The sequence below is a fragment of the Miscanthus floridulus genome, chromosome 8 (genome assembly GCF_019320115.1).
Source record: "Miscanthus floridulus cultivar M001 chromosome 8, ASM1932011v1, whole genome shotgun sequence".
NCBI lineage: Eukaryota > Viridiplantae > Streptophyta > Magnoliopsida > Poales > Poaceae > Miscanthus > Miscanthus floridulus.
In genome coordinates this window covers 139,463,641-139,535,729 of record NC_089587.1, presented here as the reverse complement: position 1 = coordinate 139,535,729, position 72,089 = coordinate 139,463,641, and the positions used below count along the sequence as shown (strand labels likewise).

Here is a 72,089-nt window from a genome sequence, read left to right as displayed (position 1 = left end):
CCATTGGCCGTGCGGGTCCCCTGCCTATAAAAATAGGGGAAACAGAGGAAAGTTAGCATATATGTGCCATATCTTTTGTATTCTTACCTTCCATTGCCTGCCGTGATTTCCCCCGAGCCTCTGTTCGTCGTCCATGGCCAGTGACAAGTGTACAAGTGTGGAGACGGAGGAGGGAGCCACTGGGAAGCGCATGTTCTAGGGCCCTGTTCTTCTCTATGATCAGCTAATGCGACTTGGGTAAGTGTAGATCTATTTCTTGGATTTGCTAGGAAGAGGGGCAGTTTCAGTGAAGCATCGGTTGCAGGGCCATCTCAGCGGCACATCCTGCTCCAAGGCCACCAATTGATGGGGGCATTCCGTCATCATTGTTACTTCCATCGGGCCAAGGCGACGATGAAGGAGGTGTTCTTGCCATGGTGCAAGAGGCTGACATGACATGTGAAGCCTTCACAATGTCTAGTCATGAAGGCGGTGTTCGATGCCACGGATGGAGAGGCCGCCAAAGCCAAAGCCGCGGTGGCGACAACTCAGGAGGAGCTCACTGGTGAGTTGGGCTTCGCCTTCTTTGCGCCTTAATGAGGCAACTCTAAGTTTTGCCTTTCTTATTCCTAGGTGTTCGGGAGCAGCTGGCTACTGCCTAGGCTGAGGTGGCGGGGCTATGGCATGTCAGCAAGGATCTGGCTAGGTAATTGGTGGAGGCTGCCCGTGGGCAGGACGAGGCTATCGCCTAGGTGCGTTCCTCCACTGCCTTGGTGCAGTCCAGTAGTGAGCGCTATTTGGTGCTTTGTGACATTGCAACTACCGCCATCACAATGGTGTTGCCAGCGGGTACAAGCACTCCCGACTGGCTTCGCTGCCTCTCGACACAGATAAGGGAGGTGGTGGCCCATGGCATCCATCATGGGGCCATGAGGGCCCTGACTATAGCTCATCACCGCTTTGTCATCAGACGGACCTATGCAGGGTGACACTTGGGTTTCTAGTAGTGGAGGTTGTCCCTAATGGTGTGAACATCGAGCGGTTGTTTGCTAAGTTCAGTGGTAACACCGAAGCAATCACCACCGTCGTTGATGTGGAGCAGATCATCAAGGATGCTTCCCTTTAGGAATAGGCAGTGTGCCCCTTTGTAAGGAAGAAAATGTAATAAAGATTGGACCTTGCAGTTTACTATTGTTTTTGCAAGTTAGGTCCTCTATGTGATGGTAAAGAATGGTAGTAGCCCCTAAACACTCGGGTGAGTTGTTGTGGCTCATCCGAGGGTTAGAGACATACCAAGACTGGTGTGGGCCCAAAGGGCATTTTTCTAATTGAATAGAGCGAGTCATCGTTTCGAGACTACCTTTTGATTTTGCAACAAGTATTGTCATGTACATGTAGCCCCCGGCCGTCCTGTTTGAGCACCGTTTGACTAGTTGTAGTCGTTCTCTAGGTGGCATACTGGTCGGTTAGCGTAGCTACACTAACGTTAATTTTGTGGCCCCTTAATAGCTCAGGAGATGTCTAGGGCCGAGTTATTTGATGCTATTGTCACGTGGAACCAAGGCTTCATTCAATTGTTCTTGAAGGAGTAGTTTTTCGAGTTTTAGAAGCATACAACTTTTAATTTATGGCAAGTTTTAGTCGAGTTAGGGCTGGCCTGAACCCGATTGTGGATAATGCCAACGACACGTTGAGCCTTAGCCTTATGTCCACTCTTAGTCGACGTTTGGGGTGACATCCCCAATATGTTTAGAATGGAACGGTAGCGTCCGCAGTAAACTTATATTCTGCATGACCTTCACACTTCTTTTTTGCCTTTTGCCTTTCTTTGTCTTTAGTGTTTGATGCTGGTTTAAGTTCTAGACTAACTACCTGGGGGTTGTCTGGCAAGAATGGAATGTCCTGATGGAGTCCACCCGAGCTTTTGTTGAGTCACTTATACAATTTAAAGGCCAATGAGACTTCGATTGGCAAAAGGAGAAAGGAAGTGGGTGTAAGGTCCGTAGGACCGTCTCTGTATTTTCTGATCATAGTGGTGCGATTCATTGTAGGTAGTCATGGCTAGGTCATTCTAATACAGCCAGCCCTCGAATGATTCGGGTATATTTTCCTCGAGGTGCTCGAGAGATGTAGGTATATATTCTCATCAAATGGATACATGTAAATTCTCACAGAGTGTAATATAGCGAGAAAAATAATGGGGTGAACATGAAATTGACATAACTAGTGGCCGTCAATTGTCTCTTGCTGCCGGGATAGGGGGTCTAAGTTGATGATAGGGTTTGAGTTGAGGGTGGCGACATTGCTACCCTGGCTCTTAAGATCCTTTGTCGTCCTCTTCGTGTGGGCAGAATCCTCCATCGTCGACGGGGGGTTAGCCTGGTTCTGGTATCGCCACCCGAGTAGTTGGTAGAGCAAGAGCAACTAGCCTATTGGACCAAAGGGATGTGCCGGATCAACTGATATAGTCATTCAGTTGTGCCCTAGTCGATAGAGTTTCTAGCTTTTTCTATTGGTTCGGAAGGTACTAGTGGTCACATGAGTTTTCTCTAAATAGATCTACTTGCAAACATTGTTCATCGATGGTATTTCCCACCCTGCTTCTTCATGGCCATTGGCCTCTTGATGAGAACGTTTGGTTGGAGTTAGGAGTCTCCCGATGTGGGGTCGACATCCGAGTATTCGTTGTGCAACTTCTCGATCCTTCCCTATCACGGGGATAGTTTCATCCCTCCATCGAAGGGGGATGTGCGAGCTTCGGCTGCTCATCTAATGAGGGCCCAATATCAGTACCTGCCGTAGGCAGGGTGACCTCATCATCATCACAATCTGAGTCTGAATTCTCAAGTAGCTGGTTGCAACTGTAGAGAAAATGGCAAAAAGCTTCTGGATCGATGAGTCTAGATACGTCTATGTCATCCCACCAACCTTGTTGGTTGGGGGCATCGTTAATGTCATCTTAGCCCATTGGGTTTGGCGGCTGGTATTCCTCCATGAGAGGTTGGGTGGGTTCCACCGTAGCCTATGAGAGTGTCTCGCTGTGTGTTGTTGTCGTTCATCCTGATCTTTCTAGAGGTTAGTACGCAAAACGACGAGGTGTTGATGTTGGATTCAAAGCAAAGTTGAGATCTATGGTTTTATTGATATGAAAAGTGGGGACAGGCTCACCTTGTTGCCCATCCTCAATGAATAGGTGGGCATAGCACATCAGGTACCTCCTAAGGGGATATGGTCTTCCGTTCATAGCCTCCTCCAATCCAGCGGCGAAGGCGTGGATCTGGAGGGACTAGTCTCCCTTCTTGGTTGGTTTAGGCTCTAGGAGGCACATGTCCCCGAACCAATCAGCGATGAAGCCAAGCTTGCCGAAGGTGATCCTTTGGCCTGGCTCCTCTACCTCTGGTTCATCGCCGAAGTTGAAGATGATTCCCATTTAAACACAATATTAGTCTGAACGCGAAAGGCCCCTACCTAGAGCACCAACTGTCGGATTGTTTTGCTCTAGCAATATCTAGCAACGTGATCACATAGACAGAATCAGATGGTAGCACATGAGACCTAGAGATTTATACTGGTTTGGGGCGTGGTGCATGCTAATCCCTACTCTAGTGGTGCGGCTACTCTTGTACTCGTATGCTCAATTACAGGGTCTGTTGCTCCTAGCTACGTGTAGATGGAATAGGTCAAAGATGGATCCTGAGCCCAAGGTCCCTACCCTCCTTTATATAGGCAGGAGAGGTAGGGTTACAGAGAGGGCAATCAGGCTAATAGATTGTTTCCTAGTTTGTTACATGATATGCGCAACAGAAAGATCCTAGCTATAATCTAGATATGCCCACCTTGGTTTGCCTTGATCTCCACGTTGGTCGATGGCACCGGCCCTTGTAGGCCTCCCCCTTGACAGCTATCGGGCCGATAGCTTGGTGATGGTCACATATATGGGCGGTGCAGGTACCCCTGGCCCATATCTCTGACACTATGACATTCATTGGATGTTTTATTGTCCAAAATTTCCCATGGATTGGTGACTCTTGAGTTGATCTTGTCTGAGGACCCCTCCAAACTTGGATGAGTCATGTTTACTAAGGAGATTGACTTGAGCTCACCCTTTGGATCAGGTTTGGGTTCTATCCTAAAGGTTTCGGCCTTGTCCATCCCTTCAATGGCATATGAATTCTTAACATTCTCTAGCTATTGTCGTTGCTGTTCTTGGTCATCCTTGTGGTCTTCATGACTCCTATGCTTTAGTTGTCTTAGTGGATTTCTAGGATCATCATGAGACATAGGAGAAAGAGCATCATGGGATTCATCAAGGTCAAGGATGGGTTCAGATGAGACATCTAATGTGGGCATAGAAGGACAGAGGATATGAATGGCTTCTAGATGGCTTAACTCCCCTCTATAGTTTCACTAGACATTCCATCCTTGGATTTTCTAGATGTTCCCCATAGGGATTGGATTTAGGACACTTTCTAAGAGATCCCATCTTGAGAGGATTTGAATTATATTCACTCAAAGGTCTCTTATGTAGCAAAAAGTTTAAACTTTCCCAAAATTAGAATCAAAGAGGTCATCCTCAACTTCAAAAGAGATTTCCAAAGGTTGAATTTCTTCTTCCCTTGGAGGATTTTGGGGTATTGATGGTTCAGGATTGATAGCTAAATCTTGGGATTGGAGTGGTTGCGATTTGGCTATCAAAACTTCCTCTTCTTGATCGGGAGATAATTCCTTTTCTTCCTCGGAGAGTTCAACATGAATGCTAGTGAATGGAGTCTTTCCACTAATTCTATCAAGGATAGTTCTTGCTTCACTAACAAACAAACAAAGGAAAGCTCCTCTAGAGACTGCTTCAAGGGATTGCACAAAATCCTTGCTAAGACCCATATAAAAATATTAAATAAGCATAGGGTCTAGAATAGCAAGGTCTAGGCCAGTGGTGATTGGACTATTAAAATGATCCCACGATGTGCCAAGAGACTCTTTCTCTTTTTGTTTAACGGTTAGAACTTCTAATCGAAGGCTGACCACTCTAGAGATGGGAAAGAAAGATAAACAAAATTTAGAGCATAGCGTTTCCCAATCTCCATGCATACTTCCTATGGTTTTGTTATACCATTGCTTAGCTCTTCCCATCAAAGAGAACAAAAATAACTTCCATCTTAAGGTCTCATCAAACATGCCAGTGATATGCAAGCATGCACAGGTCTGTTCAAACTCCCATTGGTGTGAGTATGGGTTTTATCGCCTTTTCCCGAGAAGCATTGTTCCTGAATCAATTTTATTAAACATGGGCGCAGCTCATAACCAGGTGTTAGGATCGGCTCTAAAGATTTTGTTGGCCCTAGGCATGTGCTCATGGGTTTAGCATATTGATATATAGGTGTGTTATCCATGCTAAGAAATATTAAAACAAAAGAAAAAATACAAAGTTAAGCTTGGTTCGTAGTTAATTCAGCAACCGTTTCCCCGACAACGGTGCCAGAAAGCTTATTGGTATTTATTAACGCACACAGATAAAGATCCACAAGCGCATGAATACCACAGTAGCTTTCACCTGAAAGTATTCCAAGTATCGTATCCATAGGGAAACATGTGAGATTGACTATAGTCTAACTTAACTAGGGGTAGCAACAAGGCTAAGAATAAACAGGAGCTATAGAGGATTACTAAGGTTATCTAGTTCTAACTTGGGTAAGCTATGTCTTCTACTATTCAACTGGGGACATTACTAAGGGAAGACACCTGCAGAGGATGCTTTCCTTCATAACCGGGTCCTACTTGGCCTACAGATGGGAGGTGGACTACAAAGGACTCCACGAGAGTGTCACACTCGTGATCTACCACTAGTCCGGAATGTAGGGTGCATCCACAATTAACCTAAGTTTAAGCACCATGCTTACACTTATGATTAATACTTTACTCCCCCTAGGAAGATAATAAAGCACTCAAAAGAGTCACGAACCTGACGAACAATATAAACAAAATGCTTACTTGAATCAGAAATTGATTACCAGAGAAATCTTAGAAGCAAGCTCAAGTAGAACTTGGATCCACCAAGGTACAAGTCATAGAGAGAGCACCGATAGGCTGGTACTTCCTCCAAACCCTTCCCTCACTCTCTATCTCACTATTTCTATTTACAAGACTAAATCGTATAGAGGACTAATCTTCTCTTCATAGCTGGCTCTCATCCTAATGAGGAGGATATGAATTAGGGTTTTAGGATGGCTCAGGGAGGGGGGTAGAGGCTGCTACATATAGGGGGAAACATCAATTCTGGACCCTCGGATCAAACCGACTTAAAACAATGACGTAGATTTGATCTTTAAGGTGATGGAGAAACAATGTCCGAAGGAGAGGTTGACATGTGGGGTTAGTAGGCCGGGCGGCCTGTAGGTGGGGCCGGCCAGCCCCACATGTCATCCCCTCGAGGTCTGCTTCAGTGGGTTGCCTTCTGGAGTGTTCTAGAGTCTTCCAAAGTTGGTACCGTCGTGGATAAACGTGATTTACTTTGATGAATAGGTCCACCTTGATGGTGTTCTGATTAAATCCTTCAGTGGTCATGAAATTACCAAAGGTCATGGAATTCATTAGTTCAAACCCCTATCCCTGTGTTTGGTGATGGAATTAAGTATATTTATAGGATATGTTGACGGTTTATGATTGATGTTAGTGATCATCAATAGCTACCAAATGCCATTTACCCTGGGACCAAATCTGTTCATGCGCGTCAGCCCATATGGTAGCCTAGTGTGCCCTATCGATCTGCTCCAACTATATGGCTCGTGGTTGGTTGGACGCCAATGCCAGGGCACATGTGCTGGCGAAGGCACACACCCCCTAGGCAGCACCTACACCAATGACAAGAACATTGCCCACCATCGCACCCTGGCGAGGAACCAAGGCTGGATGGCCTGAAGGGATCATCTAGCCACGCCGGTTCACCATGGAGGAGAGGTTTGCTGGCTTCAACCAAGGCAGGTTTACCTTGCAGGCATTGGATTTTGTTCATGCCTATTGGTGCCCTTGTTCCATGACTTGAGTAGAGGTGTGGGATGGCACTCCTCATTAGTAGTATCAAGTCATATCAACATATGTAGTTAGGGCTAGTATGCTGCCAGATGCCGTTAGAATTAGTATGAAGTCATGTTAATCATATGTAGTTAGAACTAGTATGTCTAGGTAGTAGTTGGATGGCACTGCTCTCCTCTTTTTATTATGGCAGATGAAAGCATGGTTATGTAGGCTAAACTCGTATTGTTGTTGTAATCCACATATATATGAAGTCTAGTTTGTCGTTATCTTTCTATCTAGAAGCACTAACATCCTCTTATTATGCATGTAATGTGCCCATTTGTGCAAATATTTTGGTTCACAAAGTATCGTTTATCATTATCTTCATGTGCACGTGATGGTCTGAGTATTGTAAATCCGAATAGGCCAGACATATCTCAATCCAACCACGCAAGGGATGCTTTGTACCTTGGTTTGGTGAACCAAACACGTATCAGTAGTGATAGTAGTAGTCATGAGTGGCTTTGATCTACGGTGAACCCAACTCTTTACTTCGCTCTCGGCAATCGTGCAAGGTATCTTTGAGAAGAGCAAGCCCGGCCAAAATATAGAATAGAGTAGCCTTAGTTGTTGAAATTCTACTGTGCACATAAGAAAGTCCTTCCACCATGTATTTGAACACGTCGGATACAAAATGTGTCATTCGTAGTTTTGAGTGTCATAACGATCTGTGTGCAATTGTTTGTAGTATCAGTAGTATGAGTGGTTTTGATCAGTGGTGAACCCAACTAGTCATGTTTGGATGTATCTGATAAAATTTGTTTAACTTGCAACAACCATGCCATGAAGAGTTCATCTTAACAAGTGTCATCGCCTAGACAGAAAGTCCGCCAGCCATACATTTGATATCGTCGTGCCATCTCATTAGCGTAAATGGTCGAGATGTGCTCTATTTTTGTAGAGGAAGGATGGGAATGCCATTACTCCTACATGTCCGGTCGCACATGCCTTCCACGGGGTAATACAGTTGCGATTCCTAATGTAGTGCGACGGCACCCGAGGCGACGCATAGCGGTTTTGTGGAAAAAATAAATCTTTGTCTCACCTTCGAAGCCCTACCGTCCCTGTGTATACATAAAGCCTGGCCTCGCTCCAATTGTTTCATTCAACCTTGCATTGCGCAAAAGGCCTCGCCTCACCTCACAAAGTCCCCACCTCCGCCTCCCCATCGGTTGCCATGAAGGCTGTCCCCATGAATTGCTACAGGTCTACATCGAGGAAGGGTGGACTAGCTCTAGTCGCTGCTTCCTCCAGTGGTTTAGCGGAGTTAGGGCCGATGGCACACCCTAGGTTGTTGTCAGCGGAGGCGGCGCCAACGTCCAGTCGTGGGAGATCGGCGTTCCCATCGTGCTACCGTAGGCCATCTCCTAGGCTACCATTGCTTTGCTCGGCGCCCTCGATGACGACTCTAATTCCACCAGCACCAGTGGTTCGCTTGCCACCGTCGGCCTCAGTGCATACCCACTCGCCACCAGCACTAGTAGTATCTTCTTCCTATGGGAGCAGGTCTCCTCCACCATCATGGTCCCCCTCGTCATCTGCCAAGGCCGAGGCCGAGTCCAACGACTCTTTGGGAAACATCCTGACATACTTTGACAATGATTATCTGCATAGCTACCCAATGCCTGTCCCCATGGGCCCAAATCTGTTCATCCATGCCAGCCCGTTTGGCGGCCTAGTGTTCCCCGTATGCCCCAACCGTATGCCCCTTGGTTGGAACAAGGCCGATGCTAGGGCACATGTCATGGCAAAGGCACATGGCCTCCAAGACGGCTACTACACCAAGGACAACAACATTGCTCGCCATTGTGCCCTGGCGAGGAACCAGCACTGGATGGATTGAAGGGATCATCCGGCCGCGCCGGTTCACCATGGTGGAGAGGTCTAGTATGCTGTGTTGTGTGAAGTCATGTTAATCATCTATAGTTAGAACTAGTATGTCTAGGTAATCGTTGGATGCCTTTGAGTAGTGGGATGGCACTGCTCTCCTCTTATGGTAGATGGTAGATCACAACTGTACTCCACATATATATATATGAAGTCTGGTTTGCTGTTATGTTATCTTTCTATCTAGTAGTACTGATATCCTCATATTATGTATGTAATGTGCCATTTGTGCAAACATTTTGTTTCACAAAGTAACATTTACCATTATCTTCGTGCGCACTTGATGGTCCAAGCATCGTCCATCTGACCGGGCTGGACACTTCTCACTCTTGCCAACCGCGCAAGGGTACCTTTGTGCCTTGGTTTGGTGAAACAAAAACATATCAGTAGTGGTAGTAGTCATGAGTGGCTTTGATCTATGGTGAACCCAACTCATGTCTTCGATAAAATATGTTGAATTTGCTAGAACCATGCAGCGAGGAGTTCATCTAAACAAGTGTCGCCTCAATCTAATGCACAACGTAGGAGGCATAGCTGATGCATTTTTACTGCACACGCTAGAAAGTCCACCGCTGTCCATTTGATCTCTCATCAGATAATAAAAATTGTAGCCATCTCTAGCTAGCTGCTGCATGCCTTTGCAAAACCCACCAAGAGAAATTGCTTATGAAAGCAACTCCTCTTCACTCTTCAGTCTACCCCTCGATTGTTGTGACTGTGTTTTTGGAGTGAAATAACTGCAGAGGCTTTCCTCCTGCATTCAATTCACTATTGGCAACTACGTAAGGGTTGCTTTGTGCCTCGGTTTGGTAAACCAGACATGTATTAGTATATGTACTTGGCATGCTGGTAGAACTGATTAATGATCTCGTCGTAGTGGTTGAAGCATGCTGCATGAAAGGAATGCTTTATCTTAAAGGCTAATGCAGTGTATATGAACCTATAACAAGTACTAGTTGTAGTTAAATGAAATAGTCATGTACCCAACAGACAATCTACATAGTGTAGTACTGACCCCGGTGGATAAAGCCTATGTGTCCGTTGAAGCACAAGTTTATAACAACTGAGCATACCAAACATGTTCAGAATACAAAGCCAAAAATCCAAAGCAAAGTGCAATTTTAGAATACATGTTTTCCCAAAGATTATACATGAAATCTCTTACAAGTCATCGTCATCTCTAGACATGTGATCTCTACCTCCACAGTTATTGTCGTTACTGCAATACTTGATTCTAGTATCATCTTCATCCTCGCTGCCTTCAAGTATGCCAACTGCTTCCATCTTATCTCTTAGAAGGTCTTCTAAATTGTCTTGAATGACAGCGCCTTCTCCATCATGACTAGCTTCGTGCATAACCTGATCACCATCACCCTGCAGGACTTCATGTTCGTTGTTAGAACAGTGATCATCTTGGTGCACTTGATGCTCTATTTCATTCACATCATACATATCCCTATGTTTGAACTTCTGCATGACTCGCCAATTTTTGCCCAAGGAGGTGTCCTATAGATAAAAAAATCTTCCTTGCCTATGTCACGAGAATAAAAGGGTCACCTTGTGCCAGAATGATTTAATGTTGATGGATCTGAAATGTCCGTGATTGTCAATGCCTGTAGACTTTGTATTACCAACTAGATTGTACCAGTCACAACACAGAAGAACCACTGTCCTATGTCTTTGTACGCTGGAGTTATACATCAACTGAATAACTTCTATAAAGACACCATAAAATTCCACTGATTGGCCTTCATGTGTGCCAGTGGTCATGACACCACTATTCTGTTTACGTAGGGATTTCTCATGGTCAACAGTGCTATACCTAACTCTATTAATACTACAAGTTGCATAGACCCGAACATGGGTATCAGGACCACATGATAGTACATACAAATGTTTACTGGCCTCTATTGGTTTCTCTCTACACAGCTCCTCTATCGACACTCAAACATGAAACCACCGTAACCACTAAGTTGTCACATAATTCTACCAATGATCGGTCTAACAGAACTAAAATATGCTAATCACATACATGAGACTTAAACCACATTGGAAACTATGCTGCTAGTCCACTATCAACATCATCACTTGCCCCTTCTTTCTGTAAAATTTGTCTGTATATTCTATAGCACATATAAGCATTGTTATTGGTAACATTTCGTACGTAATATAGGAAATAGCAAATCAGCATATAAAAATCATACTTACTCCACATATGGCCCAACCTCGTCGTAGGTATTAAGCACATACCAAGCTAGCTTATTGATTTCGGCTTTATTGTTGATGTCCTTTACACTAATCTTGCCAATGGGCTTAACACCATTCATGAAAAACAGAGGTCTCACCATCTACTGGCCCATCATGTGACATATTGTTGTCCCAATTATATCTTATTTGAACATCGTCCATGAACCTCTCCCAAAATGCCAATGTCTCACTTTCTAAGTAAGCCTCCACAATTTATCCTTCAGGCCTAGACCTGTTCCTTAAGAAATTCTTCAACGTGCCCAGTCGCCGTTCTATTGGGTACATCCATCTGCACTGTATGGGCCCTCTAAGAAGTGCCTCGTCAAGTAGATGGACAACCAAGTGCACCATAACATCGAAAAAGGCTAGTGGAAAAATCTTCTCAAGCTTGCATAAGATGAGTGGGATGTCTTGTTTCAGGTTTTTCACGACTTCTTTCCTCAGAGTTCTACTGCACAGTTGCCTAAAGAAGTTCCCAAGTTCTAAAATAGCTTCATATACATCTTTGGGAACAAAACCTCTTAAGCCTGCAGGTATGATCCTCTAGAGAAGGACATGGCAAGTATGCATTTTAAGCTTGCCAACTACCTTGGTACCATCTGCACTTATGGATTTTGCTAGGTTGGCTGCACAACCATCTAGAAACTTGACACCTTTAAGGAACTTGCAAAATTCTGCTCTATGTTTTTCCTTCATGACATAGCGAGCTTTCGGAAATTTAAGCGAGGTGCCATGCTGCACGTAGTGATATTGAGCCCTTATGTTCATATCATGCAAATCTAGCCTAGCGTTGGTTGAGTCCTTTGTCTTGCCCTCCACTTTCAGCAATGTCCAAAGAATGTTTCACACATGTTCTTCTCAATGTGCGTGACATCAAGATTGTGTGGCAGCAATAGGTCCTAATACGGCAACCCCCACCAAGCAAATTTTTGATTATAAATCACTAACTCTCCATGCTTTTGTTTTTTTTCACCGTGCTTACCTGGGTAGACATATTTCACCTTCTTGAGTTCCTCAAGGACATCCTCTAAGGTGAACTTTTCTGGCGCATCTTGGTCCTCAGTTTCTCCATCAAAATCGAAGCTCTTCCTCCAAGGGTGATTCCTAGGAAGGTAACGGCGGTGTCCAAGGTAGCCTGGCTTCTTTCTTAGCCTCCTTGACAATGGATTTTTGTCGCAATAAATACATGCAAAATAACCTTTTGTAGTTCAGCCTTACAAGGTGCTCAATGTTGGAAAATCATGTATGCACCAAAGCACGATAGCGCGTAGAGTGAAGCCTTCCTTATTATCAGGATGTAGTACATGAAAAGTGTTGATAGCCTTCCATAGTTCTTCAGTTCATCTATAAGAGGCTCCAAGAATACATCAAAATCCTTTCATAGAGAGCTTGGGCCCAGGATCAGTAGAGACATAAAGCATTTTGATGGGTTCACACATTCCCATGGCGGCAGGTTTAGAGGCATTACAAGAACAGGCCACATATTATATGTCGAGCTAAAGTTGCCAAATGGATTGAAACCATCTATGGCGATGGCAAGCCTCAAGTTCCTTGGATCATCTACAAAAGTTTTGTGCTTTCTATCAAAGGCCTACAATGCCTCCCCATCTGCTAGATGGCTCATTTCATCGGTATTCTTCTCTCGCTTAGTCTCGTGCCATTCGGCATCCGCTGCTATTCCTTGAGCATCAAAGATCCTCTGCAACCTCGGTATTAGTGAAAAATGCCTCAAAACCTTATGAGGAACCCGCCTGCTACCATCTGCATCCTTCCATCTAGACTCTTTGCATTTTGGGCACACTTCCAATTTCTCATGATCACCCTAAAACAACACACAATTGTTCTTGCACACATGGATACTTTCATAACCAAGTCCCAATTCTAGAATATATTTGCGTGCCTCCTCACATTATTTTGGTACGTTGCTCCTAGGGAATGCATCTAACAGCAACACCAATAGTGCATCAAAATAGCTGTTGCTAACTTGATAGTGGGACTTGATATAGAGCAACCTGACAAGGAAGGAGAATCTTGAGAAGGTAGATCCAGATGAAACTGATTGCTTCAAATCATTCAACACTCTTTTAAACTTTGGGACTCTTCTATCCCGCTCTTCAGATATCAATAGGTTTTAACTAAATCATCAAAATCTGGTAATATGTTATCATCGCCATCCTCCTCCTCCTCTGCAATCCAACCATAATGAGGAGATCCATGCACATCTGATGGCTATAAAATATTAGTACCTCCTCCCTCTTCCCCATGATGAATCCATGTGGTGTATGTGGGTGACATTTTGTACATAAGTAAGTGGTCCTTCACCTCCTGTCAAGTTTTATCCACCTAGTTAAGACAGTGTGTACACGGGCAAGAGATCTTTTGCTCCGAGTATTTTTGTTTAACCCACTCGATGAACTCTTCAACTCCATTGGTCAACATTGGCGAGAATGGTCTCCCATAAGGAATCCAAGATATGTCCATCTGTTGTAGCAAAAGTACGCAAAGTCCGTTAGAGTTTAGACCATTGGGTGGACAATGGCAAAACTAGCATTAGAATAAAGCATATAATGTTCGAGAGCACTAATCTGTGCATTTGTTCACATCATACTATGGGACAGTCTGGTTTTCTATTTTTGTATGACAAAAGCATTGATTTCAATTGAAATTCATACAGAATAGCCTTTCTTTATGTGTACTTTACTTTATCGTGTATAAAAATGCAGTCCTATAATCATAGAAGAAGGTACTCATACCTTTGTTCTATGAACTGACATGGCTCAGTTGCAAGCCACCTCTACTGTGGCACACACCTGATCACACAGATGCCAATGCCGCCACGCTCCACCGAGAGAGCCTTGCCACGCCACCAAAAAAATGCCTGAGCCACCACGGTAGACCAGGGATCCTCCGCCTCCGCCGCTACCCCCACAAGTCCAGCGGGCATAGATTTGTTTCCACTTGTAGGGGATATCCAATTTAGGTCAACTTGTAGGGCATCCACATAGCCAATAGGATACTATAATGACTCCAAAGAGATATCAGTACAGCCAGGCGTCTAGCGCAATGGTAAAGATGTTCCCTTCCTTGGTCCAAATCCCGAGTTCGACTCCTAGTTATTAGACCTTTTTTTGAGAAATTAAACCCTAATGGCCCACAGGCCAGATGGAGATGGAGAAAGGTCCCATAGGTACACTGACACGTAAGCTATCGGGTCCCATAGGTCGGATGCAGAAGGGTCCCATAGGTACACGTCGGATGGAGAAAGGACCGAGCGGAGACTTTTATGATGAATGTAGATCCCATAGGTACACATCGGATGGAGAATGGTCCCACAGGTACATGTCAGATGGAGAAAGGACCGAGTGGGAGACTTTATGGGAAATTGCAAGCGTCATAGATGAATAACTATAGGTCCCACAGGTACACATCGGATGGAGAAAGGACCATGTGGAGATTTATGATGAAGTGTCGTTTGTTACAGATCGAAAACTTCATCATAGATGCATAATTAGTTCAATGACGAAGCCCTGGTCATCATAGTTCTAAAGAGGATCGTCATAGATGAGTAGGAACAGTCGCACGAGGTTTGTTGGTGATGAACCCCATGCTGTTCTATGACATTTTTGTGTGATGATGCATGATTTCATCATAAATTGGGAGGGTTGGAGGATCGTCGCCATTGATCTATGATGAAACGTAAATATTCATCATAAAAAGCGATCTTCTATGATAGTTTCAGATTCATCAATAAGATTTTTGTCATAGAAGTGGATATTTCTACTAGTGAATGAAATGAACCATCCTAAAGCTTTAATCAATCTCTCTCTCCCTTTGTCATCCATCACCAAAAAAGGTCGTTAGAAGATCAACAAAGCACAAAGGGGCTACAAGTTGTATCTAGAAGCTGTGATCACTCCTCATCATTGTCGTCATCCTATCTGCCATCATCCTCATCATCTGAGCATGGAGCACTAGGTGGATGAGAACCACCCTCACCAGAAGGACCATATCCACCAAACCCATACTAACTATATCCACTAGTGAGGTCATCCTAGAAGTCTGAAGCAAACTCCTCTCCTATACTAGGACGTGGCTAAACATGAGTAGGTACACGAGCCTAGAGTGGCAAGGTGTTAGGGTGCTCTAGTGCCTACTCCTACTATTGCTAAGCCTGCTACTCCTGATGATGAAGAAACTCAGCAAACTATCTATCGTGTCTGACCTATCTCTGATCCTCAGTCTCAGTCTCACTTGAGGCCTCATCATCTGAAATAGGAGACCTAGGAGGATCAAGGTCAAGTCTCTAGGAAATCTGCTTGAGCGTGCGAGTGTCCTTCCTCCTAGCCTTCCTCTCCTTCCACTATCTAACCTCACTGTCCTTGCACATCCCAAATACAGCACTAAAAAGCTTGCGAATAGGAGAAGGAGGGCTATGACAACGTTAAGAAGAACTTAGAGGAGCACGTGGTGGAGGTGAGGCTCCTCCTACTGCTGCACCACCTGTAGGTGCATATGTCTCAGTTGCTACTGATGCTCCCCCTGGACTAGGTGGGGGTACTCCAACCTCTGTCAAATCTGCCACTATCTTTCAGACCTTATGCTTCTTATCATACTCAAATATGTGTCCTATCACCTTCTTAATCATATACATAACATATGGAGCAAATCCACATCCCTTGAGGGGCCTCTCTCCCATGCTCCTAATCTCAGACTAGATAAAATCAAATATGCTGAAAGGTCATGCATCTGGTGCCATCCTGTGGAGCAAGTTCCTAGAATAATCTGTAATGTTACCCTTGTCACCACCCTTGCAGTCAATGGTCTTCCTAAACATCCTGTCTAGGTACCTATAGGTGGGATGAAGGCCATTCACCTTCCTAATTGAGCCACCCTATACTTGTAAGCCATTCTCTCTGGACGTAGAATCCCTTCTGAGTGGATCCTGTCCTTCTATATATCCTCCTCTGAGAAGACAAGTAAAGATACAAACTAACCCTCTAGCATCCAATGCATCCACCTCTCATCCTCCTAGCATAAAACTGGGCAATAGCTTCAGAGTTCCAATCCTGTGTGAACTCCATGAGCCCCATATACCCCTGTTCGCTCATAAGTAGCAATAGCCTCATCTAGAGAAGGCTTCTTCAACTCTCTAACATGCTTCCAGTCAATCCACTAAGACTTTGCCACAACTAGGTTTCTAGAAAGGATCACACTAGTATAATTATCAAACTTAAACATAGTGCAAAACTAATGATCATATGGGTAACTCTCTGGCAAACTCCTAGGATCAATAATGGGAACGGGGATCCTGATCTTCCGTCAGGTGATGGTAACTATCGTTGTGGTGGAGAATGACACACCGATCTGGCTTCAGATCGAAAGATCGAACCCTGCAATCTTAGCACCACAGCTCCTCTGGTTATCAACCAAGTCATGGACCAGGTTGACCTCGCTAAGAAGGCTAATCCCTGCCTGCGCAATGAAGAACACAAGCAAGAACAAGAAAGAAAGCAACCAAATTGCAGATGAATGATTAATCTCACGAGTTGGGGTCTCACAAACCGAAGAACGGCGAAACTGTTTCTTGACAGAATAATCTAAGCAAAACCCAAAACCTAATGATGGCAGCGGCGTATGATTATAAAGGTCTTAGGGTCATCGCCTACCCTGGACGCGCCCCCTAATGGGCCCAAACACGATACACGGTCCAACGGACCAAAAGTAGGTGTCGCAGCACCCTGGTAGATTCTGGATGCTAACTTGTTTCGACTATTCCCGTTGATTCCGAATAGTTTTTGACGTGAAACCACTTGGATTGGCTTCCTTATCAAATTAGCTTTCCATCCATATGTGGATCATTGAAAACGGAGTTCGAATGCGTCCTGGGTGTCCGTTTTATTGCAGACTGGTTCTGACGGCCGAGGCAGACTCGAACTCGGATTGGACTGGGCCTCTGGCTTGGCTTGGACGTCCTTGCTGGCCTCCTAAGGTGGTGGCCAAGGAGGAGGACGTCCAAGGTCATCTCTTAGGTGTTATCCATCTTCTTGGGGCGTGCTCCAACTTGGGCCTGGGTCCCAAGGATGTCTAACAAGCCCATGACGACAGTGTAGCTCCCGCCAGAAATAGCGACAGGATATATTGGTGATTTGGAGGCCTTGCCGACGTGATATTGAGATGGGACCAGATCTATTTGAAAGCTTATCAAACAAGCTTTCCATCAAGTGCTCATTGACCTCGATCGCACTCCGGATAGATGAGTTATGGCCTTCCCAATGAGGCACTGTCGGGCTACCGACGAACCGAAAGTTCAACTTTGATGAACTTCCATTATGAAACACATTTGAACCTACAATCAAATAGTGACATGTACATGTGAAACCAAGTGAATTATAACCAAAGCCACTATGCAAATGTAGGAACGAGCGCACCTTATAATCATTGTTCGTATCCGAAGGTGCCATGTCCTCATCATCCTCCCCTTCTTGACAACAAACCGTCCTCGGTTTGGGATTAGATGAAGAAAACATTGTTGGTAGTAGCCAACATTGCTTCCCTTCTTGAAATTTAACATGTTTCTTTATAACAAAACTAGGGGAACTCGACATGACAAGATTATAGCAATTGCAATCCTTTGGTTGATCATACTTTTGCACAATATAAGGAGATTTCAGATTTGAACAAATATAGACACGATGCACCATATACTCTCCTTTAAAATTATATTTTCCAATAAAATGATATGTACAAGTAGACAACCATGGCAATTCAACACATTTAAGTTTCTCTTCTAAACTACTAAGAGCATATAAAGTATCAAACTCAATATAACCCAAAGTATTTGAAGAATACAATAATTTCTTTTCTTTTTTTTCGGTAGCAATGGGAAGCAAACGTTTATGTTCAGCATAAGTAATTGGTTCCAAAACATGGAAAACTGAAGCATCATCAACTAATTCATCTTTATCACAAGGAATATCAATCAAATTATCATGGGACAAAGATAAATCAAGAGAGGGTTCCACTAACAATTGCTCTATGATAGCATGGTTTGTGGAAAAATTTAGTACATTAAGACAATTTTCACCTTCCGTGAGTGTAGCACCATGGGCATTACCTGTGTTCTCAGCAGGAGTAATAGGTGCATTGTGAAGTGATGGTTCTGAATTTGCATATGAGGTTGTGAGCTCCGCATTTTCTTCCATGTCATCCTCTCGCTTATATACATTATCCTGCAGAAGGTTAGTCATAGCAAGAGGAATAACAATAGACCCTTCCTCTAAATGGTGCACCTCATCAAATGAAGTCAAAACAGGAGGTGGATTAACAAAGGTTTCTCGCATAAGGAGTTTCATATCATTCCAAGTTTGAGGTTTATTAGAAGGATCTAAAGACTCCCACCAAGATAAAGCAGAATGTCGCAAAACACTAGCTGCATTTTTTACCTTCCTCCTTGGACACATAAAGCGAGTAGCAAATATGTCATCGATGGCAATTTCCCACTCCATGTACTCATCAACACCTATACCATCATAAGTCGGTGGATACGAACAACCTATCATTGTAAACACAAAAACAAGGAACAAACGGTGAAGGTTATCCCTAATAATCCTACTACGCAGGTGGAGTGGTGCTGCCTCTCAAGATCACAGCAAAAGGAAACACCTTATCAAGCTCTTACAAGGTTCTTACCAACGCAAAGCAGTGGACGGTACAACCGGTGGCTGGTACGTGATACCTGTGAGGGTGTGACACCAAGATTGCAAGGGTCTTTTTCTGTACCAATCTGAAGTATATGTGGAGCTTGGGAGGCACACAAAAGAACAAATATGTATATGTGGCACACAAGTCAGTGACAGACAGCAATCTAGACATTTGTGTTACCACCTAAACTAAGCATTCCATAGCCTCGATGTCAGCAGTTAGCACCTGGTATTAAGCAATTTTCTTTTTGACGTATGGTTGCTAACTACATTAGTTCTTTTCAATTAACTGAAGCAATGCTATGAATTTAGCAATTTTCTATTTGATAGATATGATTTGATATGTCCTTAGATCTCATTGATTATTTGTAGCTATAAGTTTTCTATTAAAGCTTTATGCATCTGTATCCGCATTGATATATCCTATATAAGTTGAAATCCAAAATCATTTGTAGTTTGTAGTTCGGAAAGGAACCACATGCAAGTCGTGTTGGCAGGGCCTGTTCTCTTGAACTTATCAGCCGGCTTATCAGCTAGAATCTACAGTATTTTTCTCTCACAACAAATCAGCTTCAGCCGGCTTATCAGCCGACTTTAATACCAGCGGTTTTGACTAACTGGATGACAGCTGTAGAACTTGGTTACTGTACTGGGGTTGTATAGGTTCTACCGGCTTGCTCGTGCACCTTAACCAAACATACTGTGATGAAAGGAAAATGAGAGTCCTGTTTCAGTCTCAATTTAGTCATGACAGCATACACAACTATGTTTTATTTTTTCTAAGTGCTTTGTTCAGTAATAACTGTAATTTTTTTAATTGAAGGTTCCCGATGACAGTGTTGAGGAAGACAAGTCTGGGTCATTTGCTTTGTACACGATGACAGTTATGACCTTTCTGAGTTCGAAGAACATCATCATCCTGAAGCCATGGACAAGCTCAAATGGACAATTGAGCTGGCTAAGGATGATGACAAAGGCTCCATCGACCACTATGCGGACAACTCTTGTTGCACATCTTTCAACAAATCAAAAAATTTCTTTGCACTCTCACAAGGCTCTTCATTGGTATTGCCACTGGTCGCACCCCTAATTAATGCGGACAACAGATTGTTGGCGGATGATGCATCATCTGGTGGGCCTACATTCAGATCCCTATCATCATTCAAAAATATGCCAGCGTTACCTTTCTCTTTGACAAAGTTCTCATCAAACCCTTTAGTTAGCAAGTCCATTTGAACCTCGGATTTTCTTTTGTACACGACTCCACAACACCTTAAACATGGACATGGTGTAGTTTCTGATGTATAGGTGCCTTCAAAAATAGTATCAATAAATTTGTCCAGACCTGCTTGCCACTCAACTGATGACCGAGGCAACAGCATCCAACTCCGATCATCATCATGTGCCATTAATTATATCTTTGAAATATCACAATGATTTCCTGTAGCACGTTAAATTGAAGGGATCATGACATTATTATAAACTTTATTTATCAGAGATAAAGAAAATTAAAAATCTGTCAATTTTCTGAGCCAAGCTTAAAAAAGGGCCCTTTACTTTAACTATAATTTAATAAACTTTAATGCATCCAAAGGGCATTTTTATCAAACTTTATATACTAGTATATCTAGAGCAATATTCAGAAGCTTAGCACTGTCCATTGTGACAACAACTACCCAACGTGTTTTGCTGTTTTCTCCATCCATGCTCAGAACAGTAGTTAATGGAAACAAATGATTATCTCCTTAAAATAAATGTGATGAACCGAAACTCAGATTGGAGTATTACACATTAAGTCACAATAACTAATCAACACTGCTAGACCAAGCCAAAAACGAAACAGCTAGACCTCAGCATAAATAGAGTACCATTGGCTAAGAATGGAATGTTTTTGCACTGAACCATACAAATTAAAAAAATGTGTGGATTAGCCAATGCATCTGAATAAGAATCTTGCAAAAATTTGTCTGGATTATCAACAACAGTGAGTAATTTGATCTAGTCAAGTACCAAACTTAACAGTAATATGTAGAGAAAAAACTGAGCAATAATGCAAGCATACGTGATTCTCTTTTTCACGTCGATGATCGCTGGCCGGCCGCTGATTGTCTCTCTCATCGATGATGAAGGGTGCGAGGTGAAACTGGTTCAACGCTCTGTCCCCTCTCGCACGCCGAGGAAGGACTGGACGGTGCTCGCTCTCCTTATCTCGTCGATGATCAGGAAGGAACTAGGGCACCAATATGCCGTAGTCGCTGCAGGGAATTCAAGGGTCATGACGACTACGGCCGTAGGGAACGGGCGCCGCGACGACAAAGGCTTTAGGGAGGCCTTGACCACGCTAGCTGTTGGTGCTGGCTGTAGGGATCAGGGGGGCCTCCACCACGTTCTTCGCAAGGAGACAGCGCGTGGGGAAGAAGAGAGGCCGCGGGAGAGAAGGAGCCGCGACAGGATCTACAGGCCGCGACCTCTACATGATATGTAAAATTAGATTAGATCCTTTTTCCAATATAACTGGTCAACATTAATTAATATAGGGTACTTTTGCTATTACTAACACAAACATAGACGTAGCCTAGTGGTAGGAGCTTACTTTCAAGACCAAGAGGTCTCAGGTTCGAAACCCATATTGTTGTCATTTAAAAAAAAAATTATGCAACCATTAAAGTGGAAAGGCTTAGGTATTGCAACAATGTAATTTTTTGTTGCTATATTATAACCTTTTTGCAATGAACGAAACTGCTACATACAACGAAACCATAATTGTTGCAACCTTAGTGATTGCAACGAACTATTTTTTTTTCGTTGCTATATGTACCAATTTTTTGCAATGCAAGGGACTATTATATACAACAGAACATATTCGTGGCGATATAGATGGGCTATTGCAACCATAAAATAAAGAGTTGCAATATCACCTTTGTATTGCAACAAAAATAAACTTGCCCGCAACGCAAATCAAATCGTGGCAACATTAATCACTTATTGCAACCGTTCAATAATTTGTTGCGATAACACTTACTTTTTGCAATGATCTCCACACTTATGGCCACAAAACAATCTTCATGACAAAAACCAATCTATCACAACCAAAAGTGAAAATCGTTGTGATAACAATGCTTGTTGCAACGAAACCATGCCGTTGCGACAAAAAAGCATGGTATAAGGGTCAAAAGTTAGTAGTGCAAGAAGAAAGGTGCAATCAAGTCCACAACCAAGCAACGAGTCGGAGAATGGAGATGATGATGATGAGTACTATGCTCAAAGGCTACCAAAGAGGACACTCAAGTCTAACACCAAGAGATCATATTCGAGTGTATCCTTTAATTATGATTCCATAAATTTGCCTACTAACACTCACATCAACATACCCACGGGAATGTTACCCCAATTTGATGGGACTAACTTTGCCAAGTGGAAGCATATGATGAAGGCTTATCTTATTGGACTCCATCCGGAGATGTGTAGGTTTTGAAGATCCCGTTGATCCCAAAAATCCCACACCAAGAGAGATTCGCATGAAACATCACAATGCTCAAGCTACTAGTGGTCTTCTAAGTGCATTAAGGCCGGAAGAGTACAACAAAGTGACTGGTTTGGAGATTGCTAAGGAGATTTGGGACACCCTTCACCTTGCACATAAAGGAGTTAGTAAGGTAAAGAAGTCCAAGATTGATCTATTGATGGCTCAACTCAATAGGTTTGTTATCAAGGATGGAGAAGGCCCTCAAGAGATGTTTGATAGATTGATGGTGATAGTTGGCAAGATTAGAGGTCAAGGATGGAGAAGACCCTCAAGAGATGTTTGATAGATTGATGATGATAGTTGGCAAGATTAGAGGCTTGGGTGGGGATGACTTGGATGATCATCAGGTTGTAAAAGTGATGTTGGAAGCATTTGCACCAAGAAACCCAACTCTTGTGACATTGATTAGAGAGAAGAGGGTTGAAGAGTTCACCCCTAGTGATGTCCTTGGAAGAATACTCACTCATGAGCTCATGGAGATGGAGATATGTGATAGAGCCACCCAATTCATATAAATGCAAGTATGGCTGCCCCCATTTAACACGTTGACGCGCACATACTTTCACTTATATAAACTCAGTAGTCCACCGAGTGTCACGAAGGACCTCGGTAAATCAACATCACAACCAAGATCGCACGATAGAGCAAATACACATCATATACACAGAGTTGTAGCAGAAATAATGTTTACAATAAGTTCACAAATAATAATACAACTTTGGGTTTCAAAATCGATTAGTGAAAACAACATAGCTTTCAAATGATTACAATAATATAAGTTCCAAATACATTGCTAGCATACGTGACATCCTCTGACAAATGCATATAGATAAGAACACTATATAGAGTCACCGAGCCCATCGGTGGTTAGCCACCATCTTCAGTAGGCCGAGAACTTCACCTGCAACATGGTAGGATAAACCCTGAGTACTTGAATGTACTCAGCTAGACTTACCTGTCATAAACCAAAAATAAAGTGACACCAAGGATCATGCAAGGCTTTATAAGTGGAGCTAGCTTGACAACATTTTGCATAAAAAGCCACTAATTCAACTATACATTTTATAATTCGGTCACCAAGTTAATTATAGCTATTCATCTCTAGATTAGTAACTAACCTATGCCAAACATGTGGTATATCATTAGTGATAGCACAATAATAACCATTGCCATTTATTATCTCGTTCTCAGAACCATTCCACTTGCCATTAACACTATGATAGAAGGAAGCTTAGTCAAGTTTCTCACTATCTGGGAGAGATGGCGATTCGAATTGATTGCAACCAACTAGGCAGTATTCCTAACACAAACCCAGGTAGACCAGATCAATGGTCACCTTAGGTCACCTTTGGTACAACTAAGGTCCAATTCGTGGGTTCAATCAGCACCACAGAATCAGGGACACTACCGGATACCAGGTTGATCAAGACTCTAACCTGCCCTTGGCCTCACACCGGCTCCCCGCACATCATTACTACCTCCACTATGCGCACTCTAACAAACGAGGCCCGACCTGAGTTGAGCTACTCAGCTTCGCGGTCGGAACAAGTTATCCGACCAGCTAAGTGAGAGGCATGCATTCAAAATGACCGATGATCAACAATGATGCAGTCCTTAATCGGTGCAGACAGAATCACATGAGTCAACCTACAACATAGACTCCCTTTGGCCTCAATTTACAACATCTCATGGTTCTTTTACACTATAGCAAATATAGCCAACCGTGGTTTAGTGTCCACCTATATCTCGTAGGTGATAGGGAATCACCCGACTTCTACCGAGCTAAGCATTGCTAAGCAGTTATTTGATCTTGGACCTACATAGGGTTTAAGGTATATTTCTGTATAAGGTAGTTCTATGCATCAAGTGTTTCCAACCAACTCTTATAACCTAATGCATCAAACATAAAGGACTCAAGTGATATTTGTAAAAACATAGGAGGCTTAGAATGCTCCGAGGCCTGACTGGGATCCAACACAAAGTCAGTTTAGTTAGCTTGCATCATCTTGGTGACATCTCTGGTCCTAGCACTTGCTTAGTCCTTCCATCTTCGGGGTAGGTTCACCATACACCATCTTCTAGTTTGACTCCATTATCATGTGCTTCACATCCATGCGTTGTGCATCTAGCATACCTAGATGAGATGCAACAATGCAAGTGCATGAATGCAAAGAATGGTAACATGAGATGCATCATATAAAAGCATTCAAGACAAGTATAAGGTTATACCTCAAGACATATGCACTTAGAGAGCAAGTCATTTAACTAACTATCACTCAAATCTAGCATAGGGGTAGCAAGCATAACAAGCATGGCACACCAGTTAACTCAAGTCAAACTATTACAAGCATTTAACAATCAAGAACTAATTAAACCTAGCATCACATAAGAACTAGGGCTGCGGTGAACGACACCAACATTATTAAAGCTCTAGCAAAACATGCATCAAGATCATTTTGTGGCAACATGCATACATGACCATTTATTAGTTACGTGCTCGACCAACATTATATAACACATTTATAAGATACCTCAGGTAGATCAATTTAACTCTAGTAGTTTCATGAGCTAACACTAACAAGCATACAAAGCAATGCAAAGTGAAGCAAACAACTTAGGTACATGCATAGCTTCTGGGTAGCAGCACAGTAGTCACTTGTTTCAACCATAACTAGAGCTATAGGTATCAAACAAAGGTGATCCTAGACTTTCGGGAAAGCTTAGGAAATTATCTACAACTTTGTTATTTACACCTAGAGCAGATTCAAAGGTTGACAAGGGTGAAAAACACTAACAAGCCGATCTGCTCAAACTAGGACAGAAAACTGACATGAACTTCAAAAATGGATAACTGGAATTTTAATCATCCAACAAACATGATCCTTAACTTTATGGAAATATTATTAAGTTACTTATAACTTTCTTATTATCATCTTTAGATGATTCTATAGCTAGCAATGTTAAACAACCCAATAAAGACATCTCTGTCCAGATTTGGACAAAACCTGCCATTCCACTTTGAATAGCAATAACTAGAGTTCTAGACCACCAAAAGTTATGATATTAGACATTTTATAAATCTTAGGAAAATCAATACAACTCTCCTATTATCACCAATACATGATTTCTTGTTTAAATAAGCCAAACAATACAATCATTCAGATCTGTTCAGAGCACATGCAGAAGCTGACAGCAAAATTGTAAAATCTAAAACTCTTAGTAAGGAAGTTTGATCCGCTACAGCACTAAATCAGGAGAGAGAGAGGGGAAAAGTTTGGGGATTCAGTCGATTTTTGAGCTATCTTGAAAACTTCAGGAGCAGTGCCGTCGTCCGACTATGTGCAGGTGCCATAGGCCATGTGGCTCCCCCACGCCCTCGCATGTGCGCCACCTCACCCATGCTCATCGATTTGGGAAGCCGAGCGCCCTCCCTTTCTCCTCTCTCGCTCTCATTCTCTGTCTCTCCCTTTTACGCTCTCTCCCTCTCTATTTCGCTCGCCATGGCCGCCTTTGCCGATGAGTGGAGCTGCTACACTGCTGCTGCTCCTGCCTCCTCCTTCTCTCTGCCCGACCAGCTCCTCCACCTCCACACGTTGCCGCGACGCACCCCTTCTTCCGGCCTCTCTCTCCGCTGCAGACGGCCGCCGCTGAGGTTGTGCCTCTAGGCGCCGTGAGTGCGCGTGGCTCGGTGGCCACAAGCCACCTTCGGGAAAGCTACCTCCTTCCATGGGTGCACATAGGCCCATGGAACCTTCCCTACCATTTCGACGCCGTCGCGGCTCCCTTGTTTGCCGCCGCTACTCCTCTCCGTCGGGCTGCCGCCATGGCCCGTGGCCGGGCCGAACTGGGGCCACCCCCGGCTAACCGCCGCCTTTCCAGGGTGCATGCGGCCCCCCTATGGCTCCCTCTCCATTTCATCGCCGCCGACGCCGCCCTTGCCTGCCGGAACTGCGAGCTCTGGCCATCTCCTCTAGTCTGCTCGAGTTGAAGAAGATGAAGGGCGTCGCACTCAAATAGAAGCAAGTGTAGGGGGGTTAAGTGAAGAACCTATGACTCATGTGAATAGTACCTAGAAGGACTAGTTTGCTGGAATCCATTTTAGTGGAAAGTTAGGGTCCTCAGTGCAAATACGTTTTTCTTTTATTGCATTTAATCGGCTGAAACTTTGGAAAATCATAGTAAATCGTAGAAAAATCGTAAAATAGAAAATGAAGACTTTTTGGAATACTTTAGAGTAGATCTATGCAGTAGGGTCATAATATAATATGTGTTAGTAGAAAGTTTCTACTGTTTTTATTTATTCTTGTAAAGTGCTTTTAAAAATGCTTCTAAGTTGGACAGATGCATATCTTGTTATAGAAGCCCAAAAATGGTAATTCTAGTTGTGTTAATCTTGTGATGACATGCTCTAGCTAATAAAAATATGAAACATGCTAGTTGTGTACTGTTTTTATAGTGTTTTCATTTAGTCTTGTTAAATAGGCAATTTTAGCTTGTTTTGTTTGTTATTCTCATATCTAAAGTTGTGGTGCTCCAATTGCTGTGAAAGTTTTATGGTAGGCTGCTGATGTCACATGTGTGCTGTGGTAAAAATTTCATATTCATTGGATGAAATATGACTGAGTTATTGATTTAACTTGTTTAATGCATATTAAATGGTTTATAAATAATATAAGTATGTAAAAAGGTAAAATGTGGTTCCACAACCTTTGTATGATGTTATTATGTCATGTTGATACATAATATGGCTATATGTTTACATAAAATGTTGAGTTTAGATTTATCTTGCTCTCACATGTTTTCTTGCATGAGCAATTTGTCTTTTTTTTGTAATAATTAAATTATAAAACCTAAGCATGTGAAATTTATGCAATAGCCATGTTTTGATAACATCTACCACTCATAAAAGTCTCAGCCCCAAACTAGTTGTTCTCATACATCACTAAAATAATATATATGTTTATTAGGAGAAAGGATTAATAAAAGCATAATTGTAGATAAAGCTTGTAATTATATTTGGTGATGCTTTGAGTGCTTGGTGTTCGATTTAGTGTTGCTAAGTATGTTAGTGGTGGTTGAAGTTCTTGAATGGCTCATGTGTGTATGCTCTTTGTTAGCAAAACAAGTGAAATATCAAATTGTTATATTCAGAAATGGCTACATATGCATTTTCTGTTGTGATGATAACTTCGTGGATCAAATGATGCTTTATGTAAATTGGGTGAATACAAAAGTTGTAGATAATTTCCTTATATTTCTTATCCTAAAATTTCATGATTTAAGGCCTGCTGGTGTAGGAGTTATAGATTTTACAATTTGCCATCAGCTTTTGCATGTCCTCTGAATAGATCTGAATGATTGTATTGTTTGATCTATTTAAGCATGGAATTATGTCTTGGTTATAATAGGAGAGTTGTAGTTCTTTCCCTAAGCTTTCCAAAATGTTAGAGAACACCCTTTTCGGTGGTCTAGAACTCCAGTTATAGGTGTTCAAAGTGGAATGGCAGATTTCTATCCAAATCTGGACAGAGATGCCTTCTTGATGTTGTTTAACCTTGTTAGCTATAGAATCCTCTTAAGATGAAAATAAGAAAGTTATAGGTAACTTAATAATATTTCCATAAAGTTAAGAATCATGCTTGTTGGATGATTAGAATTATAGTTATGCATTTCTGAAGTTCATGATAGTTTTCTATCCTTGTTGGTGCAGATCTGCTTATTAGAGTTTTTCAACATTGTTAACCTTTGAATCAGCTCTAGATGTAAATAACAAAATTGTAGGCAATTTTCTAAGATTTCCAGAAAGTCTAGGATCACCTTTGTTTGATGCTTATGACTCTAGTTATGGTTAAATTGAATGGCTGCTATGTTGCTGTCCAATTTTTGTGCATATACTTGAAGTTGATTGCTTATGCTTGATCTTGATTTTGTGATTGCTAGGAGTAGCTGGTGCTAGATGGTTCCTTAAAGTAGCTTAACTTGAGTGCCTCATTGGTGAAAGCTTGGTGTTATTTTCTTCTAACTTACCATGATAGGTTTGTGCAATAATTAGTTAAATGGCTTGCTCTCTAAGTGCTTATGTCTTGAGGTGTAACCTGATGCTGGTCTTGAATGCTTTTATATGATGCATCTCATGTTACCATTCTTCGCATTCATGTACTTGCATTGTTGCATCTCATCTAGGTACGCTAGATGCTCAACACATGGATGTGAAGCACGTGATGATGGAGTCAAACCACAAGACGGTGTTGGTGGACGTATCCCGAAGATGGAAGGACCCCTAGAGTACATGCCAGAACAGGAGATGCTCGCCAAGCGAGTGTCATCTAACAAACACTGACCTAGTGTTGGATCCCAGACAAGCTCTGGAGCATTCTAAGCCTCCTATATTTTTACAAATATCACTTGCGTCCTTCATGTTTGATGCATTAGGTTATAGGAGTTGATTGGAAACACTTGTTGCATATACTTTCCTTGTCTAGACAAATATATCTTGAATCCTATATAGGTTCAGGATCGAATATATGCTTAGCCATGCTTAGTCTGGTAGAAGTCGGGTGATTTCCTATCACCTGCAAGATATAGGTAGATATCTAGTCATGGTTGGCTATAATTGCTATCGTGGAAATAACCATGTGTTGATGAATAAAAGGAGACCGGGCAGGATTGTGATAGAGAAGCAACAAGGCATGGAGGTCTTGGTGCCTATTTATCCTCGTCTATGTTTGTTAAGGACCAATTCGCTGTACATCCTTATGTCATGTTGAACGCATGCCTAGCACTTAGTTGGCCAGATAAGTCATTCCGACTGCGAAGCCGAGTAGCTCAACTCAGGCCGGGACCCGGTAAGTGAAAGTGCGCACACTGGAGGAAGTAAGGATGTGCGGGGAGCTAATGGCTTGAGTCCAAGGGCAGGCCGGGCCTGAACTTCCTGGTAGACTAGTAGTATCTCTGAGGGTACGGCACTGCTCGGACCCACGACTATACCTGAGTTGTACCAAATGTGACCTAAGACTACCTTGGCATAGGTATGTTTGGGTTTGTGTTAGGAATTACTCCCCAGCTGTCTTGAATCGATTTGAGTCGCCATCTCTCCCGGATAGTGAGAACTTGACTGAGCAGCGACAACATAGCATTAATTGATGGAACTTGATGTCACTTTATTTCTGGTTTATGATGGGTAAGTCTAGCTGAGTACATTCGAGTACTCAAGGTTTTTCCCACCATGTTGCAGGTGAAGTTCTTGGCCTGCTGAAGATGGTGGCTAACCGTCGGTGGGCTCGGTGACTCTATATTTATTTCTCATCTATATGCTTCTATCAGAAGAGGTCACTTATGCTAGCAATGTATTTGGAACTTATATTAATGTAATCATTTGAAAGCTATGTTGTTTTCCTTAACTGGTTTTCAAACCCAAACTTGTACTATTATTTGTGAACCCATTTGCAATATTATTTCTGCTGCAACTTTGTGTATGTGATGTGTATTTGGTTAATCATGTGATCTTGGTTGTGATGGTGATTTACCGAGGTCCTTCGTGACACTCGGTGGACTACCGGGTTTATATAAGTGATAGTATGCATGTGTCAACGTGTTAGCGGGGACAACCGTACTTGATCTTATATAAATTGGGTAGTTCTGTCACAGCGACGATGGAGCCGGCAGTGGCCTTAACTAGGCGTGGCTACATGACGATGGCCGGGGATGGGAGGAGTGAGCAGGGCTGGCAAGCTCTGCTCAACCGAACCATCCAGTGGCAAGACCGAGAGAAAGAGGGAGGGAGAGCGAGTGAGCCAGGGAGAGAGCTGAGGGCCCCAGGTCTCTGTTTTCTCGAGCACGATCGCGATGTGGTGAGCAGCGAGGGCACCAGAGGGCCACGTGGTGCGTGGTTCCTGCCTATGGTCGGCCATGACCTGTTGCTGAAGGTGTTCATATTGTCTAAAAAAATGACTAAACCTCAAACTTCCTCCTTCCATATCTCTCAAACCATTGGATGATTCGATCAACTAATTTCTCCTTGTTGTAGTGCTACGTGAGTACTACACTTTTGCTAAAAGAAGCTTGGCCAAACTCGAATTGGTTTGCAAGTTACAAACTCACAAACAATCCTACATGGAAACTGAAAACAGCCATTCAGGGCTTAGCAAATTTTTCGAGCTCTAAAGTAGCAATGGATTCCAATTTGTGGGCTCTATTAGACTAAGTTAGAAACTAAACTAGGTCTTGACCTTTAAACAATGTTTGTTCCACTCAAACTGAACTACAACCTTTATTTAAGGTGCAACTCCATGCAAGCACTCTAAGCAATAGGTCAACATAGGTCAAACTATCATCACAATAAAGCTTGAATTATCCTTTTTGATCCATTAAAACATTTTCTAGCCACTTGCTCAACATGAACCCTTCATACTTTTATACATGAGTTTGATTAGAGTTGTTTGAGAAAGGTTGCAAGGCTTGGTTGAACTTGCATATTTCCATTCACTTAATAAAACAATTCAGACAAGTATATAACTTATCATTTCATGTGATGCTTTGATTCCAAACTTTACAAAACTTTTCCAATGCTCAAGAGAGCTTGCTCCTGAGGTGATGCACATGAAAGAGGCATGTTTACCATTACTTAAGCATATATATGAAAAGGGGTCAACATGTGAGCAATGGTGCATTGTCCAAATTTAAGTTGGGCTCATTTTCACAGATTTGACCTCAACACCTTCATCACCACTTCTGAGATAAGGAACTAAAGCTCCGATTACCACTTAACATGTCATGTTTGAGCTCAAACCCCCTGCTTGGCAAGTGGCTAACACTGGGGGTGTTACAAGATACAACAAAGGAAGAAGTTTGGAGAGCTAGAAGCAAAGATGGAGAACTTGAAGGTCAAGGAGGTAGCTCTCAAGGCAAACAAATCAAACAAGGCCTTCACCTCAAGCAAGCAACCAAGATCAAGATCAAGCAAGGTTGAGACGGGTGATTCATCAAGTGACTCAAGTGATGATGAAGATGATGAAGTGTCTTTCGGTGAGATTGGTGATGTTGCTTTGTTCATGAGGAAGTACAAGAAGGGGTTGAAAAGAGAAGGGTACAAGTTTGTGAAGAGGAGATTTACCAACAAACAAAAGGGGAAATGCTATAATTGTGGGAGCATGGAGCATTTCATTGTCGATTGTCCTTATGAGAACAAAGAGGACAAGAAGGAAAAGAAGAAGAAGCACTACAAGAAAGATGACAAGACTCAACACAAGAAGAAGAACTATTTAGGTCAAGCTCATATTGGTCATGAATGGGATTCAAATGATGATAGCTCAAGTGAAGAAGAAACAAAGAAAGTTGCAACCATTGCTATCAAGAAGCATTCTTCTTCACCAACTTGACCGATGATGAGGAGAGATCTTCCTTTCTTTTGTCTCATGGGCAAAGGAGAAAAGGTAAAACCAAAATCCAAGCCTAAACCCTCTCCTCCATCTAGCAATGAATCTGACATAGACTCTAGTGATGAATCTAGTGATGATGAAGTAAACAATTTGGTAAGTAAAATGGATAAAAAATCTAAGAACTTCATAGCCAAGGTGGTAGATGAATTAGAGAGAACTTAAGCTACTCTTGCCAAACGAGAGAAGCTCTATGTTACTTGCAAGAAAGCTCTTGCATCGTAAAGAAGTGAGGTTGAAACTTTATGTTTGGAAATTGACCAAGCAGAAAGTGTCATAGCTACCCTAAAGGATGACCTAAATACTCTTCAAGAAAAGAACAATGCCCTCAAGACAAGAAATGAGAAGCTTGAAGAGTAATTTAGCATCCTTTGGGATAAAACCTCACATCCTACAAAGGCAAGTGAGATCTCTAATGCATCTACTAGCAAGGGTTGTGATAAATGCTACAATGTTGATTTAGAAGCTTGTGCTACTAACCTTGCTAATATGGAAGCTATGAAGAAAGAAATTTCAAGACTCAACAATATCATAGCTAGTGGGTGCATGGATGATGCAAGCAAGAAGCCCAAGTTCATTCAAGGAAGACATCCTTTTATCAAGGATGGTCTCGACCACAAGAAGGGTGGCAAGACCGGTGAAAGGAAGATGGTGAATGGAGTGTCTTGCATCAGGTTTGAGAAGAAGGAGACCATTGGAGAGGTGTAGCTAGTGTAGACCATGGAGGCTCCATGCAGAAACATGGAGGTTCTATGCCCTAGAGGCTCCATGCCAAAATGCGGAGGTTTCGGGGTCTGGTAGAACAGTGGCACCAACAGAACCAAGGCACCATCTCAACCAAGACAACAAGCTCCTAAAGCATCTAACACTCGTCTGTAGGTCAAGGAGAACCCAATCATATCAAAGAGGAACAAGTATGCTTACAAGCCCAAGGCTCATGCACCTAATGAGAGCATGTCCTCTAGCTATGTGTTGAGATGCAACAACCTTGGTAAAGTTGTTGCCACATATGTTGGAAATGAGTCCAACATATATGTGAAAAGATCTCTATGGGTTCCTAAGATTCTAGTGGCTAACACTCAAGGCCCCAATGCTAATTGGGGACCTAAAAGAAGGAACTGAACTTGTTTTGTAGGCATACTCCTCCGGTGGATCAAGTTGGGTGCTTGATAGTGGATGTACAAATCATATGACCGGAGAGAAGAGTATGTTCTCATCTTATGCCCAAATGGTAGGTCCAAGTGAAAACATAGTATTTGGGGATAATTCAAAAGGAGAAGTGCTTGGTGTCCGTAAAATCTCTATAACTCAAGATCATTCAATTTCCAATGTTTTACATGTTGATTCGTTAAGCTACAATTTATTGTCCATATCACAATTATGTGAGATGGGCTATGATTGTCACTTTACGAATAAGGATGTGACCACCATTAGAAGGGAGGATTCCTCTATTGCATTTATGGGTCGCTTGAAGGGCAAGCTTTACCTAGTTGACTTCAACAAAAGTAAAGCAATGCTTGAGACTTGTTTAGTGGCAAAATTTAGCATGGGTTGGTTATGGCATCGCCAACTAGCTCATGTTGGGATGAGGAACTTGGCCAAACTTCTAAAGGAGGAACACATCCTTGGACTAATGAATGTTCAATTTGAGAAAGATAGGATATGTAAAGCATGCCAATCCAGAAAGCAAGTAGGCATACCACACCCACCAAAGAGCATCATCACTACCTCAAGCCCATTGGAGCTCATCCACATGGATCTCTTTGGACCGGTTGCCTATGTTAGCATTGGCGGTAACAAATATGGTCTTGTTATCGTTGATGATTATTCTCTCTTCATGTGGGTGTTCTTTGTATATGATAAGAGTGAAGTGCAAGGGAAGGTGAAGACCTTTGTTAGAAGAGCACAAAGGGAGTTCGGGCTACCTATCAAGAAGGTGCGAAGTGACAATGGCACCGAATTCCACAACACCAACATTGAGGAGTTTCTTGATGAGGAGGGCATCAAGCATGAATTCTCGGCTCCATATACCCCTCAAACAAAATGGGGTGGTTGAGAGGAAGAATCGAACACTCATTGACATGGCAAGAACAATGCTTGATGAGTACAAGACTCTAAACAACTATTGGGCCGAAGCAATCAACACCGCTTGTCATGCTATCAACACCTCTATCTTCACAAGTACTACAAGAAGACTTCATATGAGCTCCTAACCTATAACAAACCCAAGGTGTCATACTTTAGAGTATTTGGGTGCAAATGTTTCATTCTTAACAAGAAGTCTAGAAGCTCTAAATTTGCACCTAAGATTGATGAAGGGTTTCTTCTTGGTTATGGTCCAAACAAGCACGCCTATCGGGTTTTCAATCTTTCTACCGAAAGAACTGAAATCACAGTAGACGTGACATTTGATAAATCTAATGGCTCTCAAGTGGAGCAAGTTGATCTAGATGTTGTAGGAAAAGAAGAGCCGCCTTGTGAAGCAATCAAGCATTTGGCCACAGGTGATGTGAGACCAGTTGAAGCTACTGAAGAAGAAGATCCTCCACTCCAAGCTTCAACACCACTCCAAGGGCCAATAGTTGTTCTAGGTCCTATGAACATGCAGGACGCAGAGGCTCCAGGGCCTAGAGGTTCCACACCAGGACACGGAGGCTCCAGGGTCTAGGACAACAATCAGCAAGAGGATGAACATATTCAAGGTGATGAGCCTCAAGCTGATGAAGATGATGAGAACCAACCCCTACATCAACCTTTAGGTAGACCACCTCACCTAAGAGTCCATCAAAGTGTACAATGGGACCATCCTGTTGACAACATCCTTTGGAGCATAAGAAAGGGGGCAACAACTCAATCTCGTCTAGCAATTTTTTGCCAATTTTACTCATTTGTTTCCTCCTTAGAACAACTTAAGGTAGATGAAGCTCTTAAGGATCCGAATTGGGTGATAGCTATGGAAGAAGAGTTGAACAACTTCAAGAGAAATCAAGTATGGGAGTTGGTGGAAAGACCCAAGGCTAATGTCATTGGCACCAAGTGGGTCTTCTGAAACAAGCAAGATGAACATGGTGTGGTGACAAGGATCAAGTCAAGATTGGTTGCTCAAGGGTTCACTCAAGTTGAAGGGCTAGACTTTGAAGAGACATTTGCACTAGTGGCAAGACTTGAAGCAATTCGGATGCTTCTAGCCTTTGCTGTCCATCATGATTTCAAGCTATATCAAATGGATGTGAAGAGTGCTTTCCTCAATGGTCCACTCTCCGAGCTAGTCTATGTGGAGCAACCACTGGGATTTAAAGATCCTAAGCATCCTCATCATGTCTACAAACTCCATAAGGCGCTCTATGGGCTCTATGGGCTTAAGAAAGCACCAAGAGCATGGTATGAATGCCTTAAGGATTTCTTGCTCAAGCAAGGCTTTGAAATAGGCAAAACCAACACTACTCTCTTCACAAGAAATATTAAGAATGATATATTTGTGTGCCAAATATATGTCGATGACATAATATTTGGTAGTACTAATCAAACTTTTTGTGAAGAATTTAGTAGGATTATGACAAAGAGGTTTGAGATGTCTATGATGGGTGAATTGATGTTCTTCCTTGGGTTTCAAGTCAAGTAATTGAAGGAAGGGACATTCATATGCCAAACTAAGTACACAAGGGATATACTCAAGAAGTTTGACATGGCAAACGCCAAACCCATCAAGACACCTATGCCAACAAATGGGCACTTAGACTTGGATAAAGATGGGAAAGCTGTTGACCAAAAGGTATATCATTCCATGATTGGCTCCCTACTTTACTTATGTGCATCTAGCCCAAATATTATGCTTAGTGTATGCATGTGTGCTAGATTTCAAGCTAACCCAAAAGAGTGCCATCTTATGGCCGTTAAGAGAATCTTGAGATATTTAGTACACACTCCTAACTTTGGCTTGTGGTATCCTAAGGGCTCCATTTTCAATCTACTTGGGTATTCAGATTCCGATTACGCCGGTTCCAAAGTAGAAAGAAAAAGTACATCAGGGACATGTCAATTCCTTGGACGGTCCCTAGTGTCTTGGAGCTCTAAGAAGCAAAATTTGGTAGCCCTTTCCACCACTGAAGCTGAGTACGTGGTGGCCGGTGCTTGCTGTGCCCAACTACTTTGGATGAAGCAAACCCTCAATGATTATGGATGTCGCTTTACCAAAATCCCACTTTTGTGTGACAATGAAAGTGCCATAAACCTTGCAAATAATCCTGTGAGCCACTCAAGAACTAAGCACATAGACATCCATCATCATTTCTTGAGAGACCATGAAATCAAAGGAGATATCGCAATTCACCATGTGAAAGCTCTAGTTTGGTTTTGGTTAATTAATGAAACCCTAAGTGCTAACCTAGTTTATCAAAGTGGTCATGAGATAGGTAGCACTATTCCAAGTGTTGAAGCAATGACGAAGATCATGACAATGGTGATGGCATGGTTATGATCAAAGGCTTGAACTTGGAAAAGAAGAAAGAGAAAAACAAAAGGCTCAAGGCAAAGGTATAAAATGTAGGAGCCATTTTGTTTTAGTGATCAAGACACTTAGTGAGTGTGATCACATTTAGGATAGATAGCTATACTATTAAGAGGAGTGAAACTCATATCGAAATGCGGTTATCAAAGTGCCACTAGATGCTCTAATTCATTGCATATGCATTTAGGATCTAGTGGAGTACTAACACCCTTGAAAATGTTTGTGAAAATATGCTAACACATGTGCACAAGGTGAAACACTTGGTGGTTGGCACATTTGAGCAAGGGTAAAGAAGTTAGAGGTGAAATGGAGTTGGTCGCAAAGATGTTGGCGTCGGTCAACTGACCAGACGCTGGGTCGCTCAGCAATCGGACACTAAAGGGCTACGTCTAGTCGTGTTGTCGGTTAGCACAGTAAGTAGTCACAGTGTGACCGGACACTGGCAGGGTCCGGTCGAGCATGACCGGATGCGTCCGGTCGGCAAAAATCAGTTTTGGAACCTTACTATAAACGACCGGACGCTGGTGTTCAGCGTCCGGTCAACTCAAGCACAGTGTCTGGTCAAGACTGATGACCGTTGAAGTTAGGACACGTGGCTGACTATGAGCGACTGGACGCTGGGGGCTCAGCGTCCGGTCAACTGACCGGAGCGTCCGGTCAGCCCGCATTGTGCCTAGTGAAGGGGTACAACGACTCTATTTCATGGGGGCGTCTATTTAAGCCCCATGGCCGGTTGAAGCTCACACTCTTGCACATTTTCATTGACATAGCAATCTTGTGAGCTTAGCCAAAGCACTCCCACTCATCTGCATCATTGATCCATCATCATTGTGAGATTGGGAGAGAATCCAAGTGCATTGCTTGAGTGATTGCATCTAGAGGCACTTGGTATTCGTGTTGCGCTGTGGATTTCGCTTGTTACTCTTGGTGGTTGCCACCACCTAGATGGCTTGGTGCAGCGGTGGAGGATCGACACGAGTTGGTGATTGTTCGTGGCCACCTTCAGTGATTGTGAGGGGAGTTGTACCTTCCCTGGTAGAGTGCCGAAAGGTAACTCTAGTAAATTGCTCATGTCATTGAGTTACCTCACTTGTGGGGAGGTTCTTACGGTGTCCAATCGTGTGGACGAGGTTTGTGAAACACCTCTTAGCCGCTGAACCACCAAGTGTTGGTCGACACAACGGGGACATAGTGTGTTGGCAAGCACGTGAACCTCGGGAGAAAATTGGTTGTCTCTTGTCATTTGCATTCTCCCGGTGATTGGCTTAATCTTCATCTTGTGATTGGTTCATTCCTCTACACGGCGGTATAATGATCCTACTCACTCATTTATATTCTTGCAAACTAGTTGTGGCAAGCTCTTTAGTGTAATTAGAATTGAGAGCTTGCTTTGTTGTTTTAAGTTCATCTAGTGGAGCTCTTTAGAGTAGCAAGTTTGAGAGCTCTTGGTGAGTAGTAACATTGCAAGTTGTATGCTTAGTAATCATTGCAACTAGAATTGTTGGATAGGTGGCTTGCAACCCTTGTAGAGCTAGAGCAAGTTTGCATTTCGCCTTTTGTCATACTAATCAAATTGCTCTAGTTGATTTGTAGATTTTTAAATAGGCTATTCACCCCCCCCTCTAGCCATACTAGCACCTTTCAAGTGGTATCGGAGCTATGGTCCCCATTTGATTGAAGGCTTAACAACCTTGGTGTCAAATTGTGGCTCAAGTTGTCTTCAACCATGTGGGGGGCAAACCACCATTCTTTGATGGCACATCCTACGGTTATTGGAAGAGAAAGATGAGAATGTATCTTGGTTCAATAAATGATCAAGTATGGGAAGTGACCGAGAATGACTATGCTATCATCGATCCCGATGATCCCACCCACCAAGACAAGATCAACAAGCAATGTAACACAATGGCTCTCAACACCATATACAATGCTATTGATTCCAAGGTGTTTAAGCAAATCAAAGATTGTGAAAGAGCAAATGAGTTGTGGAGGAGATTAGAGGAAACATATGAGGGCACACTGGCGGTGAAGAGTGCCAAGTTGTACATCCTCAAGGACAAGTTGACAAGTTTCAAGATGAAGGATGATGAGAGCATTCTGGAGATGTTCCATCGATTGCAAGTCATTGTCAACGACTTGAAGGTATTGGGAGAGAAGATCAAGGATGATGATGTCTCTCATCGATTCTTGATGTGCTTACCTCCAAGATTTGAGATGTTGAGATTGCTCATCATAAGAGGAGGATTGAAGGACATTACCCCCAACCAAGTACTAGGTGATGTCATGACACAAGAGACATACCGTGTGGAAAGGGAGGGGGATGACAAGGATGACAAGAAGGAAGAAGAGGACAAGAAGAAGAAGAGTATAGCATTCAAGGCTAGCTCATCATCATCCAAGAACAAGGGCAAGTCCAAGAAAGAATCAAGTGATGATGATGATCTTAGTGACATTGATGATGAAGCCATGGCCCTATTTGTGTGCAAAATGGGAAAATTCATGAAGAAGAAGGGCTATGGTACAAGAAAGAGAAGAGATCACACCAAGAGCAAAGAATATGTGAGAAGATGCTACAATTGCAAGAGCCCCGATCATGTTGTAGCAAATTGCCCCTACAATAGTGATAATGATGAAGATGAGAAGAAGAAGCACAAGAAAGATAAAAATGAAAAGAAGGAGAAGAGAATGACATTCCAAAAGAAGAAGAAAGGTGGAGGCTATGTAGTCACTTGGGATAGTGATGGTTCCTCGGATGGTGATAGCTCTAGTGATGATGACAAGAAATCTATCAAAAGAGCTCTAGCAAGCATCGCCATCAACAAGAAGCTCTCCATCTTCGACACTCCATCAACATGCCTCATGGCAAAGCCTACCAAGGTAAAATATGATGAGAGTGATGGTGATGAATGTGAAAGTGACTCTTGTAGGAATAATGATGATGATGAAGATGAAGAGTACACCAAGGAGGAGCTCTTGGACATGTGTGAGCAAGTGCATGCTTGCAATGAGATAAAGAGAAAGGAGTGTAAAGAATTGCGCAAGAAAGTAAAATTTCTTGGGCAATCCTTTGATGAGCTCAATGCTACTCATGAGAGGCTAATGGAGGCCCATGAGAAGCTTGGCAAAGCTCACTCTAAGCTTGAAAAGGCTCACTCCTCTCTCATTGAGCAATGCAAAGTAGAGGAAGCCAAGAAGGAGCAAGTGATTATATCATGTGATGTGGGACTAACATGTGATCTTATTGATGAATCTATTTTTGTTGCTCCCACTAACACTCCTTGTAGCACCACCACTTGTGATGCCTCACTAAAAGTGGAAAATGAGACCCTCAAGAAGGAGGTGAATGAGCTCACTCATGCCTTAGGCAATGCCTATGGTGGAGAAGCCTGCTTGCTAAAGTGCTTGGGTAGCCAAAGGTTTTCTCTCAACAAAGAGGGATTGGGCTATACCCCCAAGAAAGGCAAGGCGGCCTTTGTCACTCCCAAAGCTAGCTTTGTGATGGGCAATGGTCGGTTTTGCAATAGATGCAAGCAAGTTGGGCATATAGAGCAAAATTGCAAGACTAACAAGAATAAGCTACCTAATGTATCCTCAATCAAATTTGATTCTTGTTACATGCTTTATAAGGGTGCCAACGGTGTGAAGGCTAAGTTCATTGGTACACCAATTGTAGGCCCAAATAAGAAGGCCATTTGGGTACCAAAGACCTTGGTGACTAACCTACAAGGACCCAAGCAAGTTTGGGTACCTAAAAGGAATTGATCTTCTTTTGTAGGTGAATTATAAAGCTAGAGGAAGGCATTGGGTGCTTGATAGTGGGTGCACACAACACATGACCAGTGATTCAAGAATGTTCAATTCAATCAATGAAAACAAGAGCAATGGGTTTGATAGTATCACATTTGGTGACAATGGAAAAGGCAAGGTCAAAGGGCTTGGTAAGATTGCAATATCCAATGCCTTGAGCATTTCAAATGTGCTACTAGTAGAGAGCTTGAACTTCAACCTTTTGTCAGTAGCTCAATTATGTGATCTTGGTTTCGAGTGCATATTTGATGTGGATGATGTAGAGATCATAAGTGTAGATGGCTCTAACTTGATATTCAAAGGATTTAGATATGAGAATTATACTTGGTTGATTTCAATGCTAGAGAAGCTCAATTGTCAACATGTTTGATCACTAAATCTAGCATGGGTTGGTTATGGCATAGGAGGCTTGATCATGTTGGAATGAAACAATTGAACAAGTTGATTAAGCATGACTTAGTTAGAGGCTTGAAAGATGTCACTTTTGAGAAAGATAAGCTATGTAGTGCATGTCAAGCCGGAAAACAAGTTGGTAACACACATCCTAAGAAGAGCATGATGAGCACATCTAAGGCATTTGAGTTGATGCACATGGACTTGTTTGGACCAACCACATACACTAGCATTGGTGGAAACAAATATGGATTTGTGATTGTGGATGATTTCACTAGATACACATGGGTCTTATTTCTTGGTGACAAGAGTGATGTGTTTGCAACATTCAAATCATTTGTCAAAGGCATTCACAATGAGTTTGAAACAACCATCAAGAAAGTAAGAAGTGACAATGGTAGTGAGTTCAAGAACACAAGAATTGATGAATTGTGTGATGAATTTGGAATTAGACATCAATTCTCGGCCAAGTATACTCCTCAATCAAATGGCTTAGTTGAAAGAAAGAATAGAACCTTGATTGACATGGCAAGATCAATGTTGAGTGAGTACAATGTGAGTCATTCATTTTGGGCCGAAGCAATCAACACAGCTTGCTATTATAGCAATTGACTCTATTGTCACCCCATGATGGAGAAGACACCTTATGAGCTATTGAATGGAAGAAAGCCAAACATAGCATACTTTCAGGTATTTGGTAGTAAATGCTACATATTGAAGAAAGGCACTAGATTGAGCAAGTTTGAAAAGAAATGTGATGAAGGTTTCTTGCTTGGTTACTCCACTACTAGCAAGGCTTATAGAGTTTGGAATTTGGCTAGTGGTACTCTTGAGGAGGTTCATGATGTGGAGTTTGATGAAACAAATGGTTCTCAAGAGGAAGATGAGAATCTAGATGATGTGAAAGGCACTCAATTGATCAAGGCAATGAGAAACATGGACATTGGTGAGTTAAGGCCTAGAGAGGTGATTGATATTGAAGATGACAAGAATCAAGTACTCTCTAACTCAAATGTGCAAGCTAGTGGTTCTCATGATCAAATCCAAGCAAGCACTAGTGATGGCAATGGGCAAGATCAACAAGTGGCTAGTTCATCATCTCAACCAAGTGATCAATCAAAAGCTAGTAATCAAGTGCAAGTGCTTCAACCAATCAATGTTGCAAGAGATCATCCATTGGACACTATCATTGGTGATATTTCAAGAGGTGTACAAACTAGATCAAGATTGGCTTCATTTTGTGAGCATTTCTCATTTGTGTCATCCATTGAGCCTAAGAAGATAGATGAAGCTTTGAAGGATGTTGATTGGGTCAATGCTATGCATGAAGAGCTAAACAACTTCACAAGAAACCAAGTATGGGAGTTAATTGAGAGGCCTAAGGATTATAATGTGATTGGAACCAAGTGGGTCTTTTGGAACAAGTAAGATCAAGATGGGATAGTAATAAGGAACAAAGCAAGATTAGTGGCTCAAGGTTACACTCAAATTGAAGGTCTTGACTTTGGAGAAACATATGCCCTGGTTGCAAGATTTGAAGCAATTAGGATCTTGCTAGCCTATGCTTGTGCCCACAACATCAAGTTGTACCAAATGGATGTAAAGAGAGCATTTCTCAATGGGTACATCAATGAGCTTGTGTATGTTGAGCAACCACCTGGTTTTTTAGATGAAAAGAAACCCAACCATGTTTACAAGTTAAGAAAGGCTTTGTATGGATTGAAACAAGCACCTAGAGCATGGTATGAGAGATTGAGGGATTTCCTACTCTCTAAGGGATTCAAGATGGGAAAGGTTGACACCACTCTCTTCACCAAGAAGCTTGGAAATGACTTGTTTGTAATGCAAATCTATGTTGATGATATCATATTTGGGTCAACAAATCAAGATTTTTGTGAGGAGTTTGGCAAGATGATGGCAAGTGAGTTTGAGATGTCTATGATTGGAGAACTTAGTTACTTCCTTGGTCTTCAAATCAAGCAAATGAAGAATGGCACATTTGTGAGTCAAGGCAAGTATATCAAGGACATGCTCAAGAAGTTTGGAATGGATGATAGTAAAGCTATTAGTACACCAATGGGGACAAGTGGAAGCTTGGATAGTGATGCAAGTGGCAACATGGTGGATCAACAGATGTATCGGTCTATGATTGGAAGCCTACTCTATGTGACCGCATCAAGACCGGATGTGATGTTTAGTGTATGCATGTGTGCTAGATTTGAAGCCTCACAAAGAGAAAGTCATTTGAAGGCAACTAAAAGGATATTGAGGTACTTGAAGCATACACAAAATGTTGGGTTGTGGTATCCCAATGGAGCAAGGTTTGAGTTGATTGGATATTCAGACTCCGATTATGCGGGATGCAAAGTTAAGAGAAAGAGCACATCAGACACATGTCAACTATTGGGAAGATCACTTGTATCTTAGTCATCAAAGAAGCAAAATAGTGTAGCATTTTCAACCGCCGAAGCGGAATACATTTTGGCCGATAGTTGTTGTGCTCAATTACTTTGGATGAAGGCTACTTTGAGTGATTTTGGAATTAGGATCAAACAAGTGCCATTGCTATGTGACAATGAGAGTGCCACCAAACTCACAAACAACCTGGTTCAACACTCAAGAACAAAGCATATTGATGTCCGCCGTCATTTCATAAGAGATCACCAACAAAAAGGGGACATTTGCATAGAGAGTGTGGGCACCGATGATCAACTTGCTGACATATTCACCAAGCCACTTGATGAGAAGAGGTTTTGCAAGCTAAGGAATGAATTGAACATACTTGACTTCACCAATATGTGTTGATGCAACCCCATTAAATGACATGACTCTCCTTCGAGCAATACAAGGTATAAATTGATTGGCATGACATACACCCTTGCTAAGGACATGATTAGTGCATCTAGACATATTTCACATTTGAATAGGCTCATTCATGAAAACAAATGAATTTAATGCTTGTATGGTACCACTATTGCCTATATGCTTGAAATGATCTAGTGGTAGCATATGACATGTTTGTGGGCTTGTAAACCAAGTGTTTGATCTATAAAATGAGCTATAAGTGTTTAACTCAACATGGTACAAGATAACCCTTATTTGGAGGTGTGAAGAAGCTTGTCTTTGGATCAAACCGAGTTAAATATCTTTTGCAAGTAAACTAGATTGAACCAAATTGAAAAATGATCCTCATTTCACATGGTTTCACCCCAACGATAGGTTTCACATAATTTGAACCTATCTCTACTTTAAGCCTTTGTGGTCATTGGTGACAAAGGGGGAGAGAAACAAAGATAAGTGATAGGGGGAGAAATAGTGTAGAGAGATAAGATATGACAAAGGAAGGTGATCAATTAAAATTTTGAGCACACAAGTAGGGGGAGCAAGCTCATTAACTTGTATGGTGCATTTGAATGTGCATTTCATATATTTGCTTGCATGGCACAAGTTCTAAAATTCAACATCCATGCTTGTGTGGTGTATGCTAATTGTAAATTTGCATGATGAAATGAAAATCTAGTATGCATAGGTCATCTAATGATTTCATTCCCATAAATTCACAAGTAGTATCTAGCTATTAAGCGGTATTTAGCTAAGGTAATTAGACTTATGTTCATCATATGGAAACTAGACCCTTACTTGTAATATTGATCTCATGGGGTATTCTAGTTTTTATGTATGTCTAGTTACTAATGGTGCTAAGGATGGTATAATGGTGCACTCCGATTGGTATCACGCTTCAAAGGTCCATCTCTTATACCTTAGCATCATTTGGTAGAAATTGTCTCCTATATTTCCTATCTAAGCATATGTGCAAAGCTACAATCCAAACTCTTAGCACATATGTAGGGGGAGCAATTGCTACCATATGGAGTTCATGAAACTTGTCCATATCCTTTACACATGGTAAATATGCTTGGGCAAGCAACATGAATTCAATTGAATCTTATTTCATATCTTTGTGTAAGGATTGTCATCAATTACCAAAAAGGGGGAGATTGAAAGCTCTAGTTTGGTTTTGGTTAATTGATGAAACCCTAAGTGCTAACCTAGTTTATCAAAGTGGTCATGAGATAGGTAGCACTATTCCAAGTGTTGAAGCAATGACGAAGATCATGACAATGGTGATGGCATGGTTATGATCAAAGGCTTGAACTTGGAAAAGAAGAAAGAGAAAAACAAAAGGCTCAAGGCAAAGGTATAAAATGTAGGAGCTATTTTGTTTTAGTGATCAAGACACTTAGTGAGTGTGATCACATTTAGGATAGATAGCCATACTATTAAGAGGAGTGAAACTCGTATCGAAATGCGGTTATCAAAGTGCCACTAGATGCTCTAATTCATTGCATATGCATTTAGGATCTAGTGGAGTACTAACACCCTTGAAAATGTTTGTGAAAATATGCTAACACATGTGCACAAGGTGATACACTTGGTGGTTGGCACATTTGAGCAAGGGTAAAGAAGTTAGAGGTGAAATGGAGTTAGTCGCAAAGATGCTGGCGTCGGTCAACTGACCGGACGCTGGGTCGCTCAGCGACTGGATGCTGAAGGGCTGCGTTCGGTCGTGTTGTCGGTCAGCACAGTAAGTAGTCATAGTGTGACCGGACGCTGGCAGGGTCCAGTCGAGCATGACCGGACGCGTCCGGTCGACAAAAGTCGGTTTTGGAACCTTACTGTAAACGACCGGACGCTGGTGTTCAGCGTCCGATCAACTCAAGCACAGTGTCCGGTCAAGACTGATGACCATTGAAGTTAGGACATGTGGCTGACTACGAGCGACTAGACACTGGGGGCTCAGCGTCTGGTCAACTGACCGGAGCATCCAGTCAGCCCGCGTTGTGCCCAGTGAAGGGGTACAACAGCTCTATTTCATGGGGGCATCTATTTAAGCCCCATGGCCGGTTGAAGCTCACACTCTTGCACATTTTCATTGACATAACAATCTTGTGAGCTTAGCCAAAGCAATCCCTCTCATCTCCATCATTGATCCATCATCATTGTGAGATTGGGAGAGAATCCAAGTGCATTGCTTGAGTGATTGCATCTAGAGGCACTTGGTATTCGTGTTGCACTATGGATTTTGCTTATTACTCTTGGTGGTTGCCACCACCTAGATGGCTTGGTGCAGCGGTGGAGGATCGACACGAGTTGGTGATTGTTCTTGGTCGCCTTCGGTGATTGTGAGGGGAGTTGTACCTTCCCCGGCGGAGTGCCAAAAGGTAACTCTAGTAAATTGCTCGTGTCATTGAGTTACCTCACTTGTGGGGAGGTTCTTGCGGTGTCCAATCGTGTAGATGAGGTTTGTGAAACACCTCTTAGCCGCCGAACCACCAAGTGTTGGTCGACACAATGGGGACGTAGCATGTTGGCAAGCATGTGAACCTCGGGAGGAAATCGGTTGTCTCTTGTCATTTGCATTCTCCCGATGATTGGCTTAATCTTCATCTTGTGATTGGTTCATTCCTCTACACGGTGGTATAATCATCCTACTCACTCATTTATATTCTTGCAAATTAGTTGTGGCAAGCTCTTTAGTGTAATTAGAATTGAGAGCTTGCTTTGTTGTTTTAAGTTCATCTAGTGGAGCTCTTTAGAGTAGCAAGTTTGAGAGCTCTTGGTGAGTAGTAACATTGTAAGTTGTGTGCTTAGTAATCATTGCAACTAGAATTGTTGGATAGGTGGCTTGCAACCCTTGTAGAGCTAGAGCAAGTTTGCATTTCGCCTTTTGTCATACTAATTAAATTGCTCTAGTTGATTTGTAGATTTTTAAATAGGCTATTCACCCCCTCTAGCCATACTAGGACCTTTCACCATGTGAGCACCGAAAAACAGCTAGCTGATATCTTCACAAAGCCTCTTGATGAGTCAAGGTTCTGTGCTTTGAGGAGTGAACTAAATATACTTGACTCTCGTAACATGGAATGAAATCTTACATGCCTCTATTTGTTATTTTCTATTTAAACTAGATAGGTTTGCAAAATATTCATAAGTGTTTCAAAATGTTGGTTCTTATGTTCAATCTTGTCTCAAGTAGCTATTGTTATGAATTATTGATCTACTAGCTAGCTACAAGAGACAAGAAGTTCATGACCATAATCAAAACACTAAGAAATTACCTTGAAATACAGACCTAGTCTCAGCTCGGTGTTAGTTCATGGAGGCTCTGTGTTTCCACATGGAGGTTTCATGACCCTGAGGCTCCGCAACCTAGCGCGGAGGCTCTGTGCCCTGACGGTTCTGTTACGGTTTGGGTAAAAATCAAAATATTTTTTCATCTTTCTTGTTTTACCCCTCCAAGTAACTTCCCTGAGTTACTGGGGCCTCATTCAAGCCGCACCGCTCCCTTCTCTCTCGCAAGCGCGCTCACACTCGCTCTCCCCATCGCTGTTGTCGCGGCATCTCTCTCACCGTTGCTGCACCGTCACTCAACCTATCCTGGTTGTTTGTGCATGTGCCATGGTGGTGCCCAAGGCTGGGACTTAGGGGGAGTCCATGGAGGAGGAAGAAGGAGCCATGTTCGTCGTCTTTTGAAGGAGCAGTCATCGCCAGCCAAAATCCTTGGCTCCTCGGCTATGCCTACAGCAGAGTAGTCCTTGAGGCCATCTGCCATCATCATCGTCCTCCTCCCCTTTGATTTCTCACATCCAAGGTGAAACCCTAATTCCACCATGGATTCAATTTGGGTTATCTTTTCGATCGATTTATTGCGTAGATAGAGTAGTTTTAGTTATTTAGTGCTGGATTTTATGGTACATTATGCTAGATTTGAGTTGATAGTTGAATCAAATTAAAGGCTCATCCGCCAGAATGTAGAGACTTCGGGCATCTACGCGGAGGCTCTGGACCCCGGAGGCTCTAAGTCAGAGCATGGAGGCTCTGTGATCTAGATAGACTGAGTGCCTTGATTTGCTTCAAAACTCAACTCAAACCTACTATGATGTTGCTATTATGTTTAAGCATTATTTCTTATCCTCTCTACATGTTCTTTTTGTTAGATGGAACATGATTCTGGTCAGAGAAATGAGAAGAGGTCAAAATGCTCCAATGATCATGTCGACCACTAGATCAGAGGGATAGTTGTTCGAGAGCTTGCTAGTGGTGGTGAAGATGTTGGTCAAGGCAGTGGGCAGTAGGGTAGAGATCGAGGCAGCCAAAAAGCTCAACATAGAAGAGGCAGTGGTAGTGGTGCTGGTCGTGGCAATGCTGGCCATGGTGCTAGTGCTACTGGATATGGAGAAGGACCTACCGATGGTGGAGGAAGAGAACGGAAGATCATACCTTCAGTTGGTGCGCCAGACACACCCCCTCGGTTCTTAGAGTTTGATCAGTCCTATATGGTTCAGCATCAGGGTGCCCCAGTGAGGAGAGAGTCAGAGATCTATGATCATGGAGTCTAAAGGTAGCATAGTAACTATCACAATTTGGGAGTGCAAGTAAAGAGAGCTAGGGCAGAAAATCCCTATGTGTGGCTGAATGATAGAGGGATAGACTATAGGCTTTGGTCTCTATTTCAGTTTGACTTCTACAAGACTGTGATTCTTGCCAAAGAAAAGAAGATAGTGCAGATGAAGTACATTGATTAGGATCACATTGAGAGCATGAACACCCCAGATTCGAAGAGAGTGGTAGATACAGTGACTGAGCATGGGTTGAAGGACATCATGGGTTTCCAATATGATTGGAATTGAGAGATCCTAGCTCAGTTTCATGCCACTTTCTTCCATGATGTGGCAAATGAGACCATTCATTGGATGATGGAAGGAGTTCACTACAAGTTAGATTTCACTACTTTTGCTCATCTTCTAGGGTTTGGGAGTGGAGATAGATATGGAGACACCATTCAGATAGAGAATGTCATGAAAGCTGAGGATATTGTATTTGCATATGAGAGGAGAGATCTAGCTGATGGGAAAACAGTAGGGCTAAAGTCTTTCTACTATGCCATGAACAACCTTTTTAGAGAGATAATCAACCCAAACGGTGGTGACTCAACTTCACTGAGGAAGTATGCAAAGAACTTACTTGCAAGGATGGATCCAGGGAGTGATGCTTTATCTGTTAGCAGGTTTATTTGGGCTGAGTTGAGTGACTCACTAGATGATGCTAGGAATGATCTCTTGTATGCTCCTTATATCATGTATATCATTGAGAGGGTGTCCGGCATTGAGTTTAAGAAGGATGTGGAGCATAGGCCATATAGGTTGACTCAGTGGTAGCACACAGGCTGGGAGGCACTGGTTGGGGCTACTGGCACATCAGCTATAGCAGGGGCTACACCCTTAGAGAGACCTAGCAGTAGCAGGCCTTCATCTTCCCACCATAGATCTAGGGGGAGCAAGCTCAAGGAGTTGCTCAAGAACATATTTTGCATGTGTCAATATGCTGTGGATGCCGCTTATGAGGGAAGGAAGGACATCAATGACATGAAGAGGTAGCTGGGATTTGAGGTTAGAGAGATTCTGCCACCACAAGTGTTTCTACCCTATGAGGATAGTAGTGAGGATGATGAAGAGATGGAGAATCCTCATGATCAGGAGACGCTTGGTGAGAGGATGAACATCCTCAGACGTGAGAGAGGATAGTCCAAGCCACAGAGGCACACAACTACTACACACAGAGCTGGTAAGGCTATTGTGAGTGACAGTGATGAGGAGTTCGGTGAGAGGACTATTTCAGGCAACAGGCAGCAGACCGACCTGGCAGATGATGATGACAGTGACATTGGCAGTGACTGGAGCAGGGAGTAGTGAGACAACCATGCCTTACCTCTCTTGTTCTTTCCTTTTTGGCACCTATTAACAAAGGGGGAGAGAGGCAAGATTGAGATGTTTCTTTTGTGTTGTCATCGTCTTTCATCATAGTGTCGTCGTGGTAGTGTAGCGTTGAGATGTTTAGTTGTGAGTTGTGAGAGTCGTTGTCGAGTCGATGTCATTTTTGAACTCTTTTTCATCTTAGTGGTCTGTAATAATACTTTGTTTTGCCTTTGTGTGGTGATTGGAGGTCATGGACATGGATATGTGGACTTTATGCTTGTAATGGATGCTAGAACTATGGTAGAACTTGTTTATATTCATATGTTACTAGCATCTTAGAACTGTTTGGTGTTTGTTTATATATCTGAGATGCTTTTGTTGCTGTTGAAAAAGTTCTATGTGTGCAGAATGCGAAGGCTCTGAGCTCAGGCCCGGAGGCTTCATGGTCTGCAGACCTAGGATATTTTCTTTTGTGCATAAACTGTCACACGCATCACGGATTATTATTTGACACATTTCTTTTGCACCCCATGATGGCATGAATACAATGTATCTTTCACACTTGCTCTTAATATATGCAAAGTATGTCTTGAAGGGACATTTTTATAATTCCAAACAAATCTTGCATATATTAAGGGGGAGCCCTTGTATTCATGCTATCAAAAGCTCAATCTTTGAATTAAATATAAGCTTTAATTGTGTTGTCAACATTTACCAAAAAGGGGGAGATTGTAAGTGCAATCAAGCTCTAAGTGGGTTTTGGTGATGTTGACCACATAATTAAAGGACTAATGGCTTTAACAAGTGTTTGACAACATATCTTTAATCATGGATGCAAAGAAAGAAAGGAGGAGCCCACCAAGTGAAATGGATGGCTTGCAATGGCTCCAAGAGCTAGTTTAATTCATTTTATATTTTGAAATTGAGTCATAGGACAAGCCATACTATCAAGGGGGATACTAATGGTGTGTTGGGTGGAACCAAGTGCTCAAAACTCCATCTACATCTCAAATAATCCTAGCCACAAAAAGCCAGTCGAGCTGAATTCTTATCTACTCTGGCCTACGCAGAACCTCTGTGTCACAATGTATTTACACCATACCCCTTCACCCCCAATGGTCACCTTCTCCATTCCTTCATTCTTGATGAACAGAAACTCTCTCTCTCTCCCAAGCTTGGTGCTCCCAACTCCGTTGCTCAAATCTTTGTGATTCCTTGAGAGATTTGGCTCTAGAGAGTGTGAGAAAGCTCGAGAAGATTCCTGTCCTCCATTCTTGTGCACTTGGTGAAGCTCTAGCCACTTGGTGTGTTTGTTACTTTTGGAGCTTGGCTCCTAGATGGCTAGCGGTGGCCAGGTGGCTCCCAATCCACTATGGTTGAGCACGGAGAAGTTTGTATTACCCTTTGTGACTTAGTGGAACCCTCTAACCTGTTGCCTTGTTGATAGGTTGGAGAAGAGGAGTGAGTTGAAAGAGACTCCATAGCCTTTGTGGCTAACCTCAACAACGTGGATGTAGACAAGCCTTTGTGGCTAGTTGAACCAAGGGATAAATCCTTGTGTTCACTGTGATTGTGGTTGTTGTTGCTATTACTAGTGATTTGGATTAATTTTTAGGGTTTGCATCCGATCTACAAATTCCTCATCTTCTAGGTGCAACCGACTATTTGGATAGCTCAACATACTCCCCAGGAAGGCTAGTATTACATTCGATCTAGTTTTCATTCGTTAAATTCCATAGTAGATCAATTTCATACTCTGATCCCTGGAGGTTCCATGCTCAGTCTCGAAACCTCCGCATTCAAACCCAGAGGTTCCACGTTCTGACTGTTTTCATAAGTTGATTAAATTTCAGAAAAAGGCTTATTCACCCCCTCTAGGCCACTTGCTAGATCCTTTTAGCTCTGAAGATGAGGGTTCTTGAGGTGGTGCCTCTAATGGTGATGTCACCTTCTTCTGCCAAACCTGTCTTGGTTCCGAGTTTGAATTTTGGTTTGACAGGTTCAGAACACTTGTTGAAATTTGGAGAATCAACTGACTCTCCCATACTTTGCTTGAAGTGTGTCCTACTCATAAAGATGAGGTAGAGATCAAGTGCATGGGCTCTGTTGGTGGAAAACCACCAATAGAACCAAAACTTTATTCATGATTCTCTAGCCTTAGGCACATGGAACAAGATGAAGTTGATGCTATGCGCTTTGTTCAATTTTATCACGGGTGATAAGATCAAAAGATTGAATATGAATGTAGCATTTAAGTACATTTGGCCAAAAGGGTTGACTTGCTTAATCCATGGAAGGATTGTCTATCTATGCATAATGTATCAATCTTTACATGATTATGACTATCATCTTCTAGAGATAGGATGTTCATTTTTAGTTCATTTGGTTAAGGCTATGAGATCAAGAAAATGGTGCTAGTAACAAGCTTAAAGAACTAAACATGTTGAGTTAATCAGATTGGATCAAGTAAGTTGTAACTCAATCATGTTTGTTTCTTAGTTATATGCCGACCCGAATCAAGGAAAACTATTTAAATAATGACCATTTACCTTAGGATGTTACCTTCATCATTGATGACACCACATGATGAATGGTAGATGACTCATGATGGTCCTTCCCTTTTTACTTGAAGTTTTCCTTGTTTTGCTAGCGTCACAGTTATGAGCTTCTTGTTGCCTAGATTGCACCCTTCCTTTGTCATCCTTTTGTCATGCCATCTTTCTACTCTTCGATCTTGTCATTTTGTTGGACCTTCTGCCTCACCCTTTGTTTTATGCATCAATGATTTGTTTTCACAAATGATCTCCTGCTGGTGAGGGCTTATTAGGTCCGTTGATCAAGACCTCTCCTTGCATTTAGCTTTACTTTGCATCATCTAATCTAGGAGATGAGGATGCGACAAGTTGCATGTTCTTCTCTCGTCAACCTCTCTTTGATTTTCGTTGATTCTTGGTTGATGAGATGCTATTCATTGGAGCTGCAGACTTGAGTTCCTCCATCCATGATGAATGAGTTGTGTCTTCTTTTCACAAAGTTATTGGAGTTCATCATGTGCCTTGCTTCATCTTCAATTTGAATTCATCTTGTGACTTACCCAAATTGAATTGAGAGTTTCCTACAGGGGTTAGTCCAACAAAATATCCAATATCTACTAAAGCATACTATTGGCTCAAAAATCAACCTAGACACCATATTTAATTTAATTTAATTTATGAAGGCATTTTAACCTAAGCACCATGCTTAATTTAAAAGCCTTTGGAAGTACGATCAGTACCACAAAACTAAGCTCCTTTCTTAATTTAAAAGATGTATGAACATACTCCAAACCTTAAGGATACCATAGCAAACAAAGGTAGCATGAAAGCATTATAGAGATTTACTCAAATGAAGATGAAAGAACATGATTGTTATTTAGGAAATTGAGTATGGCTTAAAGGTAGAGACAACCAAAATAATTTAGCAACATGGCAAGAGATGTGTTTGTAGAGAAGTCTATCCCCTAGCTTGAATTTTGTAGAAAAAATCAAGTTTGGATGGATGTACTTAAATGTTGCATGATAAATGGTTGGACATACCTTGCGTCATCATCCTTCATTCTTTTTGCTTCAAACCTAGAATGGTTAGTGACAAAAATACCCAAAGGAATATTTTCACAATTATATTTATATTCTCATCTCACAAGGGCATTACAGCAAAAGGTGAAAGCTCGTGTTGTCTCCCGAAAGTGCTTGTTTTGGGATATAAGCTCATCCTTGGGAAACCTTCAAATCATGCTAAGTTGGTGAGGTGGTTTCCCCTCCAACACCAACCTTTGTGTACCTATCTCAAGATTCATGCCAACGAGATTTGCAATATTTATGATAAACATATGCATCTATAGCCACCCTTTCAAAATCTTTGTGAATAGGAAGCACAAGGGGTTTAAGATCTCATGTGTGGCAATGTTAGAGAGACCAATTGATTCAGGAGATTTCTCATGTGAGCATGGATTTGATGAGGGGTTCATGTCATCTTCCTTTTTGGACTCCAAGGTTGTTTGTTCATGAATGTCTATAGGCAGAAACATTATGTCCATCATTCCATGCCTATGACATTCATTGGTCATTTTATTGTCCAAGATTTCCCTTGGATTGGTGACTCTCGGGTTGATCTTGTCCAAGGCCTCGTCCATCCATTCAATGGCAATGACACATAAGTTCTTAATAACCTCCAACTATTGTTGTTGCTCTTCTTGGTCTTCTTGTGGCCTTCATGACTCCTATGCTTTGGGTGTCTTGGTGGATTTCTAGGATCATCATGAGTTTCAGGAGAAAGAGCATAAGAGGAATCATTGGGGTCAAGGATAGGTTTGAATGATACATCTAATGTGGGCATAGAAGGGGAGAAGATAGGAATTGCTTCTAAATGACTTGGCTCTCCTTCTATGGGTTCACTAGACATGCCATCCTCGAATTATTCCCAATGTCCTACATGGGAATAAGGATGCTTTCTAAGAGATCCCTTCTTGAAAGGATTTGAATTATATTCACTCAAAGGCTTCTTATGTAGCAGAAAGTTTAAACTTTTCCCAAAGTCAGCATAAAAAGATCATCCTCACAAGAAAATTCAACAGATTGAATTTCTTCTTCCCTTGGAGGATTTTGGGGTATTAATGGTTCGTGATTGATAGCTAAATCTTGGTATTGGAGTGGTTGTGATTAGGCTATCAAAACTTGTTCTTCCGGATCAGGAGATGATTCCTTCTCTTCCTTGGGGAGTTCATTATTAATGGTAGTGCAAGTAATCTTTCCAATAATTCTATCAAGCATAGATCTTGCTTCACTAACAGGCAAATGAAGGAAAGCTCCTCTAGAGGCTTGATCAAGGCATTGCATGGAATGCTTACTAAGACCCATATAAAAATGTTGAAGAAGTATCGGGTCTTGAATGGCAAGGTCTGGGCCAGTGATGATGAGGTCATTAAAATGATCCCATGATGTGGCAAGAGGTTCTTCTTCTAGTTGTCTAAAATTTAGAACCTCTTTCCGAATGCTAACCACCTTAGAGATGGGAAAGAAATGTAAACAAAATTTAGAGCATTACGTTTCCTAATCTCTTTGCATACTTCCTACGGTTCGACTATACCATTGTTTAGCTCTTCCCATCAAAGAGAATAGAAACAACTTCCATCTTAAGGTCTCGTCAAACATGCTAGCGATACGGAAGCATGCACAGGTCTGTGCAAACTCCCATAGGTGTGAGTATGGGTTTTCATTGTCTTCTCCCGAGAAGGATTGTTCCCGAATTAGTTTTATTAAACAGGGGCACATCTCAAGCCAGGTGTTAGGATAGGCCTTGAAGATTTTGGTGACTCTAGGCATACGCTCGTAGGTTTAGCATATTGATATAGAGGAGTGGAATCCATAGTGAAAAGGCAAAGAATAAAATAAAAGATAAAAGATTAAAAGATTAAGCTAGGTTCGTAGTTAACTCAGCAACCGTTTCCCCGGCAACGGCACTAGAAAGCTTGTTGGTATTTATTAATGCACACAAATAAATCTACAAGCGCACAGATGTCGCTATACCTTTCGCTCAGAAGTATTCCAAGTATCGTATCCATAGGGAAACGTGTGAAATTAACTACAATCTAACTTAATCTAGGGGTAGCAACAAGGTTAGGATAAATAGGAGCGTAGAAAGGATAACTAAGGTTCTATTGTTCTGACTTCGGTAAGCTATGTCTTATACTATTCAACTAGGGACATTACTAGGGAAAGGCACCAGCAAAGGATGCTTTCCTTCGTAAGTGGGTCCTACTTGGCCTACAAACAAGAGGGGGACTACAGAGGATTCAATGAGGCTATAAGAGTCACCCTCACAAGCTACCACTGATCTAGAATGCAGGGTGCATCCATAATTAACCCAAATCTAAGCACCATGCTTACACTTATGATTAATACTTTACTCCCCCTAGGAAGAGAATAAAGCACTCAAAAGAGTTGTGATCCTGATGAACAATATAAACAAGATGCTTACTTGAATCAAAAGTTGATTACCAGAGAAATCTCAGAAGCAAGCTCAAGTAGAACTTGGATCTGCCAAAGTATAAGACGTAGAGAGAGCACCGATAGGCCTGCACCTCCTCTAAACTCTTCCCTCAGTCTCTATCGCACTATTTCCATTTAGAAGACTAGATCCTATGGAGGACTAATCATCTCTTGATTACTAGCTCTAATCCTGATGAAGAGGATATAAATTAGGATTTCAAGATGGCTCTAGGGAGGGGGTAGGGGGCGCCTTATATAGGGGAGATGGAGTAGGGGTCTAGGCATTGCCACGTCATCGATCACCGTTGGATGAACTGACTTAAAAGGATGGTGTAGATGCAATCTAGGAGGTGGTGGAGAACCAACATTCGAAGGAGGGGTGATAGGTGGGTCCATAGGCCGGCCGGCCTATAGGTGGGGCTGGCCCCACCTAGCAGCCACCTGTGCTCTGCTTTGGTGGTTTGCCTCCTTGAGTCTTCTAGAACCTTCTGGAGTTGTTTTCGTCATGGATAATTATGATTAAATCTGACATTTGGGTCCACCTTGATGGTTTTCTGAATAAATCCTCCTAGAAACACAGATTCACCAAAACTTGTGGAATTTATTAGTTTAAATCCCTAGACCTATGTTTAGTGATGGATTTAAGTATATATGTAGGTTATATTGATGGTTTATAATTGATGTTAATGACCGTCAACACACGGTGATCATGCTTCGCCTTAGACCGAGGCTTGATCTTGCCATCTTTGTGTCCTACCATGCTTGCTACCCTGTATCCAAATAGGCATACCACAAAGTCTTAAATACATGCCAAATAGATAGCTTTCTTTTGGTTGAAATATAGAATTGAAACCAATTATCCTATGCTTTGCAAGCACCTTAACCATGCCTAGGTTACAAGGTTCACAAAACATAATAGATAATTTATCTCAGCCCTAAGATCAACCTTCGAAAGAATTGAATTAAGGAAAGTAGAAACCTGCTTTGTTGGAGAATACTAGACACGTCTGGTAGGTATGCGTGTGCATAGTAGCCCTAGCCAAGGGTTCCTTGTTTCAATCCATAACCAAATCATTCCATACTTTAGGAGTAGCTTATTCATCACCAATGCATCATCTTGACCAAAGGAATTTGAAAATGAAGCACTATCCAACAGATCGGACGAGTTCCGAGATTTGAAATACCTAGGATGGTGAAGTTGAAATCGATCTCAAATCCAACAAGCAGTCCTTAGAATTGTGATGTGGGAAACCTTCAATCCTTCTCCCTTCCTTCCCTTCTCCTTCCTCCTTCCTTTGCTTGAGCAGCAGCGGGGCAAGGTGGTGGTGGCTACTATTGGGCAGCTTGTCTGCTATTGCTGCAGAGGCTGGTGAGGGCACGTGGTAGGGAGGAGGAAGCGACACGTGGTGGAGGCAATACAGAGCCAAGGGGAAGCCAAACCAAGGGCGAGGATGGCCTAGAACCACAGTGGGCACAGAGGGTGAGCGAGCGGTGATGCTGGTGGCTAAGGCTTGGGAGGAGAAGAATGAATCACAGACTTGGGCCAAAGGGGTACCCCAGGTTATATCCCCTGCGGATACCAGACACTGGGCATGTTCGGTATTTGCGGGATCTGCCCAATTTGATCCAAATTTTGTTTTCTTGATTCCAAACCCCTTCTTTCTCATTTCTTTATCAAAAAATGTCCATCCTTGATCCAAATTTAAATCCAACACCTTTTCTTATCCAAATGCCAAGAGCAAATCCTCTCTTTTCCAAAATTTTGGCGCATATGTTAATCTTGAAAACTTGAGAGAGATTTAGTGAGACATAGGAGTTTGTGGACTGAAGAGAACCATGTTGTGTGTGATTAGACAATCAATCAATCAAGGAGAGCTATAATCACCACATGACAAGGCTAGGTCACAAAGACCAAGAATCAAATGGTTTTTCCAATTCACACCACCTACACATGCTATTTAGGGATTTTGAAAAACATCTATCCTATGTCACACAAAAGCACATTCTAGCATATAAAGGGGCTTAGATGCACTTACAATGCATAAATGTAAATCCATACTTTTGTCTTGAGCCCATAATGATTTCCACTAAGAGAATATATATAGAATGATAATTATTGTGTTTACATCATTTCTCAAATGATCAGGCCATGCAAGAAATCAATTTTCATCCAAAGGACAACAAAGAGTGCTCGATGAAAATGTTAGTGCATAATGGCACAAAATAGAAATATGAGCTCTATCGACATGGAATTTTGTCCTGTGCTGAGGGCACACGAGCAAGCCGGAAGGGTCCGCTCGATGGAGCTGGAGATCCACCTAGCTTCAGTGTAGGGGTGGTCGATCCTGCGCACTCCTCCCAAGATGTGCCAGTCAATTTGACCCTATAATTGACAGGGCCAGAAAGTTTATTAGTAATTTAGGGCGGAACGTGCCGGTGTTGCCAGATAGTCCTGAATGTGCGCCTCTAAGAGCCGATATGAATGGAGATCGACTAAATAGTCGATTCGAGCATATTCATAAGAATAAATCAATTAAAGCTTATGGGGTTGTATAAGAAGAATCAGTTATCATTCAGAATGAATATCATTATTTAGACAAATATTAGTCAATAGCAATAAGATGTCAACAATAATTAGTTTATACTGAGCCAATGACTACAAGTAACCGAACTCTTTATAAAAGAAACAATTCATCATCATTCAACCATTTAATAGAGATAAATCTAATGAACATATTAGATCTCATCTATCGCTACAACCAGTGGGGCATGAGGCAGAATCATGCAGGCCGTAGAAACAACAATAGACTCGATGACCCTAACTTATTACCAATATCAGTGGGGCATGAGGTAGAATCATGCAGGCCGTAATACAATAATAAGATCATGGGGCTAACACATCTTTCAACCCATCGCTACTTCAATGGTCTCGTGACACGAACTATTCATGAAAGCACTTGATATCAGCTAAAACAACCGATTCAGGCATATCACACAATTAAGATCATGCCCTCTCAGAAACAGATCTACCAAATAATGATCCCCACTCCACGGTGCTAATAGTGGGGTGTGAGGTAGAATTACACAGGCCATGATAACATGCCATGGAACGATTTTTGCTAGCCAATAGATCTACTTAAGATCAAACACGTCTTAACCACACGCTATGCATGATTAAGATTGATATAAAACAGCCGATAAAACATAACTCATCGTTTAAAGTGCAGATTAAATTAGTTTAGATTAACAAACGATGGGTTAAAAAGGATATAAGGCTGATCTAGATCAATCCCAATCGGGCAAAGTGATATTGCTATAATTAAATAAATAATGGAAGCAATAAGCAATATCGGTAACTTAATGAATCTATCCGAAGGAATGCCACCCTTAGATAGAGCTGATAACTTGACCTTGATCTAGTTCGAGTAGTGGAGGTTGACCGAATTGATGCAGCCATACTTGAACTAGACAAGAGTCGATAACTAACTTATACCAGAGTCCAGTGGAGGTCGACCGAATCGATGTAGCCGTATGAACAGAGGTATAAGCCATGACGGTACTTACAGACAAGCAGTGGAGGTTGATCGAATCGATGCAGCCATACTTGTTGAAGAACTCGCTGAGATCTACTCTACTCCTACTCCTAAGGGTGGCCAGAGCCAAAAAAAGTAAATAACTTGTATTGGATTGATTTTGTGTCTTTTACAGTAGCCGGGGTTTGATATTTATACCCGGGACCTACGCATGACTCCTATCTAAGCACGACTCATGATAATCTTTGTCCCTAAGAGAAAACATTCCTAATTTGAGATAACTTGGACTCTAATCTTTCCCTTTTTGTAGAGTCCAACATGTCTTGTCCCGGCGCCGATCGTAGCTTTTGTCATTATCTACTGGCGCTACCTGAAGAAAGCCGATTCCAGTGCTACATTTGAATCAGCTAGTTCCGATCTACACGCAATTGATCCCTTGATGACATGATCTTGGGAGCTTTTGAGTCCCTATGACTCTTCTTCCAAATTTTTATGTAAACACATGCCCCCCAATTTTGGGATAAAAGTAATTTTATTCCAAAATTATCACATCTGTGCCCTCGATAGGTCCGTAGTCATGGGTAAAGAATCTTGATTTGAGGTCTACTATTTGTTGCCATCTATGTTAGCTCATGAGCCCATGCTTCAAAACTTTTATGAGAGCATCATTGCTTCACGGGCACTTGGATTCATCCTTCCAGGCCAGCTATAAAATGTCTATCTGACCCTGGCGAGAGCAACTCAACAATTCAGCCATGTTTCTCTTCTATCTGCCTCCTCGAGTGCTCCCAACTCCGCTAGACCCTCCATGGTCTATCCTTTTGCTATGAAGATCTTGAGCGGTTAGAAGAATTCTTGTGCATAGGGTGATTGTGTTGCTCATTCTAGCGCCTTGTCGAGCAAGAGGATCAACTATTGCGGTTAGAAGAATTCTTCTGATATCACTTGAGTCTTCTCTCCATGCTCGCAAAGCTGTTCTAGTGTTTACAAGGGCTAAAATATGTGGACACCTTCCCCTTGTTTGTTCCACCAAACACCCACCGAGAAAGCCACAAGTTTCTTTCCCATAGTTTCTCAGTTCACCGAGAAATTAGCTAGGTATCTGTTAGGTGGGTGGCCTTTCCCTTCTTCGGCACACTTTTATCAACGGGCCAATGTGATTCTATTCATGATGACCTTCGGCCTTGTGGGGACCCAGACTCCCTTCAATCCAAAGAAGCCGTGATGTGTTGATCTCTGGTCAATGTAAATTCTTCGTATCCGTCCTTTGATATTTTGTAATTTGGGGAAGCAATAAGTTTGAATCTATTATCTCTTCGTTATCGGTCCCCTGAATTTCCAAAGTGTCGAGCCACTTCCGTTTCTTATTCCAATTTCACACCCCTAGCAAAATCTATCTTCTCACCTTCTCGGGCTATATATACGGGCCACGGCTATGGATCGAACAACAACCCGCTTCATCTCAAACCTTTTGCATCCTTAGTATGTGGATCGAACAACAACCCGCTTCATCTCAAACCTTTTGCATCCTTAGTATAGTTCCTGCTTTTTCCTTTGGTTTGAGATCATGGAGAACAGCAAGAGGTCTGCTGAGGAGGCCCTCAACGGATATGCATCATCGCGCCAGCGCCTTCATTGCCAAGAGGGTGCAACTTGGGCTGCTCCCATCATTTTGGAGTAGAGGGCTGACTCTGTTCAGCCTTTGGGGTCACCTTTAGCACCAATTCGCCTCCAGCTCCCCTGCTACCCGAGGAGGCAGATCAGCAATGACGATCTACTGGCCTCCATCGATCGGACTGACCAGAATCTAGCCAGCTGCCTCTCCCTTGTAGAATCAGCTTTGGCCATGATTCAAGGTCGATCATCTCTTGAGGCTAGCCCGGTGTGGGAAAGGTTGGCAAGAGCTGAAGCCAGAATCATGGGTGAGACATCTACCACAAATTTCTATCTTCTTCTTAATTTTGCCTTCAAGATTTCTGATCATTCTTTCCTTAAATCTTTTTAGATCTAATTGCTCAGTTGGAAAGCCTTCAATCAGTTGTGGATCATGCAGCGGGATTTGTCAATGCTAGGGGCGCTGTTCTGGTGGTTTGCTTGCATGACATCCCGAACCATGTTAGGGAGGTCGCTCTTCATGGCATTTGTCATGGTGCTGCCATGGCGTTGGCTGCTGCACAAGCCTATTCTGGCCACAATCTTCATCTTCTTCCCCATGGTTTTCTAGACGCAGCGCACCCTGGGGAGCATGAGCATTTGGTTGAGGATTTTTCTAGCGCCGCCAACTTTGTAGCCTTCAACACCCTAGCCGATGACATAGTAAGCAAAGTGTTTTCCACCCCGTAGCTTGTAATACGTGATATTTAGCAAACAACTTCTTCGTCTTGAGTGATTTTCCTTTGTTTCGTACTTCATACACATCACTTCGTCCGTGTTTGCTTTGTTTCTATAGGTGATACACATTGTACCGGTTTTTACCCCTTCAGGCTTATTTTTGCACTAAAGGCGATACCTTTCTGATATTAGCTATTAAAGCTGGCGACCGAACAAATTGGTTATTAAGTATTAATCCAAACACTAGGGTAATATTTCTTTAGATATTTCCCATTGATTGCTCGACCAAATTCCTCCTCTCCTCTTAGTGTTTCCAAAATATAAGCATTAGCAGGCGCACAATGTTTGATCCGATAAGGTCCTTCCTAGTTAGGTGACCATTTGCTGAATTTATTGTCCTTTGACCCGATCAGCAATTTCACTTTCTAGACCAAGTCTCCTTCAGAGAATTGCTCAATCTTGACCTTTTTATTGTAATATTTTGCAACCCTCAGTTTATTGGCTTTGATATTTTCAAGAGCACGCAACCGAAGGCAACTTAAGTCCTCCAAATTGTCTATCATAAGATTCTTGTAGACTTCGGCTGACAAATCATTCTACAGTGTAACATGCCTCGATCCAGTTCAAACTTCCCAAGGAAGAACTGCATTATGGCCATACACAAGTTTGTAAGGCGACATTTTAATTGATCCATGACATGCCATCCTATATGCCCACAATGCCTCATTTAGCGTAGAATGCCATTTCCTTGGTTGTTTCTCGATCTTTTTCTTGCTCAGCTTAATCATAATCTGGTTGGACACCTCTGCCTAGCCATTAGCCTAAGCATAGTAAGGACATGAATTCAATAGCTTGATTCCCATACTGGCAGCAAAATCCCCGAACTCTTCTAATGTGAACATTGTCCCTTGATTGGTAGTTATAGTTTGAGGAATCCCAAAACAATACACAATGTGTTCCCTGATGAAATCAATCATGTTCTTTGAGGTTACCATCTTCAAAGGAATTGCCTCAACCCATTTAGTGAAGTAATTTGTTGCTACCAATATGAACTTATGTCCTTTGCTTAATGGCGGAAAAATCTGGCCAATTAAATCAATTCCCCAACCTCGAAATGGCCATGGCTTGATTATTGGATTCATGGCCGATCTCTAGACATTACTAAAACATTGACAGTCCTGGCACCCCTTGTAATATTCAAAACAATCTTCTAGTATCATTGGCTAGAAATATCCAGTTCTGCGAATAATCCATTTCATCTTATAAGCCGATTGATGAGCTCCACATATCCCTTCATGCACCTCACCTATCAACACCTTAGCTTCTTCTTGGTTTAAGCATTTGAGCAACACCCCATCAATTGTTTTATAATATAACTGATCATCTAACAAAACATACTTAGCCAATTTTTACCTTAGCTTTCTGTTAACTTTCTGAGACGGATCTCTAAGGTAATCGACTATTTTGACTCTCCAATCATCACTTGAGGTTTCACTACTCAAGACTTCTTGAAACACTCGATATCCTGATGCACATTGAGCTAGATGATTAGCCTCTTGGTTTTGTGCTCTTGGAATATGTTGGAAAGAGACATGAAGAAATTCTTTGAGCAACCTTTGACATTCATCATATTATCCTTTCAAAGTCTCTTCTTTGCACTCATATAGGTCGATCAATTGATTAATAATTAACTATGAATCTCCAAATACTTCAATTGCTTCGGCCTTTACTTTGTGAAGAAGTTGAAGTCCCTTAAGAATAGCTTCGTACTCCGCTTGATTGTTAGTAATCATTGGTTCAGTTGGAAGAGCAAACTCGAAACTTGCCCCCGAGGCAAAATAATAACGATGCTAATGCCACCACCTTGCTTGCATGATGATCCATCAAAAAACAACATCCAAGGCACTGGTTCTACATAATGAATGATTGGTTTATGATGCTGGGTGACAAAATCGGCCATTATTTGTCCCTTGACTGCTTTAGCCGATTCATACTTCAAGTCAAATTCCGACAACGCAAGAATCCACTTTCCCACTCTCCCATTTAGTATTGGCATTGATAACATATGCTTAATCACATCGGCCTTGGAAACAACAGTACACTCAGCCGATAATAACTAGTGTCACAGCTTAGTGCAAGAGAAATATAAGCACAAGCATAACTTTTTGGTGGGAGAATATCTTGTTTATGGATCTAGTAGTCTTCTACTCAGATAGAAAACAACTCTTTCTTTTCCTTCAAATTCTTGCATCAAGGCCGATCCAATTGTCTTGTCATCAGCTGATATGTACAACTTAAAAGGTTTACCTTGCTGAGGAGCGACCAACATAGGTGGACACTTCATGTATTTTTTTATTTCTTCAAACGCCTTTTGTTGTATGTCACCCCACTTGAATTCCTGATCACTTTTCAACTTCAACAAAGGAGAAAACGGAAGGATCCTTCCCGACAAATTAGAGATGAACCTTCTGATGAAATTAATCTTACCACGCAGAGATTGCAACTCTATCTTAGTAGTCGGGGGAACTGCTTTATCAATTGCTTTTACACTTTTTGACCAACTTTGATTCCTCTCTCGTGGACCATAAATCCGAAGAATTGTCCAGCCGACACTCTGAAAGCACACTTATTAGGATTCATTTTTAGACCATGTTTTCTTGTGCATTCCAAAGTCTCTCGCAAATTAGCTAGGTGCTCTTTGTACCCTTTGGATTTTATCATCACATCATCGATGTAGATTTCAACAATCCTGTCGATCTACTTATGGAAAATGTAATTCATCGCCCTTTAATAAGTTGCGCCGGCATTCTTTAGACCAAAGGTCATCATAACCCACTCGAATAAACCGATTGCACCGGGGAACCTAAAAGCGATCTTTGCTATGTCTTCCTCAGCCATGAAAATTTGGTTATACCCTGCATTGCCGTCCATGAAGCTGATAACCTTGTGCTCGGCTGCTGCATCTACCAATATATTAGCCATCGGCATTGGATAACCATCCATGGGTGTGGCCTTGTTCAGATCCCTAAAATTGATGCAAACTCTTAACTTTCCATTCTTCTTATATACATGGACAACATTCGACATCCACTCTGCATATCGGCACGGTTGGATAAACTTCGCCTCTAGTAACCTTTCAGTCTCTTTTTCATATCATCGAGCACATTTGGGTTGAACCTCCTTGGAGCCTGTTTAAATGGCTGATATCCAGGTTTGATTGACAACCGATGTTTGACAATTGACCAGTCTAGACCAGGCATCTCATAGTACTCCCAAGCAAAACCATCTTTAAATTCCTTTAACAAATCTACTAATTCTTGTTTATACTCAGGGTCCAATTTGGCACTTACATATGTCGGCCTATGTCTATCTCTAAAACCAATATCCACTTCTTCTAATTCATCGGCCAACATGAAACCATGTCCTAGTTTGCCATCTGTACCATCTATTGGATTATCCATTAAGACTAATTTTTAAAGCTGACTTCTTGGATCGGCTGTTGGCTTTCATCGTTGATCCTAATGAAGCCTTCTTCCCATAACTTGTTAGGGAAGCGTTCGAATTCTGCTCATACTTTGATTCGTCAAAATCCGAATAAACTTCTTGATTTGCCGGAGCTCTAAATCCTGATGGCAATAGAAAAGCCATTTGGATATTAGCCGATAGTGGCTTTCCATTGGCTGTTTGCTTAGTATGCCATACTTGAGGTTTACTGGATGCTTGAGGCTGTTCCAACTCTTTATTCCTTAGGCGTTGCACCCTTCTTTTTTGGCTCCTTGTCAAACCTCCTAGACACCATTGGCCTTCCTGCCAAACACATTCTCTTTTGTTACCTTCTCCTTCATAATCAGCCCAATCTTGGTCAACAACTCTTTTTCCTAGCCGATTATGAACACTTCTATTTTTTAAGCGCCGATCCATGTTATTATGATGATATGCATCTTGAGCATGGATAGACCGGCGGTTGGTTTGAGATTGCTAAACTCCCAATATTGATTGCTGCATTTTGGATAGTCATGTCTGGTAGGCAACTTCAAACCTTCATTCCAGCAATGTCTGAAGAAAGGACAATTCCAACGTGATTCGGCTTGTTTCCTTTCATACCTCTCTTTCTCCAGTTGACGCTGGTATTCTTGATCCTTTAACCAATGCTGATAATCCTTTTCCTTCTACCGCTGCCACTTATTTAATAGGATCCGAGATGTAACTCACGGCTTTGTCGCCCTATCTTTTGACGCTTCCCCCTGCTCATATCGGCTCTTTTGCTTAGCGCGACGCCTTCTAATCTCTCTATGCTCGTTAGCCAATATTTGCATCTTGGGATCGACTGTTCCAGCTTCTCTTGATTTGGCTAATGTTAGGACCTTAGTCTTTCCTTTGAGTAGCCCAGCATCAACCATGTTTTGATCTCCTAGGAAAGGATTATCATCAACTTTCATTTTTTGAGGCGTATCAAATTTGAGCATTCCTTGCTGAATAACCCTCTGTATATGCTACCGGAAGATTCTGCATTCATTAGTGGAATGAGAAGTGGCGTTATGGAACTTGTAGAACTTCTTATTCCTCAACTAATTAGGGGGCAACATAACATGACCATCGGGCAACCTAATGTACCCCTTCTCAAGCAAGAAATCGAAGAGCTTGTCTGATTTGGTGACATCAAAGTCATAGCTCTCCTCGACTCCTCTTCCCCAAGGATTTGGCACCATTACTATCTTTTTGCCCCAATTCCATTTAGCCGTAGCAACCTCTTCTTTTTCATCTTCATAGCTGTCATTGACTGAGTATGGATTATAAGCTTAGGCTACTGTGGTGCTCTTCTAAAATCGGGTATCTCTGCGCATACTCTGGAATTGGCTATTAAGTGCTACCACTCATTGAGCCAATTGACCCAAGTTGTCAAATTCTTGTCCTAGTAGTTTTTTTCCACATTGGCGGCATTCCTTAAATGGCTAAAGCAACTAGTTGATCATCAACCAAGTTTAAGGAGAAGCATAAGTTCCTAGTTTCTTGGAACCTCTAAAGAAATTTAGTGCCTAATTCATTAGTCTTCTACCTTATAGTTGTTAGATCGGTAATCTTCTTTTCTCTAGTCTTAGTGTAAAAATATGTATGAAACTTCTTCTCTAGGTCAGCACAATTGGCAATGGAATTGACTGGTAGTGATGAAAACCAAGTGAAGGCTGGCCCTGATAGGGATAAGGAGAAAAAATGAACTCTATGGGCATCCTCAACTGATGCTTCGCCTAATTGTGTAAGACACCGACTGACATGTTCTATCGTGCTTGTACTATCTTGGCTAGTGAACTTAGCGAACTCTAGAAGCCTGTAATTTGTGGGAAGAGCGACCAAATCATACCATTCTGGATATGGGCATTTGTACGAGAAGGTCAGCCCTTTTGGCTTCAGACCAAACTGATTCTTCATCATCTTGGACACCTTCTACAGCAACTCATCAACATTTGAATTTGGATTTCTCTGCACCTGCCGACCCATCTATGGATTGAAATTCCATGTGCCTTGGTACCCTAGATTTGGAACCATGTGAAGGGTGTTATAATCTATACCATAGTCATAACCCTGTGGGATCTCTATCTACTGGGTCCTTTGCTGGCTTGCTGCTTGAAGTCTCTGATTATAGACATAAGGATCTATATCTCTACGGATCCTTTGAATTGAGGCTGCTATTTTTTAAGCCGACGATGGTATGTGGCCTGATGTGCCAAAATTGATCACCTGGTTCTGACCTTGCCCCACCGGCTGTTGCACATGCTGTACTAACGGTCCAGGATTATACTATATCTGATTCATAGTAGTACCTTGAGCTTGTTCAAATGAACCCTGAACTACCTGGACATCACCATTACTAGCTGGTGCTGCTTCTTGATGGCTGGTACCGACTTGATTAGTCCCTTGGGTCGACGGATCTAGAATGTTGTAATAAGCCGGCCCAACTTGACCAACTAGAAACCCTTGAATCACTTCTTTCACGGCGTTGTGGAATGTGTCTAAGAAAGCTTTATTATGGCTTGCCATGGCATCATGAACAGATTTGTCTACAACTTCTATAAAGAAACGCCTATCCTCAGCTTTAGTTGTATCCGTCTGCCCATGTAATAGAACTCTTGGTAGTGGAAATTTCTGAACAATTGTGTTGTCACGTGTTTTGGTGTAGGACAACAAACATTTGCTCTAAAATTCTTCTATAGCTTTGCTGATGACACCTTTATCTCCATCAGGTAGATCTTCATAATGTACCATAAGGATGTCATTGTTATTGTGAGCCATCATGACAATTGTGGGGTCCCACCGAGCGTGCTAGAAACATGTGTCGACACAGAATTTCATCCCATGCCAAGGACACATGAGCAAGCCAGAAGGGTTCGCTCGATGGAGCTAGAGATCCGCCTAGCTTTAGTGCAAGGGTGGTTGATCCCATGCACTCCTCTCAAGACATGCCAATCAATTTGACCCTATAATTGACAAGCAGAGAAAGTTTATCAGTAATTTAGGGCAAAATGTGCCGGTGTTGCCAGACAGTCCCGAATGTGCGGCTCTGAGAGCCGATATGAGAGGAAATCGACTAAATAGTCGATTCCAGCATATTTATAAGAATAAATCAATTAAAGCTCATGGGGTTGTATAAGAAGAATCAATTATCATTCAGAATGAATATCATTATTTAGACAAATATTAGTCAATGGCAATAAGATGTCAACAATAATTAGTTTATACTAAGCCAATGACTACAAGTAACCAAACTCCTTTATAAAAGAAATAGTTCATCATCATTCAACCGTTTAATAGAGATAAATCTAATGAACATATTAGATCTCATTTATCGCTATAACCAGTGGGGCATGAGGCAGAATCATGTAGGCCATAGAAACAACAATAGACTCGATGACCCTAACTTATTACCAATATCAGTGAGGCATGAGGCAGAATCATGCAGGCCATAATACAATAATAAGATCATGGGGCTAACACATCTTTCAACCCATCGCTACTTCAATGGTCTCGTGACGTGAACTGTTCATGAAAGCACTCAATATCGGCTAAAACAGCCGATTCAGGCATAGCGCACAATTAAGATCATGCCCTCTCAGAAATAGATCTACCAAATAACGATCCTCACTCCATGGTGATAATAGTGGGGTGTGAGGTAGAATCACACAGGCCATGATAACGGGCCATGGAATTGTTTTCGCTAGCCAACAGATCTACATAAGATCAAACACATCTTAACCGCACACTATGCACGATTAAGATTGATATAAAATAGTCAATAAAACATAACTCATCATTTAAAGTGTAGATTAAATCAGTTTAGATTAACAAACAATGGGTTAAAAAGGATATAAGGCCGATCTAGATCAATCCCAATCGGGCGAAGTGATATTGTTGTAATTAAATAAATAATGGAAGCAATAAGCAATATCGGTAACTTAATTAATCTATTCGAAGGAACGCCACCCTTAGATAGAGCCGATAACTTGACCTTGATCTAGTTCGAGCAGTGGAGGTCGACCGAATTGATGCAGCCATACTTGAACTAGACAAGAGTCGATAACTAACTTATACTAGAGTCACAGTGGAGGTCGACCAAACCGATGCAGCCGTACGAACAGAGGTATAAGCCATGATGGTACTTACAGACAAACAGTGGAGGTTGACCGGATCGATGCAGCCGTACTTGCTGAAGAACTCGCCAAGATCTACTCTACTCCTACTCCTAAGGGTGGTCGGAGCCAAAAAAAGTAAATAACTTATATTGGATTGATTGTGTGTCTTTTACAATAGCCGGGGTTTGTTATTTATACTCGGGACCTACGCATGACTCCTATCTAAGCACGACTCATCACAATCTTTGGCCCTAAGAGAAAACATTCCTAATTTGAGATAACTTGGACTCTAATCTTTCTCTTTTTGTAGAGTCCAACATGTCTTGTCCTGGCACCGATCATAGCTTTTGTCATTATCTACTGGCGCTGCCTGAAGAAAGCCGATTCTAGTGCTGCATTTGAATCAGCTAGTTCCGATCTACATGCAATTGATGCCTTGATGACATGATCTTGGGAGCTTTCGAGTCCCTATGACTCTTCTTCCAAATTTTGGTGTAAACAAGCTCCCCCTCAATAAGGGCCACAAGTAGTTTGAATAACTTGCCAAAAGCACTTTAATCAATTATGAATATGAGAGAGTCAATTTTCTATTTGACCAACACATAGGGAAAAGCCATATTTCAAATTGTGTTAGGAATTACTCACAAACCACTCAGTCATAATGAATCACAAAGTTTCTGAGTTAATCTAGGAATATATGAAGTCACAACGATCAAAACTCAGCAGCAGCCAAACTTGATGTTCTGCCCCCTAGAATACCGGACACGTCCGGTAGACGTATACATAGGATAGAACCAGTGAGCTTTTGTTTGTGATTCTTTGTCGGCCTTTAGTACTTATTGTATACCTACATCTTGACAAATATGTGGCTCCACTAGAGAGCCATTAAGAGCATCACATGGCAAGTATTAAATTATCAATTTGAGTCTAATTAGACACTTTCATTATTTCACAAATATCTCTATCTATGAACTATTAAGTGAGCTGAAAGCAAAGTGGCTATCCTATAAGGTTTTGGTACTTATCACCAAGCATGAGGATGAAGTATAGGTCATGTTCATTTATTTATCTTTGGGTCAACCATATGTGAGAGTATAATAAGAATTGGTTGATAGCTTGAGTATATGTTTTCAATTTGCTTGCCCAAGCACCCCAAGGGCTTCATCTCACCACCAAGTACCTACATCAACATCCTAAGCACACTTTGGTACCCAACTCTTGTTGGGTCCTTTTGAGTTAGTCAACAAGTGCTTAGGTACCCAAATAGCCTTAGTACTAGTTTGTGGTGAACACATCACCTTGCTAGTGCTAATTCCATTTGTAGCCTTCCTAAGCATATTATCATAACCAAATGTGTTTGTCTTAGGAATGTTACCCTTTGGGCAATCATAGCTTAGATGCCCCTTTCTTCTACAAGCATAGCATATGTGGCCTTGATTTGCCCTATGCTTGTTTTGCTTGTTGGGACACGTATCAATCATGTGCATAGTCTCATTGCATCTATTGGTATTTATTAACGCACACACATAAATCTGCAAATGCACGGATACCACTATAGCTTTCACTCGGAAGTATTCCAAGTATCGTATCCATAGGGAAACATGTGAGATTAACTATAATCTAACTTAACCAGGGGTAGCAACAAGGCTAAGGATAAATAGTCGCGTAGAGAGGATAACTAAGGTTCTCTAGTTCTGACTTCGGTAAGCTATGTCTTCTACTATTCAACTAGGGACATTACTAGGGAAAGACACCAACAGAGTTTGCTTTCCTTCGTAACCGGGTCCTACTTGGCCTACAAATAGGAGGTAGACTATAGAGGACTCAATGAGAGTGTCACACTTGCGGTCTAACACAACCTCACGATCTACCACTGCTCCGGAATGCAGGGTGCATCCATGATTAACCCAAGTCTAAGCACCATGCTTACACTTATGATTAATACTTTACTCCCCTAGGAATAGAATAAAGCACTCAAAAGAGTTGATGAACAATATAAACAAAATACTTACTTGAATCAGAAGTTGATTACTAGAGAAATCTCATAAGCAAGCTCATGTAGAACTTGGATCCGCCAAGGTACAAGCCGTAGAGAGAACACTGACAGGTCGGCACTGACTCCAAAACTATTCCTTCACTCTCTATCTCACTATTTCTATTTACAAGACTAGATCCTATAGAGGACTAATCTTCTCTTGATAGCTGGCTCTGATCCTAATGAGGAGGATATGAAATAGGGTTTTAGGATGACTCTATTGGAGGGGGTACAAGGTTATATATATAGTGGATAGCATCAATTCTAGACCCTTGGATCAAACCGACTTAAAAGGACAACTTAGATGTAATCTAGGAGGTGGTGGGAAACTGACATACGAAGGAGAGCCTAATAGGGGGACCCATAGGCTGGCCAGCCCCCCTGTCAGCATCATGGCTCGATCTTCGGTGAGTTGTCTTCTAGATGCTTCTAGAGTCTTCCTAAGTTGATACTGTCATGGATAAATGTGATTTGCTTTGATGAATAGATCCTCCTTGATGTTTTCTAATTAAACCCTGCTGGAAACATAGATTCACCAAAACTCATGGAATTTATTAGTTTAAACCCCAAGACCTATGTTTGGTGATGGAATTCAGTATATATGCAGATTATATTGATGGTTTATAATTGATGTTAATGACCGTCAACAAGCACCCCAAGCTTACCTTTTGCCGGTCCATGAGCAAAGCTAAACTTAGCAATGGATCAGGAGTTGCTACAATGTTTTCACGCCTCAAAAGTACATATGTGTTCAATCAAAAATTCTCCTCTAGATTAGAATAAATTGATCTGAATTTTCAAACTTACCCATATTACCTTCAACCATGGGGCTTCTTAGCCTTCACTTAGTTCTTGAGCAATTGAAAGACAGAACGATCAAGTCAAGTACTATGTCTCAAGTTCTTTGTTCTACCATTGTCTTGGAGTTTTTTTTATAAGTTTTCAAAATAAAACTCAGAGATTCCATTGTATGGCACTCTCAAGTCTATCAATATATGTGGTATTTGTGGATCCTCACCAAGGCAATAATGATGTTATGCCTTTTCTCTTCATACCACTAAGGCTTATGTGGAGTTCATAGATAGGGAGAAACTAGAGCATACTTGCAATGCATATATTATAAAGTCAAACAATGGATCCAAAGAGAGTTGAGTCATACAATCAAATCAAGATGTGCATGAGTGTGGATGTATGGTGGATATATATGGTGGCTAACCAAATTCTACTTTGTT

At 41.9% G+C, this 72,089-nt stretch overlaps 1 protein-coding gene across 1 annotated transcript; it reads left to right on the top strand.

Moving 5' to 3' along the window:
• Positions 1–35,529: 35,529 nt before the first annotated feature.
• LOC136469933 (uncharacterized mitochondrial protein AtMg00810-like) lies at positions 35,530–48,770 on the top strand. Its single transcript, XM_066467945.1, has 2 exons — positions 35,530–36,025; positions 48,361–48,770. Exons 1-2 carry the CDS (start codon positions 35,530–35,532, stop codon positions 48,768–48,770), a joined length of 906 nt encoding a protein of 301 aa, XP_066324042.1.
• The last annotated feature ends 23,319 nt before the right edge of the window (positions 48,771–72,089 follow it).

What these genes read in the sequence shown, in the direction of transcription:
- LOC136469933 (XM_066467945.1), top strand. Translation starts at nt 35,530, where the DNA reads ATGGCAAACGCCAAACCCATCAAGACACCTATGCCAACAAATGGGCAC. An exon ending in AACCCTCAATGATTATGGAT is followed by an intron (nt 36,026 to 48,360) that starts GTCGCTTTACCA and finishes CTCATCTTCTAG; the next exon opens with GGTTTGGGAGTGGAGATAGA.